Source organism: Lampetra planeri, chromosome 69, assembly GCF_965212315.1.
Source record: "Lampetra planeri chromosome 69, kcLamPlan1.2.h2, whole genome shotgun sequence".
Classification (NCBI taxonomy): domain Eukaryota; kingdom Metazoa; phylum Chordata; class Hyperoartia; order Petromyzontiformes; family Petromyzontidae; genus Lampetra; species Lampetra planeri.
In genome coordinates this window covers 3,665,206-3,723,758 of record NC_136174.1, presented here as the reverse complement: position 1 = coordinate 3,723,758, position 58,553 = coordinate 3,665,206, and the positions used below count along the sequence as shown (strand labels likewise).

Here is a 58,553-nt window from a genome sequence, read left to right as displayed (position 1 = left end):
GTTCTTCACCTGACGGCTGCTTGCGTTGTGGCCCAAACGTCGTGAGAATTATTTTATTGGTTTATTTTTAATATTTTATTATTTCCATTCTACGTGACTTTACCGAAAGAACCAAGAAGAAGCTATGTATTGTAGAATGCTTTCTAATAGGGGTATACATATAGTAGAACACATAAGCTATTGGGCAAATACCAATTCAACACATCATCGTCAGCAGGCACCCACCGCATCAGCAGGGACCCACCGCATCAGCAGGGACCACCTCATCAGCAGGGACCCACCTCATCAGCAGGGACCCACATCGTCAAGGATTTGCTCTCCAAAGGATGATGTTGCTGCCAGGTGCGCGCCCCTCTCGACAATGACCCGAGCCGTGACGTCACGATTGACGTTATTACGTCCGGTGAATGAGTGGAGTGAATGTGGGTGAGAGTGGGTGAGGGTGGGTCAATGATTGTGAGTGAGGGTGAGTGAGGATGAGTGTGGGTGAATGAGGGTGAATGAGGATGAGTGGGTGAGGGTGAGTTGGGGTGAGTGAGTGTGAGTGAGAAAGAGAGTGGGTGAGTGAGGGTGAGTAAATGTGAGTGAGGGTGAGCGTGAGTGAGCGCGGGTTAAGTGGGTGAGGGTGAGTGAGAGAGTGAGAAAGAGAGTAGGTGAGAGTGGGTGAGAGTGAGTGAGCGTTTAGCGCTACGCTGCGCTACGAACCTGGCGACGCGAGTTCGATTCCCGCTCACGGCCAACACCAGTGACGATTATACAAACCGGTCCTGGGCCTCCCCTAGGTCAACCCAGCCTCAAATTAGTACCGGGTGCGGTGTGTAAACATCTCCACTGGGGAGACAAAGGCGGTCGGGCGTGGTGCTGGCCACCCACCCTTCGTGTGCCGTGCCGGCCTTCATATTTGGTCGCTATCAGCACTTGCCCCAACAGTCTATTAAGCCGAGTAAGTGAGAGTGGGTGAGTGTGGGTGAGTGTGGGTGAGTGGATGAGTGGGTGAGAATGAGTGTGGGCAGTGCCGGATTAAGCTAGTGCGGGGCCTGTAGCATATGTTATAAATAAAAACACAAATATTAAAACACAAATGTTTTACTTGCATAGAAAAGTATTTTTTCATTTGCATACAGCCAGATAATACGACAAATCTCCAACCTTAACCACCCAGTTGTTACTAAAAGTTAGTAATAAAGCAAATGCAGAATCACTGAACCGGAATTGAAAGCATTTAGCGTGGGGCCCTTAAAAGTGCGGGGCCCGTAGCTGCTACTGCTTCTAGGTTAATCCGGGACTGAGCGTGGGTGAGTGAGAGTGAGTAGGTGAGTGAGTCTATGTGGTGTAGCCGTGTGTACATAGTCTTGTGTAGTTTCATGTAGTCCCTACATGAAACTACACAAGTTAAAACCTTCGCCCCTCGCTTTGTGCTGCGGCGAGGCCTCGACTAAACCTATGCCTCAGGCTTCATAGTCGTTAAGAGTGATTTTTTTTTATAATTGTAATTATTTCTGAACTATTATATTTCATTCGATACATTTCAAGCATATAAACAGCGTCTCGATTTATTGACTTGAAAGTGTTATTTTTCTTATTAACCCATGTAGGTGTGTTTAAGTGACTGAGGTGGTGGTGCTAATGAAGTGTAATGTTATATGCAAGTTAGTGTGTAAAGTATGTGTGTGTGCACCTTGCCTGGCATAGGTGATAGTGGTTTTTCTATATTGGTGTTAAGTAATTAAACATATTGAATATTTGTGTATGTCTATTATGTGTGTCTACGTTTACGTGTCTGTTTTTAGCTGTGTTAATTTATGATGGGTGGTTGGTGAAGGGTGGTGATGATGATGGGTGGTGATAATGATGGGTGGTGTTAATGATGGGTGATGATGGATGGTGATGATGGATGGTTGGTAGTGGTGGTGGTGGTGATGATGGATGGATGGTGGTGATGGATGGTTGGTGGTGATGATGGATGGTTGGTGGTGATGATGATGGGTGGTGATGATGATGATGGATGGTGATGATGGGTCTGTCTGCTTGTCACACTCACCTCTACCTATACTCACTCACCTGGGTCTGTCTCCTTGTCACACTCACCTCTCTACCCACACTCAATCACGTGGGTATGTCTCACTGTCACACTCACTTCCATCCACACTCACCTGGGTCTATCTGACTGTCACACTGACCTCTCTACCCACATTCACTCACCCAGGTCTATCTCACTGTCACACTCACCTCTATACCCACACTCAATCACGTGGGTATGTCTCACTGTGACACTCACTTCCACCCACACTCACTCACCTGGTCTGTCTCCTTGTCATACTCATCTCTATACCCACACTCACTCATCTTGGTCTGTCTCCTTGTCACACTCACCTCTCTACCCACACTCGCTTACTTAGCTGGGTCTATCTCACTGTTTCACTCAGCTCTCTACTCACACTCACTTAACTGGGTCTGTCTCACTGTTCCACTCACCTCTCTAACCACACTCACCTGAGTCTGTCTCACTGTTACACACCTCTCGACCCACACTCACCTTGGTCTGTCTCACTGTTCGACTCACCTCTCTAACCACACTCACCTGAGTCTGTCTCACTGTTACACACCTCTCGACCCACACTCACCTTGGTCTGTCTCACTGTTCCACTCACCTCTCTAACCACACTCACTACCTGGGTCTCTCTCACTTTCACACTCACCCCTAACCACACTCACTCACACAGGTCTATGTCACTGTTACACTCACCTCTCTACCACACTCACCTGGTCTATCTCACTGTCACACTCACCTCTCTATCTACACTCACTACCTGGGTCTCTCTCACTGTTACACTCACATCTCAACCCACACTTACCTGGGTCTGTCTCACTGTTACACGCACCTCTCTACCCACACTTACCTGGGTCTGTCTCACTGTTACACTCACCTTTCTACCCACACTCACTCACATGGGTCTCTCTCACTGTCACACTCTCCTCTCTAATCACACTTACCTGGTCTATCTTATTGTCACACTCACCTCTCTACCCACACTCAATCACGTGGGTATGTCTCACTGTCATACTCACTTCCACCCACACTCACTCACCTGGGTCTATCTCATTGTCACACTCACCTCTCTATCTACACTCACTAACTGGGTCCCTCACTGTCACACTCACCTCTCAACCCACACTCAATCACGTGGGTATGTCTCGCTGTCACACTCACTTTCACCCATGTGGTTCCAGACATACAGTACCCTGGTGTCTACAAACTAAGTTGCCTCTGTGGTAGCAGTTACATTGGAGAAACCAAACGACATGTCTCGGACCGCATCCGTGAACATAAAGCAGACCTGAAACACGGTAGGACAAACACCTCAGCCGTGGCAGATCACTGTTGCAATTCAGTGGGCTCACATGACATTGACTTCTCCAAAACAGAGGTTCTCTGCAAGCCATCTGGCTACCATGAGAGATTCGTTCATGAGGCGATCGATATATACAAACACAGACAATTTCAACCGAGAAGATGGATTCTGGCTCAGCAATCATTGGAAGGACGTAATAAACCATTTCGGATCTTAACTGATTGTGTTCACGTTTACGGTGACTTTCAGACCGCAGTCCACTCACTGGCATTGACTATATATATTTTATTCTCTGCAGGGAATGGATTCTTTGCTCCGCTGCAAGTCTTCTAGCACCACTCTCCCATTTACATATTTTGTTGCTTCCTCTTAGTATCTTTCACGCGACGGTCAATGGTATAGTGTATAGCAGATTGTATAATAATAAATAGTATAAAAGTGTAATGTTTAATATAATGTATAAGGTAATATATAGTATCGTAATTGTATAGTGAATATAAAGCGGTGTGGTATACAGTAGGGTGGGTAGAATAATACATAGTGTAATATTACAATGTATAGTCTAAGGTATAGGGTGGTGTATAGTCATTCAGTATGTAATTTAATGTTGGGTTTGTCTATGGCAGTATATAGTACGGGGTAGACCCGTGTGATGTAAGATAAAAAAAAGTTTAGCTGGAGGCATGTTATATTTTTTGCGGCATAAAATTGTAATGTATGCCTTACTGTTAGTAGCTCAGCTTATTGGAGAGTATATTTAGTATACTGATGATACTGATGTAGTTTATATTTTAGTTTTTTACGTGGTGGTTTAGTTGCTGCAGCTCCATACTATTAACATTCCTTCCCTTTATTAATGCTAACCCTACTCCCTCCCTTTGATGCTGCTAATCCTGCATAATGCACAAGCATAATATAAATTTGAAACCCCCCCATCCACCTACGTATTCCACAAGTAGTGACTAATCCAATATCTGCATTTTCCATAAATATGCTAAATTCCTCTTGATATGCAAATTCGTTTGTCAAGGCGCTCTTCCCCCTCCAACCCAGCTTAAATATACGCTGCCAAGCCTGGTGGTGTTCATTCAGACGCTGTCTTTCCGACAGACCTGTTCTTCACCTGAGAATGGCTGCTTGCGTTGTGGCCAAAACGTCGTGAGAATTATTTTATTATGTTTTATTTTTATTATTTTATCATTTCCCTTCTACGTGACTTTACCGAAAAAACCAAGAAGATAGCTTAAAATTGTATGGGCACGATGAGCTCACCGAGAAAACCGCAGTGAGAACACACCAAGCACAGGGAAATATGGCCTTGGGGGGCAAACGCTCAGCGAGCAGCACGTAAGAGGTGGAAGGGAAATTCCTGCGTGGTTACGGGACGGCCACCCCGATGAAACCGGTTGAGTCCGTGGGGGAGGACGGGTGTGCAAACAATGGTTGGAGGTGCTCTGGCGGCGCCGCGCCAGGTAAGGGGCGGGGCATTGGTTTATAATCGAAAGGTAGGTACCCGATTGGCTGGCAGGGTCACACCACATGACAGTGGATTTTTGGATTCGGAGGAGACAAAGGGAGGGGAGGAAAAACGTTAGTCAGTTCTCCTCGAGCGGTTCAGCTACCCATTCGGACTCCCAGCCATCCGATCGGCGGCAGCCCGACGAGAAGGGGCGGAGGAGGAGGGGGGAGAGGAGGAGGGGGGCATTAGCCCCCACACTTCTCCAGCTGGTGTCACTGGTCGTGTCATCTGTGGTGACGGGATGCCCACAAGCAGTGTCGCCGAGGGGTGATGAGCAGAGGCTTCTATAGGGGATCTCTGAGGGTCCCACTGCGGAATCGACGGCCGCCATTGCGGTCGCGGGAGAACTGTCTGCCATTACACACGCTACGGATGCCACGCGGCAGGAGGCCGCCATCTTGGGCGATGCTGTTCGGGCGCGATCGGCGCCCGCCATTTCCGAGGAGCCGCGTGGTGAGCCGCCATGCGAGGCTGCTGCTGACGGAGGCGGCGAAATGAGGAGCAGCCACCATCTTCCTCACGTCAAGGAATTCGTCGCAGCGGGGCGGCGATTGGAGCACTTTCACGTGGCACTTTGAGGCGGCATTCGATTCTGTGCGATGGTCGGAAGAAGAAGCCTTGGTTGCTTTACCTACCGTGCTCGATGATGATGCGCTTGCAGTGTTCCGTTCGATTCCTCCAGAAAAAAAGACACTGAAAGACGTGTTTGCCGAAATGGCAGAGGTTTTTGAGCCGCCTTCGGATAACCAACGGAAGTTTATGCATCACAGGCGGGGGAGTTCCCAAACTCCCCTGGCCTACTGCAGTGCTTTAATGGCGGTGGCAGTGGCTGCTTACAAGCCAGAAATACTCGACTCGCCCATCTTGGGTAGAATGTTGGCTTTGGCAAAGGACATGGGGGTTGTTCTGCCTGTTTGCGGTCACGAGCCGCTGACGTTCGCTGTGGGCCGCCAAGTGCCTGAACGCTGGGCCCAGATGGCTGCTTGGATGGGGAATCCAGCTCGTGACGGTGAGCCTAAAGGGTGATCACCATTGAAGCTCGTCCACGTTCAACACGATGCGCCGGGGGACGGGGATCTGGCGGCCGCTGTTCCTCGTTGGGACCCGCGGCTGGGGCCCGATCAACGTCGCCGAGGGTCCTGCGGCCCATGCCGGGGTGACGAGGGGGCTGCTCAGCAGGCATCTGTCACATGCTTCAAGTGCGGCTGCTTGGGCCACTTCACCCGGGATTGCCGGAGTCGGCCTCGTTCTCCGACGCCGCCTGCTGCTTCGTCTCCAGCTCCTGTGTCAACTGGCTGGCATCCTTCCGTACAGGCAAGTTGGTACGCATCAGACACCCGGCCTCAGTTGTCACCTCAGGCATCTCATGTCACGGGTCGGGTTCCATCGCATCGTGATTCGGATACTGTGGTTGGGGATTGGCCTCTCTCGGTAACGCAATCTCGTTGCTTTAGCGACTGGATCTTCGATGGTGCACGGTTCCATTCAGGGTGTGGATGTACATGTTTTGGTAGATACAGGGGTGTCCGCCACTATCATCTCCGATGTAATTTTCCAGCTCCTGGCTATTCCCGTCTCACGGGTCCGTCTGGCTTTTGACGCTTGCGTTGCTGCCAATGGGGGAAGTAGGGGCATCATCGGTCAGGTGGATGCCCATATTGCTATTGGGGGTGTTGCTGCGTCAGGGCCGGTCTTGATTTCGAGGTCCTTGGTGGGATGCCCTGCTTGTTGGGCACTGATTTTCTCAGGAGAATGTCTGTTAAAATTATCGTTGATCAAGGGTGTCTAGAGATGCCTTCCGGACGCAAATTGTTTTCTGCCGTCCCCGCTCTTTTGTTCACCACCGTGCGCTGCCATACAGGCACTGGCAGATGTTACGGTTGAAATTCCTCCGGGGTCCCAGATGCTCATTCCATTGCGTTATCGGAAAGGGTTCTGTGGTGCGGATATGGCAGCTGAATTCTTTCTCTTGTTGGCGCTCAGACGATTGTCCGTTCTGGACAGGCCCCATTTTTGCAGGTTCTGAATGGGGGCCCAGATGGGGTTCTGGTCCCTGTGGGTATGGTACTGGCTCATGCCACTGCCGCTTTTACGGACCACGACGAGGCGTGTCCTACCGGGTGGTGGGTTCGACTTGGCCGGGTTTGTTGTCGGAGAATTTGTCGTTGTCGGAGAATTTGTCATCTGCCGACCAACGTGTGGGGCTGCGTGCGCTGTTTACCGAGTTTGCTGATGTCTTTAGTAAAGATGATTTCGATTTGGGTCGAACGTCACTTTTGTCCCACCACATTGATACTGGGGATGCCAGCCCTATATCGGCAAAATTCCCACCACTTGAGCTCTACGGAAAAGGAATGGGTGCAGAGCATGGTGAACAATATGCTGGCCGCTGATATCATTTCTCCGTCTAACAGCTCTTGGGGGGCACAGGATGGCAATCTCACATTCTGCGTTGATTTCTGCAAGCTTAATAAGGTGTCCATGGCTGACGCGTATCCTCATACGTGGATGGATGACTCCCTCGATTCGCTGTCGGGAGCGCGGTATTTCTCGACTCTCGATTTGCCTTCCGGGTTTTGGCAGTTGCCCCTGGACGACACTTCAATGCCGAAGACTGCATTCCACATGCCTCAGGGACTCGTTCAATTCAACTGTCTTCCGATGGGATTGAATTCCGCTCCCCACGTTCCAACGCTTGATGGAGCTCGTTTTGGCTGGATTGCAATGGGACACTTTCCTCATATATTTGCATGATATTATTGTGTTCAGTCGCACGTTCGAGGAACACCTCCGAAGCTTGCATGCCGTTTTTGAGGGAATGCGCTCCGCTAACCTCAAGTTTAAACCTAAGAAATATCATCTGTTGCAACGTTCCGTGCGGTATCTGGGTCCCATTGTGAGCTCTGACAGTATCGCCACGGATCCGGACAAGACGGCTTGTGTTCGGGACTGGTCGACCCCTACGTGTGTCGGGGATGTATGGAGTTTTGTTGGGTTCGTGTCGTACTACCGTCGGTTTGTTCCACAGTTTGCTACGCTCGCTAAACCACTGCACGTGCTAACTGCTAAAAATCAGAGATTTGAATGGGGACCCGAAGAGGAGGCGGTGTTCGCGTTGCCTATTGTTCTGGTTTAACCACGTGATCGTGATATGCTTTTATGATCATCCAGTACGGATTGATGACGTATATTTCCATGGGCACTGTTGGAATACTGATGATAAGAGTTGTTGGATGTTAGGTTAAGTTGAGATTAAAGTTGCTTTGATGAAAAACAGATTTGCGAGTGCTTCTTTACTAAATTCGTTCATCATTGTCGTAATAACGAACTGTATCTGGCGGTGAGATCTGAATCCCGAAGACCTGACATAATTTCACATGTAACTATTAAAGTGTGAATCAGAAATGCTGAAGCGAGAATCATAAATGTTGAAGCGAGTATCATATATATTGAAGCGAGAATCATTGCGATTATCTCAATAGATTATGCATACCCCTATACAACGAGAGAGACAATAATAAATTGCACAACATAACGACACACACAACAACCGCCATTCGCCACTAAGTGGCGGTGATGTCACCACGACGCTTGTGCCAGGCTATGTGCACGTTGAGACCATGTGAAGTGTCGAACGCCTGCTAGCAGGTCACGGGGCAGGCCCAGGTGCCACAGGTCGACTGAGATAACTGGCTGATGCACCACCTGTGACCCCACTGTACCAACTTGATGTGCTATTTCCACCCGGCGCTCCACACGTGTTTATGAGCGTCGCTCCTCCGCCCTGTGTTGTTGTTGGAGGGCGACTGCCTACAACTGCCCAGTAGCGTCCTTCACGAGCCTCCTCCACAGAGGCCGATATTGACACTGCTGGTACCAGTCATCGGTCCACTCAGCTCCACATCCTCCTGTACCACATCACTCCATCTCTTCTCTGCCCGTGCCGCGCCCGTTTAGCCCCCTCTATCCGGCCGAACAAAAGTTGTTTAGGCATGCACAAACACTAACACATATGTAGGGTTGTTACGGGAGGGCTGTAGGTGCATGGGATCCAACGGGGAATAAACACAGTGGGCGGAGCTCCGGGAGTACACGGGGGGGGTGCCCGCAGCGACGTCCGCATCAGGCAGCCTGGGGGGTTGTGATCCTGACGGGGGGTATAAAGGGGGAGGACAGAGAGAGCTCGTGGCTCAGTCTGGGAACGAAGGAGGAAGAAGGAAGATCTCCTAGTTAGAAGCCCTGGACTCCCCTCGAACGCCGCCCTTGTCAGGGCTGCGGAGGATCGAGCCAGAGGCGTGGTTCCGTGAACCAGGGTCAGTACCCTGGGACTCCGGAGACCGTAGCCCGACTCACCAGTGTCGGGCCAGTTAGCCTCCCCTAGCCCGTTAGTGGAGGACTTGGGAGTAGGTCAGGATTAGCTAGGGTGTATCCCCAGTTATCCGGGTGAGGGGGCCGCTACCCCCTCTAGTGCTGTCCTGTACCGACAACTTGTAATAAACATACGTGTGCCTCAACCTGGGTGTCCAGCGTACTTACCGGTACTTCATCTGGGGTCAGAAGTATTACGAACATGGAAACACGTCAGACAGCTCGAGCCAGAGTGCCAGACGAGGACACTGCTGAAATCGTTGAGCCCGAGACGGCTCACCAAGACATGGTACAGCCGGGGCCTGACGCGTTCCTGCCGGGGCATCGGCATGAAGAGGGGCCGCAGCCAGACGCGCTATGGCTGGCTCACGAGAGGCTGGCGGAGCTGCTGTATGCCGCTGCCGCCACGCTGGAAAACATCACGCGGCTGGGGGCTGGTGGTCCACCACGGGGCGAGGGGAGTCGACGACCGGAGCGCCTTCCCGCCATTTCGGAAGACTCCAACTTTGAATTTCCCGCCATCGCCACGGCAGCTGCAGAGGGCGTGGCCGGGCTAAACCTTGGGTCCGACACCGCTCTCGCTGGGACAGCCGCATCATCGCCAGCGGCGAGAACGTCATCACGGCTGCGACAGGCGATTCCATCTGCCATTCGCGCCGACGCACAGCCGAGTCCTGGGGATAGCAGCCTGCAGACTTCCAAGGCGAACGCTGCGCTGCAACAACGGCTACCTCCGCTGAAGGAATTTGTTGGCGCGGAGGGCGACTGGGGCGGCTTCCAGCGTCGCTTCATCGCCCACCAAGAAATGGCTAGGTGGTCGGACGACGAAGCCCTCTGCGCGCTGCCGGCGCTCCTCGACGCCGACGCGCTCGCCGCCCTCACATCGGCGCCAAGAGAGAAGCGTTCTACTCTGCCGAGGGCGCTACAACTGCTGGCTGGGGTCTATGGACCATCTGCAGAATGCAGACAGCAGTTCTACGACCGCAAGCGGGGTGAAAAAGAGTCGCCCCTGGCATACAGGCGCTGGCCAAAACGGCTTTTCCCCGTATGGACGACGACGGCGTGGACGCGATGGTCACGGAGAAAATCCTCCTCCTGGCAGACGACCTGGACATCGCTGTCGTCGCACAGGAGGACGCCGAGATGACCTCTCTTCAGGCGGCGTGCCTCCTTCACGCCAACCTTCTGTCCCTGCGGCGGAAAGCCAGCAGGGCATCGGCCGGGCGTGCGGTGGCTGCAGCCACCCTTCAGACGGAGGAGCTCTACGCCGTCGACCACCGACGGCAACAGGCGCAAGGAGCACGGGCGGGCCGGGACGGCTCAAGCCGGTTCGACCGTCCATCGTCTCCACCGGGGGGTCCGCGGTGTTTCAACTGCGGCGTTCGGGGCCACGTCGCCTTGGGGTGCCGCTCGCCTCGACAGCGCGGGACGACGCCTCGACGGGACGCCGGGCCTCCTCCTCCCAAGCTCCAGCAACATGATCCGGCGAGTCGCGGCACCACACATGTTTGGCCAAAGCACCCACCCGTTGCACACTCTCGCACCACAACGAACGGGGGGCCGATGTTGCGTTGCGACGGCCCAACGCGGATCACTGCGGGGACTCGAATCGAGCCCAAACAGTGGTCCGTGTTGGCCCATCGCGTGGTAGCCGCGTCGTCAGGGTCGTCGGCCGTGGTCGGACACATTGACGGGGTAGAGGTACGCATCCTGGTCGATACGGGGGCATCGGCGACAATCATTTCGGAGTTAATTTACAATATTCTGCCTGTACAAAGCCGGCCCTTACTGCCGGTTAACGTCCCATTCTATGCCGCTAACGGGGGCTCTCTGGGCATCATGGGACAGATTCGCGCGCAAATTTGTATCGGGGACATCAAATTGTCGGGGCCGATTTTCGTTTCCTCCTCGCTGGCGGTTCCGTGCCTGCTGGGGACGGATTTCTTAGGCAAAATGCCAATTCGTATTTTGATCGACCAAGGATGCATTGAGCTTCCGTCAGGGCGACGCATGGCCTTCCTGCCTTCCCCTGCGGCGGCTCGGACGGCGTTCGCGACGGTACCGGCGTTCGTCGTCAGAACAGTTAGTGTGCCGCCGGGAGCTCAAATGCTAGTGCCTCTGAAACTTCGTAAGCCCTTCGCTAAGGGCGTAGGGGATCAGGGTGTTTTGCTGGGACCGTCTAGGGCCGGGGTTAGTGCACCTAATTTGATTCCGGCCCAGACCGTCGTAAGAGGGGACGAGGACCCTTTCATCGCGGTCCTCAATGTGGGGTCGCAGACAGTGGTGGTTCCTCAAGGGACGGTGCTCGCTCACGCGACGCCGGTACCCTGCGAGGAACCTGTCGCGAACCATGTTGGCACTGCTTCCCGAATGCTCCCACATTCGGACAGCGATGAAGGGTGGCTCGACGCGCTTTGTGCGGGATCGACGGACCTGACAAATTCAGAGCGCCAACAGCTTAGAACGCTACTGAGGGAATTTTCCGACGTTTTCAGTCGAGATAAATATGATTTGGGTTGCACTCACCTGCTGCGTCACCATATTGACACGGGTGACAGCGCGCCAATTCGCCAAAATCCGTTTCGGTTAAGTCCCACCGAAAAGGACCATGTCAAATCGGCTGTTGATGACATGTTAGCCGCCGACATCATTTCTCCCTCCACCAGCCCTTGGGGAGCGCCGATCGTCCTGGTTAAAAAGCAGGACGGCTCGTTGCGGTTTTGCGTGGATTTTCGGCGCCTTAATAAAATTTCGGTTGCCGACGCATACCCGCTCCCACGGATGGACGAATCGCTGGACGCCTTGGCGGGAGCGCGATTCTTCTCCACACTAGATTTACTTTCGGGATTCTGGCAGCTTCCTCTGGACGATGATTCTAAGCCTAAAACTGCTTTCCGTACACCGCACGGCCTGTTCCAATTCAACCGGTTGCCGATGGGCTTACACTCAGCGCCGGCAACTTTCCAGCGATTGATGGAATTGGTTTTGGCTGGATTGCAATGGGAATCGTGCCTGATTTATTTGGATGACGTTATTGTCTTTGGTAAAACTTTTGATGAACATCTCCAGAGGTTGCGGGCGGTTTTCCTAAAGATGCGGGCTGCTAATTTGAAATTTAAGCCCCAGAAATGCCATTTGTTACGCGAGTCGGTGCGTTATTTGGGGCACATCGTAGGGCGCTCGGGTATTGCTACCGATCCCGCCAAAACGCAGTGTGTCAGCTCCTGGCCGACTCCCACCTCGGTGGGAGAGGTCAGGAGTTTTATTGGCTTCGCATCATATTACCGACGCTTCGTCGCTAATTTTGCAACGATTGCCAAACCCCTACACGCGTTAACATCTAAAGGGGTTCGGTTCCACTGGGGTCAGGAGGAGGAAGCTGCTTTCTGCTCCCTTCGGGACGCCCTGGTAAAGGCTCCTCCCCTGATTTACCCAGATTTTTCTAGGCCGTTTTTGCTCGACACTGACGCGAGCAACACGGGTATTGGAGGTGTGCTTTCCCAGGTGGTTGACGGCGTGGAACGGGTGGTTGCGTACGGCAGTCGGGTGTTGTCTCCAGCGGAGCAAAGATATTGTGTCACCCGTAGGGAACTGTTGGCAATTGTCTATTTCATCCAACAGTATCGCCCATATCTGTACGGTCGGCATTTCACCGTCCGCACAGATCATGCGGCACTGCAGTACGCCCTGAAGGTTCAACAGCCATCGGGACAATTGTCCCGATGGTTGGAGGTCCTCCAGGATTTCGATTTCGAAACCACCTACCGTAAGGGCGTTCGCCACACCAACGCTGACGCTCTGTCACGGATGCCAACCGCCTCCGAATGCGCATGCCTCCTGGGGTCTGGGCGTTGCAAGCCGGCAGGGGACATGATGGTTCCGGTCCTGGCGGCCGCCGCCAATGACGAAACATTGGTCACCAATGATATCGCGGAACAGGGGAAAGATTCCCTGCTTGGGTTGCCCGTTAATGAATGGGGGCGCCTCCAAATGGAGGATACCTCCCTCCTCGCGTTGCGTCGTCGCGCCGGAGAGAGGGGGCGGGGGACGGGTGAGGCCGACGCTTGGGGCATGCACGCAGGGTTGCTCATGCATTGGGACAGCAAATCCCACCGTCACCGGCTGGTGGTCCCTTCGGGATTACGGGGTAAGGTGGTGTGGGCTGCGCATGAGCGCCTCCTCCACCTGGGGACCCAGAAAACTCTCTCCTTGCTCCAGCTGAATTTTTTTTGGCCAGGCATGACAAGGGATGTCACTGATCTGTTGGCAGCATGCCCTCGGTGTGCGCAGCGCAAACCACCGGCACGGGAGTCGAACCCGCCCTTGTAGTCCATCCAGGTCTCCCGAGTAAATGAACTGGTCGCACTGGACATTCTGGGGCCATTCCCCGCCACCCCCAGGGGTAACAGATATTTGCTTACTGGGGTCGAATATTTTACGCGCTGGCCTATGGCCTGGCCCCTGCCAAATCAGTCGGCAGCAGCCATCGTCGACGCCTTTGTCCAGGGTTATGTCATGGACAAAGGTGCTCCGGAGCGGTTGCTGACCGACCAGGGTAGAAATTTTTCCGGGAAACTCCTAAAACAAGTCTGTGATCTCCTAGGAACGAAAAAAATTCGAACCTCTCCTTATCACCCGCAAACGGACGGGATGGTCGAGCGTCTGCATCGCACCATCTCGTCTATGTTGTCGCAGCAAGTCTCGGTCTCACAGACTGATTGGGACTTACAAATTCAAGGGGTTCTAGCGGCATACAGATTGGCTCCCCATGCTGCGACGGGATTTTCACCATTCTTTCTTATGTATGGCCGCGAACCCGACCCACCTGTTCCGGCACAGCTGCAGATCCCCGCGCCGCTGGGTAAAATTAAATTGGATGAACACGTTAAATTTAACCTTGACAAACTGACTGAGGCGCGGGATGCTGCGAGGCTAAATTCTGACAGGCGTCAAAAGGCGAACGAGCGCCTCAGGCTGGCTCGCGCGCACGTGCTGCAGTGGAAGCCGGGGGACAGGGCATGGCTGCACTGTCCCCAGGTACCGCTCGCGACCTCCTCTAAACTCGTGCGCCCGTGGCAGGGCCCCGTCGAGGTTGTCGAGGTTTTGAGGCCTCAGTGCGTTCGAATCAAATGGGGCAGGCGCCGGTGGTTTGTACACCCCTCTAGGCTAAAACCGTTTGTTGCGGTGCGAGGGCCCACTCCACACGCGCGGGGCCAAGCATGTGGGGGGTCGACCGACTCGGAGGGTCCGTCGCTGCTCTCGCCTGATGTGTTGCCGGCTGTCCCACCCACAGGTGCACCGGGAATGACGGGCTCATGCCCTACAACCCACACGGGTGATGCCGACGGTCGCGCCACTTCAATCGCGACCTCATCTCGAAAGGGACAGCCGCCACCGGATGGTCCGCCGTCCGGGGTTGCCCCGTGTGACGGGCCTGCGGCAAGGACGCGCGCTAAGATGCGCAGACTCTTATAATATACAAAAAGAAGAATTTTTTTTTTATTTCACGTGTCATGGTTACTGTATGCTGCGTCGGTGGTGCGCTCCTGCCACATTGTGTGTGTTGTGTTGTGTGTGTGGGCGGGGTGTGTGTGTTGTGGGTGCGTTGTGTGTCGTGGGTGTGCTGTGTGTGCTGGGGGAGTTCCTGGCTAGTTGTATATACGCGCTTTTACGGATTTCGTATTTATACGGGGGGTGGGGGGGTGCGTCGGACATTCCCTTCGGGGGTGTGCTTGTTCTTCTTGTTGTTCTTGTTGTTGTTGTTCAATTTGCATTTTGTTGAAAAAAATGAGGCACACACGGGGTTGAGGGGTAAATGTTCCTTTATTGGAATTGTTGCAGCCGGGACGGCTGCGAGCTGTAATGGGGGGAGTGATGTAGGGTTGTTACGGGAGGGCTGTAGGTGCATGGGATCCAACGGGGAATAAACACAGTGGGCGGAGCTCCGGGAGTACACGGGGGGGGTGCCCGCAGCGACGTCCGCATCAGGCAGCCTGGGGGGTTGTGATCCTGACGGGGGGTATAAAGGGGGAGGACAGAGAGAGCTCGTGGCTCAGTCTGGGAACGAAGGAGGAAGAAGGAATATCTCCTAGTTAGAAGCCCTGGACTCCCCTCGAACGCCGCCCTTGTCAGGGCTGCGGAGGATCGAGCCAGAGGCGTGGTTCCGTGAACCAGGGTCAGTACCCTGGGACTCCGGAGACCGTAGCCCGACTCACCAGTGTCGGGCCAGTTAGCCTCCCCTAGCCCGTTAGTGGAGGACTTGGGAGTAGGTCAGGATTAGCTAGGGTGTATCCCCAGTTATCCGGGTGAGGGGGCCGCTACCCCCTCTAGTGCTGTCTTGTACCGACAACTTGTAATAAACATACGTGTGCCTCAACCTGGGTGTCCAGCGTACTTACCGGTACTTCACATACATTAATCATATAACACATTTTTAACACATTCTTAATTACACCTAACGCATATTTTTAGTTAATCACACTTAATTACCTACATTAACAAATTTTACGTAATTTAAATATTTCGTTTTTACATTTAATTCGTTTTTTAGAACAATAAATACAAGACCACCACCATTCCCATCAACACCATCACCATCATCCACATCACCACCACCATGACTACGACCACCACCATAACTACCACCATAACTACCACCATCACAACCACAATCGCAATCACCCCCGTCACCACCACCATCACCACCATCACCCAAGACCTCCGGCATACCAGACGATCCAGATAACATCTTTGTATATCGAGGTGTCTCTGTAAAGGCTGCTGAATGACTCTCCATTGAAGTTCCGTAGATTCCACTCTTTGTTGAATGTTCTTATTTGGTTAAATTGAATCTCAAAACACAACAACAACAACAAAATAACTCACCACCACGTATCTTTCACCTGGGTGGGTTAATGGATGGGTGGATGAGTGGGAGGGCGAGTGAGTGGGTGGGTGAGTGGGTGGGTGAGCGGATGAATGGGTGAGTGGATGGGTGAGTGAATGAGTGGGTGAGTGAGTGGGTACTTCGGTGAGTTGGCAGATGAGTGTGTGAGTGGGTGGGTAAGTAGGTGGGTGAGTGGGTGGATGAATGGGTGAGTGGTTGAGAGAATCGGTGGATGACTGGATAGGTGAGAGGGTGAGATAATGGACAGGTGAGAGAGTGGGTGGGTGAGAAAGTGGGTGAGGGAGTAGGTGGGTGAGTGAGTAGGTCGGTGAAAGAGTGAATGGGCGTATGAGTGGGTGATTGAGTGAGAGGGTGGGTGAGTGGGTGGGTGGGTGAGTTGGTGGGTAAGGGGGCGAACAGGTGAGTGAGTGGGTGGGTGAGCGAATAATGGTGTCACAGTTTGCATATCTTCATGGTCCCGGTATCGTCTATGACGATAAGGTTAGATTCGTGGACAGTGATGGACTTGAAGTATTCATTGGGCATTGGCTGAGTCCACGCCATTTCATTCACAGCCCTGCGAGAAGAACAGATACACCAAAGACTCAGCACTGCACCATAAACTCAGCACCGCCACCCATAAAATCAGCACTGCCACCCACAGACTCAACAATGGCAACCATCGAATGAGCACTGCCACCCATAGTCAGCACTTCCACCCATACACTCAGCACTGCCACCCATAGAGTCAGCACTGCCACACAGACTCAACACTGCCACCAATAGAGTCAGCATTGCCACCCATACACTCAACACTGCCATCCATAGAGTCAGCACTGCCACCAATAGACTCAGCACTGCCACCCATGAAACTCAACACTGCCACCAGTAGACTCAACACTGCCACCCATAGATTCAACACTGCCACCCATAGACTCAAAACTGCCATGCATAGACTCAAAAATGCCACCCATGTACTCAACACTGCCACCCATAGAGTCAGCACTGCCACCCATGGACTCAACACTGCCACCCATAGACTCAACACTGCCACCCATAGACTCAACACTGCCACCCATAGACTCAACACTGCCACCCCAAGACTCAACACTGCCATCCATAGTCAGCACTGCCACCAATAGACTCAGCTCTGCCACCCATGAGACTCAACACTGCCACCCGTAGACTTAACACTGCCACCCATAGACTCAACACTGCCACGCATAGACGCGATAATTCCACCCATAGACTCAACATTGCCACATATAGACTCAGCTCTGCTACGCATAGACTCAACAATCCGATGCAAATACTCAACACTGCCATACATAGAGTCGGCACTGCCACCCATAGAATCAACACTGCCACCCATAAAACTCAGCATTGCCACCCATAGAGTCAGCACTGCCACCCATAGACTCAACACTGCCACCCACAGATTCAACACTGCCACTCATAGATTCAACACTGCCAGCCATAGATTCAGCACTGCTACGCATTGACTCAACATTGCCAGGCATAGACTCAACACTGCCAACCATAGACTCAACGCTGCCACCCATAGATTCAACACTGCTACCCATAGACTCAAAACTGCCACGCATAGACTCAACAATGCCACCCATAGAGTCGGCACTGCCATCCATATAATCAACACTGCCACCCATAAGACTCAGCATTGCCACCTATAGAGTCAGCACTGCCACCCATAGAGTCAGCACTGCCACCCATAGACTCAACACTGCCAGCCATAGACTCAGCACTGCCACGCATAGACTCAACACTGTCACCCATATACTCAACACTGCCAGCCATATACTCAAGCACTGCCACGCATAGACTAAACTCTGCCATGCATAGACTCAACAATGCGATGCAAATATTCAACACTGCCATACATAGAGTTAACATTGCAACCCATATACTCAACACAGCCACCCATAGAGTCGGCACTGCCACCCATAGACTCAACACTGCCACCCATAAGACTCAGCATTGCCACCCATAGAGTCAGCACTGCCACACATGCACTCAACATTGCCATCCACAGATTCAACTCTGCCACCCATAATAGACTCAACACTGCCACGCATAGACTCAACATTGCCATGCATATGTAATAAAGGACTCGATCCTGGGTCTATCTCCGTTGTCCTTTATTAGGGTTCTTACACTTTTCCCGCACGGCCCTCGCTCAGAGCTCTCCCCTTGGCAGCTCCATAGCTGCCCTCGCTCCCGTAGCCTCCACACCTCTGCAGCTCCGCTGCAGATCTCCTGTGCAGCCCTCTGGCTGCTCTCACAGCAGCTCCACCGCTGCTCCCCGTTCCTCCGTGCTCGGTCACCGCTGGATGGCGGTGCCGAGTCTTACCGTGTGTGGCGATCTCGCCACTCTCCAACGTTCGCCCTGCGTGGCCTCTGTGGCGATCTCGCCACTCTCTGTCTCTATCCCCAACTCTCTCTTCCACCCCGCTGGCTGGCGCCGTCATGAGCCCCTCAGCCACCAGGCTGAGGTACGGCGACCACCCAACGTGTTCTCCACTCTTCACTCCCCCGACTGACCCAGATGTCTTCCTGTCTCCCCGCTATACCACCTCCCCCCACGTGACCCTGACTCCTCCCTCTCGGATCGTCACATCCGGCCCGCCCATTTACGCCCGCATTACACATAGACTCAACACTGCCCCCCATAGATTCAACACTGCTGTGATGCCGCCGCCACGAAGCCGTTCGGCAGGCGTCCCATCCCCGACCTCGCCACGACCAAGCAACGGAGCCAACCCCTCGTCCCCCTCACCTCACCTCACATGAACACACCCGCACGCATTCCCCCCCCCCCCCCCCCCCCATAGAGCTGGAAGGGGAGGACACCTGATCGACCGGTTTTTATCCGAGAAACCCTTATCGGGATTAACTCTCACGGTTTCCGGCGATCAGGGAATTGGATGACCTCCCCCGACGCTACGTTGCACCGCGGCGCTGCGACCGGCCTTAATATGGTGTGGCCGCAGTGAAGGGCATTCGGCCACCACGGTTGAAACGCATCCCCCACACACACCCCCCCCCCCCCCCACGCGTCGATGAGGCCAGCAGGGGAAGGACGGGACAGCATGAGTAGCAGGACCGCAGGGGCTCTTGCGCATAGTCACGGAAGGTTAGGATGGTTGCGCTTGAGCGCGCAGGCACAATTGTTGGGGTGGGTAAATGATTGAGCTGAAGGTATGAATAATCGGGAGGGCGGACGCACGCGGGGAGCCGTGCACAAATTCCCACGGCGCACCTTTGTAATGGACGCCGCCGCATAATCTGCAATAACAAAGGCATGCGTGAGAAAGGAATTAACTTGCGGAACGCCGCACTTGCGGCACATCCGATTAGCATATCGAAGGCGCACGGTACGTGGGAAGGGGGTAGGGGCCCGAGTCCGGGAATTAGGATAAAAAGGAGCGTAGCAAGGTAGGGAGTCTCTCTCTTCACTTCTCTTCAAGAGGCACGCGTTCAAGTTGGCTCCCAGCTCTGCCCTCCGGACGTCCGCGTGACGTGCCCCGACGGCATAGAGGAAAAGCCACAGGACGCCGAATACTTTGACCCGTGAGTAGCAAGGTGACAGGGTATCGTAAGCCGATAAATAGGGAATAGGTCCAGGGGAAGGAGGATAGGCCAGCCTCGTTGACTCATACTGACTTAGCATCAATTCGCGAGTAGCAGATAATAAATCATTAATAGCGAAGCGTGGTCTCGCGTGATCTTGTTGAGCAGTGTGTCGCGTGTGGAGCTGTGTACACAGCGGCTCGTCACGTGGGAGCGCTGCGTAGAGCGGCGCACGAGTGGGTATCGCGTGTGCGCAGGTGTGTGCGCTCGTAGCGTGGTGAAAGGGTTCGGTGCGCCCACAGGTACCAGCTCCGTCTATCACCGCAGGGACTCGCGCAGTGTGAGGGCAGCATCATTCGCCCTCTGACCCCTGACCCCCGTTTAATAGCGTGTGATTCATGGAAAGACAACGCAGCGTTTACAGGTGAATGAGAGCGTGCGGCGAGCGATGCCCCTCACACGAGCTCGGGGAGGGACGGACAAGGGAGGGAAGCCGTCGGGCGATGAGCCCAGCGACGGCAGCAGCTGCTCGCAGATTAGCGAGGGGTCGACGAACAGCAGAGCCCCTGCCATAGGCACAGAGCAGGGAGGGACTTCGGGGACCAGCGGCCCTAACATATTGGTGTCAGAAGTCGTACGAACCCTCACATCTTCACGGGAAGGTAGCGCGTTACTCCACACAAAGGTAAGGCATGTGTTCACCGGCCAGGGGACCCCTACATGGAAAGCGTTTTCCCGCAATATCATAGGGGCTAAAGAGCTTAATGGCTGGTCGGACGCGCAGGCGTTACGACATCTTACGTGGAACCTGGAGGGGCGGGCAGCCGACTTTGTAGAGGCACTACCCGAAAGCGCGCAAACCCAACTAGAGGAACTAATGCGTAGATTAGATCGGCGTTTCGGCACACACAACGCGATACAGGCAAAGACGGCCTTAGAGGCGCGCCGTCGCCAACCCGGCGAGGACTTCCGAGACTACGCCGAGGACGTGCGATCACTAACCCGGATCGCCCGCCCAGAGTTCGCGAAGGAGGTCATTGACGCGCTAGCGGCAGACAAGCTACTCAGGTGCCTAGCTCGCACCGCGTGGTGGCAGCCCAAAAGGGGTAGCGCAGGCCTCCCTTTCGATACCCTAGTCGAGCAAGCACTGGAGTGTGAGGAGCTCGCCAGCGAACGCGCGCAGCTCCGAGGGTCGGGACAGGAGGGCACCATGGCGAGCCTGATCCCTGACGAGGAGGAGGATGAGGAGGAGCCCGCCAGCCCCAAAGGGAGACGGGCGAGAGAGGCCCAGAGACCCCGCGAGACGACCCCGGGTTGGGTAGCCGGGTTACAGACCGGCATGGGAGATATTGCTGGCCGGGTAGACCGAATGGACGGTAAGGTAACCCAAGTAGGTGAGAGGGTAACCCACGTAGGTGAGAGGGTAACCCAAGTACGCGAGGAAGCGAATAAAAATGTGAAGACCATCCAGTCTGAGAGGGGTGAACTACACTCCACAGTAGGGGGGCTGGCCGGGAAGGTATCCCAATTAGAGTCCGAGTTAGAACAACTGCGTACAGGGAGAGGGAGCGGGCAGGCGGCCCACTACGGAGCCGCCACCCTTCCCCCGATGTGTTATGTGTGCGACCGTCGAGGGCATCTCAGGAGGGGCTGCCCTCAGCTCGCCCGTGCGAGGCAGATGCATAGGTCAAACACTAAGGCCCCCCTAGAGAGGGGACCACCGGGGGATGAAATCGACGTAGACCCGATCCAAACCAGCTGTAATGATAATGGCGAGCGAGCGATCGCCACACAGATTCCAGCCACGACACCAAGGAACGCGGCGACTCCTGGCGACTGGCTGCGGGAGCTGGTGGCGGGAATCACGGGGGCCACGTCGCTGGTGGAAGGGGAGGTAAACGGAATGCGTACCCGAATCCTGCTGGATACGGGGGCGGTGGCCTCGCTCGTAAGCGCAGCGCACTGCAGCGCAATCGGGGTCGACGTGCGTCACCTGCAGGCACCGGACCGCGCGCTGCACACGGCGAGCGGAGCCGGAATGGGGCTGCTGGGGAGAGCCACCCTAGAGGTCCGCATAGGCAGCCAGGTGTGCACCCAGGAGTTCTACATGTCGAGTGTGTTGTGTCACGAGTGTATCGCAGGTACCGACCTCTTAGAACGGCTGGGACTCAACGTGCAACCCCGCCAGCGATGCGCCACCATGGAGAGCAACGGCGAGCGGATACCGTTCCTGGGACGAGAACCGACGCGCCCCCACTTCGCACCTGTGACCGCGATGCTGGCGACGGCAGTCACCATCGGCCCGCTCACCGAGATGCTGGTGCCGGTGGCAACATCCCCCACCGACCCCGCGCTCCGACCATCAGGGGAGGTAATGCTAACTCCTCACCCGGAGTTGGCAAAACGGTATGGGATAGTGGGATCTGCCACGTTGGTAAACGCAGATGGGGGCCGATTGTTTATGCGGATGTTTAACCCCCACAATACCCCAGCGATACTGCGACGGTGCACCCCGATAGCCACAGTACACCCCCTGCACGCACGCTACTCTAACGACTCGGTGTTCGCACTCTGGGCTGAGGACCCCGGTCGTCCTGAGGGTGACCAGGACCTGGCCTGGCGAGTCGGCCCGACTCCCCAAGCCGAGGTCGTTCCCCTGCTCGACGCGTTACATGTACCATGGGCGGACTTACCTAAGGGAGAGGCCGATCGGCGGCGCGAGTTACTGCGGGAGTATGCCGACGTATTCAGTGAACACGACTCGGACGTGGGTCGGACTGACCTTGTTAAGCACCAAATTGACACCGGTGCAGCCCGACCCATCAAACTCCCTGCATACCGAGTGGGCACACCCGAATGCACCCAGATCAAAGAGGCGGTTGGGGACATGCTTCGCGATAACATAATTCAGCCCTCGGCGAGCCCCTGGTCAGCCCCGGTGGTACTAGTAACGAAAAAGGATGGGTCAACCCGGTTCTGCGTCGATTACCGTAAACTGAACGCAGTCACGCTCGGCGACGCCTTCCCCATACCTCGCATCGACGACACTTTTGACAGCCTCGCCGGAGCGCGATATTTTTCCACCCTCGATCTCGCGTCCGGGTACTGGCAGGTGGAGATGGCGGAGGAGGATCGGCCGAAAACCGCCTTCACCACCCCGATGGGACTATTCGAGTTTCGAGTACTCCCGTTCGGACTCACCAATGCGCCCGCGACGTTCCAGCGGCTGATGGAGTTGGTGATGCGGGGCTTGCAATGGGAACAGTGCCTGATTTACCTGGACGACGTGATAGTGTTCAGTAGATCTTTGTCTGAGCATTGGTCCAGGTTATGAGAGGTGTTCCAGCGACTGCGAGCGGCTCATCTCAAGCTCAAGCCCCGTAAGTGTTACATCGCACAACGCGAGGTGGGGTACCTCGGGCATCGCGTCAGCGAGGCAGGCGTGCGCACCGATCCGGAGAAGGTACGCGCCGTAGTGGAGTGGCCACGGCCAAGGAATCTGACGGAGATCAGATCATTTTTGGGGCTCACCACCTATTATCGTCGATTTATAAAGGGATTCAGTGAGATTGCACGCCCCCTCACCCAACTCACCTCCCCTAAGCACCCCTATCAGTGGACGGGGGCCTGCCAGACGGCCTTCACCACTCTCAAAGACCACCTCACCCACGACCCCACCCTCGCTTTCCCCGATTTTACCACCGATTTTATTTTGGACACCGACGCCTGCAGCAGCGGGCTGGGCGCGGTGTTGTCACAGGTACAGGATGGAACGGAACGAGTCATCGCATACGCCAGCCGGACCTTGAGTGGGGCCGAGCTGAACTATTGCGTGACCCGCCAAGAGTTGTACGCAGTGATTTTCGCATGTAAACAGTTCCGGCCGTATTTGTACGGCAGGAAATGTCGCGTACGCACTGACCATTATGCTCTGCAGTTTCTTCTTACATTCAAGGAGCCGCGGGGGCAGATGGCCCGGTGGTTGGCACAGTTGCAGGAGTACAACCTGCAAATCGAGTATCGAGCTGGCCGGACGCATGCAAACGCGGACGCCTTGTCGAGGCGACCCACGGTGTACGCCGAGACAAGGGCGGAGGAGGCCTGCCCGTGTTTCACGGGGGGACGCTGCCGGCAGGCAACGGACCCCCGAGGGGCCGCGGCCACTGACCCCCCCCCAGCGAGAGAGAGTACAGTGTGCGCCACAGAGACCCTTCCAGGTGGCACCAAGGATCCCGTCGACCGCCCGACAAGCGCGGGACCCACGGCTCGGGACCCGGCGGGTCACCCCACCCCGATCGGACAGATCCAGGAGGACGTCGGCTGCGCCTTCCCGGGCCTGAACGACGAGCAGCTGAGACAGACCCAGCAGCGGGATCCCGATCTGGCGGCAGTGGAGGCGGCACTGCGGGGGGAAAAGAGCGCCCTACCAGGACCCTGGAGCGGTTTGTATGCCCGGTTGTGTGTGCAGAACGGAGTGGTACGGGAGTTAACCGAGGCCGGCCAGCCGGGATGCATCTGTGTTCCTGCCCAGGTGCGACCCCAGCTGCTACGGCTGGTGCATGACCACCCACTCGGGGGCCACGATGGGGAACGACGCACTCGAGAGACCCTGCGTCGCCAGAATCTCTGGCCCAAATTGGCACAAGACGTGGCGGCCTGGGTACAGGGCTGCCGCGCCTATCAGCAGTGCGGGCCGAAACCGGCACAATACCAGGTACCCCTAAGGCCGTTCCGCGTCAGCCGCACGAATCAGCTGGTCAGGATCGACCTACAGGGGCCATTCCCACGATCCCATCGAGGCAACCGGTATATCCTGGTCGCAGTAGAGTATTTCACCCGCTACCCCGTGGCAGTGGCCATCCCTGATAAAACGGCCTTGGTGGTGGCCCGGGCATTTGTGGAACATTACGTACTGAAGCACGGGATCCCAGAACGAGTCCTCACCGACCAGGGTAGCGAGTTCGAGGCCGAGCTGTTCCAGGCACTGTGCCGAGAATTCGAAATCCATAAGGACCGAACCACAGCGTACCACCCCCAAGCGAACGGTATGGTGGAGCGCATGAATCAGACCCTAGCGGGGAAACTCAAACGTATGGCGGCCGCAAATCAACGGGATTGGGACGAACACCTCCCCTACGCCCTTTTCGCCTACGCCACCACCATACACACGTCGACGGGACAAACCCCGTTTTTAATGATGTTCGGCCGTGAGTCTCGTTTACCTGCAGATTTGCTATTCGGCGTCCCTTCCCCCCAGCCGGAGGAGGGAAGCCGCCCCGTGGAACACCTGTTGGAGACCCTGCGAGAAGCCCGAGGCCGAGCATACCTGCAAGAGGAAGCCGTGCATCGGCGGCAGGAACAGGGCACCCGACCCCGCATGGAACCCCCCTTATTCCTGACAGGCGCTAAGGTGTGGCTACACACCCCTCGCGTCGGGGCCGGGCAGGTGGGGAAACTGACGACCTACTGGCGGGGACCCTGGACCGTGGTGCGGCAGATCTCCCCCTGGACGGTACTAATTTATGGCGGGGAGAGGGGTCGAGAGACGGTGGTCAACGTCCGCCGCTTAAAACTGTGGAAAGCGGCCCCGGCGAGAGAGAATCCCGTCACCCGAAGGCCCCGAAATCCCGGAGTACCCGCACCCCTCGTGTTGGGGGGCCTCGCACACTACATGGGCCCCGCCGGGCCCCCGAGATGCCCCGATCCAGTCCGGAGACGGCGCGGACGACGGGCCCTAAACCCTTCCGCTGCTGAGTTTGTGCCCCAGCCCGCAGGTGCCGGAGGACGGGGAGAGCCGCTGGAGTGGAGGAGGAGGCCGCCGCAGGAGCTACAGAGGACGGAACCACCCGCCCCGAGGCCAGCCACCAGGTCCGGACGGATCCCCCGGATCCCGCAACGTTTCCTCGTGGGCGCGGCCCAAGCGAGGTGCTCCAGTCAACCCGGGACGGGGACTGGCACCTCGGGGGGCTATGTGATGCCGCCGCCACGAAGCCGTTCGGCAGGCGTCCCATCCCCGACCTCGCCACCACCAAGCAGCCAACCCCTCATCCCCCTCACCTCACCTCACATGAACACACCCGCACGCATTCCCCCCCCCCCCCCCCCCATAGAGCTGGAAGGGGAGGACACCTGATCGACCGGTTTTTATCCGAGAAACCCTTATCGGGATTAACTCTCACGGTTTCCGTCGATCAGGGAATTGGATGACCTCCCCCGACGCTACGTTGCACCGCGGCGCTGCGATCGGCCTTAATATGGTGTGGCCGCGGCGAAGGGCATTCGGCCACCACGGTTGAAACGCATCCCCCACACACACCCCCCCCCCCCCCCACGCGTCGACGAGGCCAGCAGGGGAAGGACGGGACAGCATGAGTAGCAGGACCGCAGGGGCTCTTGCGCATAGTCACGGAAGGTTAGGATGGTTGCGCTTGAGGGCGCAGGCACAATTGTTAGGGTGGGTAAATGATTGAGCTGAAGGTATGAATAATCCGGAGGGCGGACGCACGCGGGGAGCCGTGCACAAATTCCCACGGCGCACCTTTGTAATGGACGCCGCCGCATAATCTGCAATAACAAAGGCATGCGTGAGAAAGGAATTAACTTGCGGAACGCCACACTTGCCGCACATCCGATTAGCATATCGAAGGCGCACGGTACGTGGGAAGGGGGTAGGGGCCCGAGTCCGGGAATTAAGATAAAAAGGAGCGTAGCAAGGTAGGGAGTCTCTCTCTTCACTTCTCTTCAAGAGGCACGCGTTCAAGTCGGCTCCCAGCTCTGCCCTCCGGACGTCCGCGTGACGTGCCCCGACGGCATAGAGGAAAAGCCACAGGACGCCGAATACTTCGACCCGTGAGTAGCAAGGTGACAGGGTATCGTAAGCTGATAAATAGGGAATAGGTCCAGGGGAAGTAGGATAGGCCAGCCTCGTCGACTCATACTGACTTAGCATCAATTCGCGAGTAGCAGATAATAAATCATTAATAGCGAAGCGTGGTCTCACGTGATCTTGTTGAGCAGTGTGTCGCGTGTGGAGCTGTGTACACAGCGGCTCGTCACGTGGGAGCGCTGCGTAGAGCGGCGCACGAGTGGGTATCGCGTGTGCGCAGGTGTGTGCGCTCGTAGCGTGGTGAAAGGGTTCGGTGCGCCCACAGGTACCAGCTCCGTCTATCACCGCAGGGACTCGCGCAGTGTGAGGGCAGCGTCATTCGCCCTCCGACCCCTGACCCCCGTTTAATAGCGTGTGATTCATGGAGAGACAACGCAGCGTTTACAGGTGAATGAGAGCGTGCGGCGAGCGATGCCCCTCACACGAGATCGGGGAGGGACGGACAAGGGAGGGGAGCCGTCGGGCGATGAGCCCAGCGACGGCAGCAGCAGCTCGCAGAGTAGTGAGGGGTCGACGAACAGCAGAGCCCCTGCCATAGGCACGGAGCAGGGAGGGACTTCGGGGACCAGCGGCCCTAACACTGCCACCCATAGACTCAAAACTGCCATGCATAGACTCAACAATGCCACCCATACACTCAGCACTGCCACCCATAGAGTCAGCACTTCTACCCATACACTCAACACTGCCACCCATACAGTCAGCCCTGCCACCCATAGAATCAACACTGCCACTAATAGACTCAACACTGCCATCCTTAGCACTGCCACCGATAGTCTCAACACTGGGTATCAGTGCTGAGTCTTATGGGTGGCAAACACTAAACATTGCCACCCATAGACCCAACACTGCCACCCATAGTGTTAGTACTGCCACCCATAGACTCGGCACTGCCACCCATGAAACTCAACACTTCCACCCATAGACTCAACACTGCCACCCATACACTCAACACTGCCATGCATAGACACAACAATTCCACCCATAGACTCAACTCTGCCACACATAGCCTCAACAATGTGACGCATAGACTCAACACTGCCAGCCATAGACTCAAGACTGCCACGGATAGACTCAACTCTGACACGCATAGACTCAAAAATGCGACGAAAATACTCAACACTGCCATCCATAGACTTAACATTGCCACCCATATCCTCAACACTGCCATCCATAGAGTCGGCACTTCCACCCATAGACTCAACATTGCCATGCATAGACTCAACACTGCCACCCATAGATTTAACACTGCCACCCATAAACTCAAAACTGCCATGCATATGTAGGGTTGTTACGGGAGGGCTGTAGGTGCATGGGATCCAACGGGGAATAAACACAGTGGGCGGAGCTCCGGGAGTACACGGGGGGGGTGCCCGCAGCGACGTCCGCATCAGGCAGCCTGGGGGGTTGTGATCCTGACGGGGGGTATAAAGGGGGAGGACAGAGAGAGCTCGTGGCTCAGTCTGGGAACGAAGGAGGAAGAAGGAAGATCTCCTAGTTAGAAGCCCTGGACTCCCCTCGAACGCCGCCCTTGTCAGGGCTGCGGAGGATCGAGCCAGAGGCGTGGTTCCGTGAACCAGGGTCAGTACCCTGGGACTCCGGAGACCGTAGCCCGACTCACCAGTGTCGGGCCAGTTAGCCTCCCCTAGCCCGTTAGTGGAGGACTTGGGAGTAGGTCAGGATTAGCTAGGGTGTATCCCCAGTTATCCGGGTGAGGGGGCCGCTACCCCCTCTAGTGCTGTCTTGTACCGACAACTTGTAATAAACATACGTGTGCCTCAACCTGGGTGTCCAGCGTACTTACCGGTACTTCACATAGACTCAACACTGCCACCCAGAGTCAGCACTGCCACCCATAGACTCAACTTTGCCATGCACAGACTCAACAATGCGACGCATAGACTCAACACGGCCACCCATACACTCAACACTGCCACCCATAGACTCAGCAATGCCACCCATACACTCAACACTGCCGATAGACTCAACACTACCTATAGACTCAACACTGCCCATAGATTAAACACTGCACCATAGACTCAAAAATACCCATAGACTCAGCATTGCCCATAGATTCAGCACTGAGACGCATACACTCAACACTGCACCATACAATTAACAGCACTGCCCATAGACTCAACACTGCATCATAGACTCAGTACTCATTCATAGACTCAGCACTGCACCATAGACTCAACATTGCCACCCATAGACTTAACAATACAACTCTAACCTGTGGTAGAGTAGCGCATTGTTTCCATGGAGGTAGACTCCACCCGCGGAGTCCACCTCTATTTTCTTGGGCAAAGCCGGAGCGTCTGGACCACTCGCCCTCACCCACGTCGTGTTGGCGCAGTCAACGTTGGGCTTACGCCACAGCCGGTACAAGGCGTCACAGGCCCAGCATTCGTTGGGCGAGCAACCTACGGCGTAGACGTCGGCGAAAATTTTCAGGAGATTTATCGAGGTCGTCAACCAGGACAGGCGCTCGCTGGGCGCAGACGCCCTGGCGCAGAAGACACTCCAATAGCCGCTCATGTGGCCGGTGGCGTAGATGTAGCCCGGGGCTCCGCCCGTAAATGACTGTGCGCCATCTGCATGCATCCGTTCATATATATACATTTGTTTAGAAAATTCAAGTATATATAGGGTGGTCCCTCATGGGACCTCCTTTGCTAGTACCAAAATATGATAATAGGTTTTTCTTCTTTTTTCTGTTAAGATGTTAAAAGACCAAAACTGAAACGTTTTGCAAGGAATCATGTCTGCATTAACCACAATGCGTGTGGTCAGAATGCAAACACCATTTGAGATGAGGCTAAAAAGAAAGCTGTCTCTGGTGTGGACCAATAAGTTTCAAGGACAATGCATATATTATCAGAGTATGTTTTTTGTTTGCATTCTGACCACAAGCATTGTGGTTAATGCAGACATGGTTACTTGTAAAAGGTTTCAGTTTGGTTTTTTAACATCTTAACACCTGTTTTGTTGCCAGAAAAAGAGGCAAACCCTATTATCATTCATATAGGGTGGTTCATATGTTAAGAAAGTTTGTACGTTCCTAAGTGTGGTTGAACATTACCCCAGGAACGTAACCTCCCCAATTAACATTTCTTCCTATGGAAAAATGGGTTTCACTTCGCGCTGCTTCACTTAAAGTCGAATTTCCAGATTCATATACAAGGTGCAGCTCTGCCTGTGCATTGCTGCACTCCAATTGCACGCATTCATTAATGTGTATATATAGGGTGTGGTTCAATGTATGTACACAAACATGAAAAAAACATTCGATCGTAAATTTCCCCAGGAATTTAACCTGCCCTAGTAACATTGATTCCTAATGGAGAGTCAGTCCATGTGTGTGTATCAGTCGCTGTGTGTGTATTGGTCGATGTGTGTGCATGGCTCCATGTCAGTGTGTAAGTCAATATGCGTCTGTGTGTCAGTCAATGTGTGTGTGTACATCCATGTGTATGTGTGTGTCAGTCCATATGTGTGTGTAAGTCTATACCTGTGTGCGTGTGACTCGATGTGTGTGTGTAAGTCAATGTATGTGTGTGAGTTGATATGTGTGTGTAACTCCATGTGTGTGTATCTAAAGCATATGTCTGTGTGTGAGAGTTCATATGTCTACGTGTGTACGGCAATGTGTGTGTCAGTCTATGTATGTGTGTGTGAGTCTATGTATGTATGTGTGTGTCAGTCCATGTGTGTGTGTGGTAGTCGCTGTGTGTGCGTGGCTCCATGTTAGTCAGTGTAAATCCATTTCTTTGCGTGCCTGTAGGTCCATGTGTGCGTTTTAGTCCATGTGTGTGCTTTATTTACTTGCTCAACGCCTATGATACCATCAGTAGGCCTGGCGTTTGGGTTGCTCTTCGTGTATTCAGAGTCCCTGACCCTCTGCTCACGATCATTAAGGACCTTCATGATGGTGAGCGGCCCCACGTCAAACTACGTGGCTGTGAGTCAGAGCCATTTCCTCTGCCTCCCACATTCTTTTGCATATATTTGGACCACGTAGTCCATTAAGCCTTCAATGCCTGTACCGGAAGAATTCCCATCTGGTACAGATACAATGGGAGGCTTATCGATGCCCGGGTGCGGTCAAGGGATGGGTCCCTATTGGTCAACCACATTATATATGCTGATGATCTGGTAAATAATGCTCACTCAGAAGAGGAGTTGGACGCGCTGCTGCTGAACCTGGAGCTTGCCACTAAGGGGTGGGGCCTTGCCATCAGCCCCACCAAAACTAAGCACCTGCCTGGGTATTTTGTTCCATCGGACACTCCACCCCCACAACTCCCAATTGGTGATGGGGCAGTTGTGGAGACATTGGAGAGTTTCTCATACCTGGCCAGTGTGCTAATGACTGGCTCCGGTTTAACAGCAGAGGTCTCAGTCCGAATCAGTCGAGCCACATTATCTTTTCATTGGTTGTGTAACACTGCGTGGAAGCTACCTGGTTTATCACTCCGCACGAAGCTTCAGGTCTTCTCGGCCACGGTCATTCCCTCCCTTCTCTACACTTGCGAAACTTGGACCCCCCTAATGGAACATCTTCGCTGGTTAGAAACATTTAGGATGGCCTGCCTACGATCCATCCTGGCTTTAACCGGGCTGCATTGTGCGAGGAGCTCACAAATCCTTGAAAAATGTGCACAAAGTCCCATCGGTGAGCTCCTCCGGCAGGCAAGACTGCGTTGCCTGAGTCATGTAGCCCGCATGGCCAGCCACCGCATGCCTAAACAGCTTTTGTTCGGCCGGATTGAGGGGGCTAAATGGGCGCGGCACGGGCTAGAGAAGACATGGAGTGATGTGGTACAGGAGGACGTGGAGCTGAGTCGACTTTCCGATGACTGGTACCAGCCGTGTCAAGATTGGCCTCTGTGGAGGAGGCTCCTGAAGAACGCTACAGGGCAGTTGGATGCAGTCACCCTCCAACAACAATGGAGGGCGGAGGAGTGACGCTCACAACAACGAGCGGAGCGCTGGGTGGCTAAAGCACAGCAAGTTGCCACAGTAGGGGGCACAGGTGGTGCATCAGCCAGTCGTCTCAGTCAGTCGACCTGTGCCATCTGGATCCGCCCCATGACCTCCTGGCAGCGGGCGTTCGACACTTCACGTGGCCTCAAGGTGCACATAGCCTGGCACAAGCGTTGTGGTGACGTCACTGCCACTTACTGGCGAATGCCGGTTCTTGTTCAGTCTATGTATGTATGTGTCAGTCGATTTGTGTGTGCAACTACATGTGTGTGTCTGCCTTTTTCGCCCGGGCAACGCCGGGTACTTACCGCTAGTCTGTTTATATATGTGTAGTGAGTTTGACTGAGTTGCAGATATATACTTGGAGGCAACACATTCATTTACCTCCAACACACGGGGTAACTTCCCCTTAACAGAATAACAACCTATGGTGGTGACCACCAGGCTAACTATACATTGATTACAACGTAACGAGCTACTGCGGACCGGGACCACAGCTCGAGACTCGTTGAGCAGAGAACGTAGACATAGACAAAGGTTTATTCAGGATGAACAACAACGCCGGTCCCTCTGGGAACCTGGCTTATATTCTCTGCGGTGTGGCTGGCTCCACCCTTAGCCACGACCACCTTCCAGAATCCTCGAGTAGGATCTAGATGCTAACCACGTTACCACCCATAGCCCCCACTTGGGCCCCTTTGTAGACTTAACTGGTCACGTGTCCTCCCGGGTCCATCAGAGTGCCATGGCCTTTAGTAACCTGATTCCTACGGCCGGTACTCCCATACCCTGTCCTTTAGCGCTATCAATCAGCGCTCACCGGGCCGCTTCAGGACCGGTACTACACCCACACCATTCTGGTGTCCGCGATGTCGTTAGCCTGCATGCCGTGCCCTCTAGGGCCGACACTGCACAGTGACATCCCGTGATGCCACTACATCTGTATCTCTGTGTATGTATATGGGTCTCTATGCATTTATGTCTATCTCTATAGATATCTGTGTATTCTAGATTTGAAGCTTTCGTGACTGCAATGATTCATATTCTTAGGTTTTTTTTCGGTAAAGTCACGTAGGTAAAAACATTAAAAAGTAAAATAAAATAAAAATCACGACGTTTCGGAGGCAACACAAGCTTCCGTCTTCAGGTGGTACCGTCACAGCCACGACAGCTGTATCAAGTAAATTAGAGATTGCAGGAGTTACCACTGCGTTTATATAATGGTTGGAGAAGGTGGTGGGGCAAGGGCCGCATACTTATTATTAATATGGTAAGGTGAGGTTTGAGACTAAGAATAGACTGCATAACAAAGGCTGAGCCTTTGTTATGGAGAGGTGCGGTTTGTGACTCAACCTGTAACAGGGAGTGCACCACTAAACATGGTTAAACAGTAATGGTTGTCTGTCAAATAAGGTTGGCAAATAAGTGTAGTTAAATCTTTTTTGCATGGTTAATCACATCTTTCCAATGATTACTCAGTTTCTAACCGTCATCACGGTTGAAATCATGTCTGTGTTTGTATATTTGTATGGCTTCGTGTACAAACCTTTGATGGTAGCCAGGAAGTTTGCAGAGAACCTTGGTCTCGGAAAATACAATTTCATGAGAGCCCACCGAGTTGTAGCAATGATCGGCAACGGCCGAAGAATCAGTTCTGCCGTGTTTCAGATCTGACTTGTGCTCGCGGACACGATCAGAAACATGACGTTTCGTTTCTCCAATGTAGCAATCACCACAAATGCAACTCAATTTGTAGACTCCAGGATACTGTAAGTCAGGAACGACATCCTTCACAGATGGAATCAAATCACGGATTTTATGCACTGTACTGAATCGGACTTGGATCTTATGTTTGTTTAGAATTTTGGAGATCTTTTTGGTCACGCCTGCTATGTGTAATGCGGGCGTAAACGACCTCCCGGAAGTGACGTCATGGGGGGAGGAGTTACGTCACGTGGGGGAGAGGGTTCAGGTCTATAAGGGGGGAAACCGGAAGCAGTAGGGGAGTGATCGGAGACTGGGAAAGTGTGAGGCCACGCAGGGCGAAGGGTGAGAGAGAGGGTGGCGAGATCGCCACACACACACGGGCCACGTGGATCGGCACCGTCGGCCAACGGTGACCGACCCCGGGGCAGCAGGAGCAGCGAGGAGGCTGCAGAGAGCAGCGGGTCTGCAAGGGAGGAGTTGGGCAGCGGGGGTCTGCACGACGAGACAGCAGCGGGTCTGCTAGGAGGGAGTGGGCTACGTGAGCGACAGCAGCCTGGGGCTGCAGAGCGAAGAGTATATAGGGGAGTGCCGTGAGGGAAAAGAGATCGAACCCAAATAAAGGACACAGGACAGAGAGAGAAGCGTCCGAGTCTTTTATTACATATGTATGGCAACGTGATAGTTTTGGTCGGAGTTTCATGTGGCTGTTTCTGTATGGTGGGAGAGACAGCTTGGCGGATAGTGCGGTCAGAGTATCCGTTCATCCTGAGGGCCCGATGTACATGTCTTAATTCACCGGCCAGGTGGTGTTGGTCAGCAATGCCATGGGCTCTGTGGTATAGCGTTTTGATGAGAGAATTCTTTTGAGATGGGTGGTCGTGGGAATCCGGTTTCAAGTAGGAATATGTGTGGGTGGCTTTCCTGTAGACAGAATGTCCCAAGGATCCGTCAGGCCTCCTCTCAAACAGAATATCCAAGAATGGTAGTTTACCGTCTTTCTCCACTTCCATGGTGAATCTGATGGATGGGTGTCTAGAATTGATGTGGTCCAAGAAGTGGTTCAATGCTGGGAGGCCATGTGGCCAGATGACGAAAGTGTCGTCCAAATACCTCTTCCACAAGGAAGGACGCAGGGTGGATGTCTGGATGGCGTCTGATTCAAACTTTTCCATGAACATGTTGGCTATAACTGGTGACAAGGGGGAGCCCATAGGGGTACCCTAATTCTGTTTGTAGAAGGTGCCATTCCAGGTAAAATAAGTGTTGGTGAGGCAATGCCTAACCAGCGCAGGTACATCAGAATTCAATCCATGTTGGACTAAGTCCTCAATTATTGTTAGGGTGTCCGGTACTGGGACTTTGGTGAACAAAGATACTACATCAAAGCTGACGAGGATGTCATCAGGAGATAGTACCATGTCCTTAACCATAGAGACTAATTGGGTTGAGTTGAGTACTGCCGAAGAGGTCTTGCCTGTGAAGGGGAGCAGAGTATTTGATAGAAAACGGGCTAGATTGTACGTAGGAGAGTTTATCGTCGACACGATGGGTCGTAGCGGGGTGCCTTCTTTATGGATTTTGGGAAGACCATAGAGTCTGGGAGGTCTAGCCATCGGCAGCTAGACCTCCGAGACTCTATGGTCTTCCCAAAATCCATAAAGAAGGCACCCCGCTACGACCCATCGTGTCGACGATAAACTCTCCGACGTACAAACTAGCCCGTTTTCTATCAGATACTCTGCTCCCCTTCACAGGCAAGACCTCTTCGGCAGTACTCAACTCAACCCAATTAGTCTCTATGGTTAAGGACATGGTACTATCTCCTGATGACATCCTCGTCAGCTTTGATGTAGTATCTTTGTTCACCAAAGTCCCAGTACCGGACACCCTAACAATAATTGAGGACTTAGTCCAACATGGATTGAATTCTGATGTACCTGCGCTGGTTAGGCATTGAGTATATATCTACCGTTACGTGTCTATGTATATCTATCGACGTGCATGTATCTCTATCAGTCTGTATGGGTCTCTATGTAGGTATATGGGTCTCAATGTGTTAATGATTATGATGATACAGCTAGACTAACCAAATAAACACTGAACTTTACTCCCACACTAACAATAGCAGTGGGATGTATAGACGCAGATAGAATATCATTGGTACAGCTGTTTTCATTTCATTAAGTGTGAGCGGGCGGGTGAGTGAGTGGGTGGGTGGGTGAGTAGTTGAGTGAGTGAGTGGGTGGGTGAGTGAGTGAATGGGTGAGTGAGTGTGTGGGTGGGTGAGTGGGTGAGTGAGTAGGTGGGTGGGTGGGTGAGTGGGTGAGTGAGTGAATAGTGGGTGAGTGAGTAAATGGGTGGGTGAGTGAGTGGGTGAGTGAGTGAGTGACTGGATGAGTGAGTGAATGGGTGAGTGGGTGAGTGAGTGAATGGGTGAGTGGGTGAGTGAGTGAGTGAGTGGGTGAGTGAGTGGGTGGGTGGGTGGGTGAGTGAGTGAGTGGGTGGGTGGGTGCGTGGGTGGGTGGGTGCGTGAGTGGGTGAGTGGGTGGGTGCGTGGGTGGGTGAGTGGGTGAGTGATTGGGTGAGTGGGTGGGTGAGTGGGTGGGTGAGTGAGTGAGTGGGTGAGTAAGTGAGTGAGTGGGTGAGTGGGTGAGTGGGTGAGTGAGTGAATGGGTGGGTGAGTGAGTAAATGGGTGGGTGAGTGAGTGGGTGAGTGGATGAGTGAGTGAATGGGTGAGTGGGTGAGTGAGTGAATGGGTGAGTGGGTGAGTGAGTGAGTGAGTGAGTGGGTGAGTGAGTGGGTGGGTGGGTGGGTGGGTGAGTGAGTGAGTGAGTGAGTGAGTGGGTGGGTGGGTGGGTGCGTGGGTGGGTGGGTGCGTGAGTGGGTGAGTGGGTGGGTGCGTGGGTGGGTGAGTGGGTGAGTGATTGGGTGAGTGGGTGGGTGAGTGGGTGGGTGAGTGAGTGGGTGGGTGAGTGAGTGGGTGAGTGGGTGAGTGGGTGAGTGAGTGAATGGGTGGGTGAGTGAGTGAATGGGTGGGTGAGTGAGTGGGTGGGTGAGTGAGTGGGTGGGTGAGTGGGTGGGTGGGTGGGTGGGTGAGTGGGTGGGTGGGTGGGTGCGTGGGTGGGTGAGTGGGTGGGTGAGTGAATGGGTGAGTGGGTGAGTGAGTGAATGGGTGAGTGGGTGAGTGAGTGAGTGGGTGAGTGAGTGGGTGGGTGGGTGGGTGGGTGAGTGGGTGGGTGGGTGGGTGGGTGAGTGGGTGGGTGGGTGGGTGAGTGGGTGGGTGCGTGGGTGGGTGAGTGGGTGAGTGATTGGGTGAGTGGGTGGGTGAGTGGGTGGGTGAGTGAGTGAGTGAGTGAGTGGGTGGGTGGGTGCGTGGGTGAGTGAGTGGGTGAGTGAGTGGGTGAGTCAGTGGGTGGGTGAGTGGGTGAGTGAGTGAGTGAGTGGGTGAGTGAGTGGGTGGGTGGGTGGGTGGGTGAGTGTGTGGGTGGATGGGTGAGTGAGTGGGTGTGTGAATGGGTGAGTCAGTGGGTGGGTGAGCGAGTGGGTGAGTGAGTGGGTGAGTGGATGGGTGAGTAGGTGAGTGGGTGAGTGAGTGAGTGGGTGAGTGAGTGGATGAGTGAATTAATGGGTGAGTGAGTGGGTGGGTGGGTGGGTGAGTGGGTGGGTGGGTGGGTGAGTGGGTGGATGGGTGAGTGGGTGGGTGGGTGCGTGGGTGGGTGGGTGCGTGAGTGGGTGGGTGAGTGGGTGAGTGATTGGGTGAGTAGGTGAGTGGGTGAGTGGGTGAGTGGGTGGGTGGGTGGGTATGTGAATGGGTGAGTGAGTGGGTGGGTGCGTGGGTGGGTGAGCGAGTGGGTGAGTGAGTGGGTGGGTGAGTGAGTGGATAGGTGGGTGAGTGGATGAGTGAGTGAGTGAGTGGGTGAGTGAGTGAGAAGGTGGATTCATGGTTGTGTGGGTGAGTGGATTGGTGAGTGGTAGATTGAGTGAGTTAGTGGGTGAGTGGGTGGGTGGGTGAATAGGTGGGTGGGTGATTGGGTAAGTGGTTGAGTCAGCTGATGAGTGAGTGGATGAGTGAGTGAGTGGATGAGTGAGTGAGTGGATGAGTGAGTGAGTGGATAAGTAAGTGAGTGAGTGGTTGAATGGGTGATTGAGTAGGTGAATGAGTGGATGGGTTAATGGGTGAGCGGGTATGTGAGTGGGTGGGTGAGTAGATCAGTAGGTGAGTGACTGAGTGGGTGAGTGAGTGAATGGGTCGAGGCGGTGGGTGAGTGGATGAGTGAGTGGGTGGGTGGGTGAATGGGTGGATGAGTGGACGGATGAGTTGTTCAATGAGCGATTGGGTGAGTGGGTGGGTGGGTGAGTAGGTGAGTGAGTGGATGAGTGAGTGGGTGGGTGAATAGGTTAGTGGGTGGGTGGGTGAGTGAGTGGGTGGGTGGATGAGTGAGTGGGTGATTGAGTGGGTGGGTGAATGGATGAGTGGGTGAGTGAGTGGTTGAGTGAGTGGGTAGGTCGGTGAGTAGGTGAGTGGCTGAGTGGATGAGTGAGTGAATAGGTGAATGAGTGAGTGGATGAGTGAGCGAGATAGTGAGTGAGTGGATAGGTGAGTGAGTGAGTGGGTGATTGAGTGGGTGGGTGAATGGGTAAGTGGTTGAGTGAGTTGATGAGTGAGTGAGTGGATGAGTAATTGAGTGGATGAGTGAGTGAGTAGATGAGTGAGTGAGTGGATAAGTGAGTGAGTGAGTGGTTGAATGCGTGAGTGAGTAGGTGAATGAGTGGATGGGTTAATGGGTGAGCGGGTATGTGAGTGGATGGGTGAGTGGGTGGGTGAGTAGGTCAGTAGGTGAGTGACTGAGTGGGTGAGTGAGTGAATGGGTTGAGGCGGTGGGTGAGTGGATGAGTGAGTGGATGAGTGAGTGGATGCGTGAGTGAGTGACTGGGTGGGTGAATAGGTGAGTGGGTGGGTGGGTGAATGGGTGGATGAGTGGACGGATGAGTGGTTCAGTGGGCGATTGGGTGAGTGGGTGGGTGGGTGAGTGGGTTGGTGGGTGGGTGAGTGGGTGGGTGGGTGGGTGAGTGGGTGGGTGGGTGGGTGGGTAGGTGGGTGGGTGGGTGAGTGAGTGGGTGGGTGGGTGAGTGGGTGGGTGAGTGGTGGGTAAGTAGGTGAGTGAGTGGATGAGTGAGTGGGTGAGTGAGTGGGTGGGTGAATAGGTGAGTGGGTGGGTGAATGAGTGAATGAATGAGTGGGTGAGTGAGTGGGTGAGTGAGTGGGTGGGTGAATAGGTGAGTGGGTGGGTGGGTGAGTGAGTGGCTGGGTGGATGAGTGAGTGGGTGGGTGGGTGAATGGATGAGTGAGTGGTTGAGTGAGTGGGTAGGTGGGTGAGTAGGTAAGTGACTGAGTGGGTGAGTGAGTGAGTAGGTAAATGAGTGAGTGGATGAGTGAGCGAGATGATCAGTGAGTGAGTGGATAAGTGAGTGAGTGGGTGATTGAGTGGGTGGGTGAATGGGTAAGTGGTTGAGTGAGTTGATGAGTGAGTGAGTGGATGAGTGAGTGAATGGATGAGTGAATTAGTGGATGAGTGAGTGAGTGGATGAGTGAGTGAGTGGATGAGTGAGTGAGTGGATAAGTGAGTGAGTGGATAAGTGAGTGAGTGAGTGGTTGAATGGGTGAGTGAGTAGGTGAATGAGTGGATGTGTTAATGGGTGAGCGGGTATGTGAGTGGATGAGTGAGTGAATGGGTTGAGGCGGTGGGTGAGTGGATGAGTGAATGAGTGAGTGGATGAGTGAGTGGATGCGTGAGTGAGTGACTGGGTGGGTGAATAGGTGAGTGGGTGGGTGGGTGAATGGGTGGATGAGTGGATGGATGAGTGGTTCAGTGGGCGATTGGGTGAGTGGGTAGGTGAGTGGTTGGGTGGGTGGGTGGGTAGGTGGGTGGGTGGGTGGGTGAGTGGGTGGGTGAGTTGTGGGTAAGTAGGTGAGTGAGTGAGTGGATGAGTGAGTGGGTGAGTGAGTGGGTGGGTGAATAGGTGAGTGGGTGGGTGAATGAGTGAATGAATGAGTGGATGAGTGGGTGAGTGAGTGGGTGGGTGAATAGGTGAGTGGGTGGGTGGGTGAGTGAGTGGGTGGGTGAATGGGTAAGTGGTTGAGTGAGTTGATTAGTGAGTGAGTGGATGAGTAAGTGAATGGATGAGTGAATGAGTGGATGAGTGAGTGAGTGGATGAGTGAGTGAGTGGATAAGTGAGTGAGTGGTTGAATGGGTGAGTGAGCAGGTGAATGAGTGGATGGGTTAATGGGTGAGCGGGTATGTGAGTGGATGGGTGAGTGGGTGGGTGAGTAGGTCAGTAGGTGAGTGACTGAGTGGATGAGTGAGTGAATGGGTTGAGGCGGTGGGTGAGTGGATGAGTGAATGAGTGAGTGGATGAGTGAGTGGATGCGTGAGTGACTGACTGGGTGGGTGAATAGGTGAGTGGGTGGGTGGGTGAATGGGTGGATGAGTGGACGTATGAGTGGTTCAGTGGGCGATTGGGTGAGTGGGTGGGTGAGTGGGTGGGTGGGTGGGTGAGTGGGTGGGTGGGTGGGTGGGTGAGTGGGTGGGTGGGTGGGTAGGTGGGTGGGTGGGTGGGTGGGTGGGTAGGTGGGTGAGTGGTGGGTAAGTAGGTGAGTGAGTGGATGAGTGAGTGGATGAGTGAGTGGGTGAGTGGGTGGGTGAATAGGTGAGTGGGTGGGTGAATGAGTGAATGAATGAGTGGATGAGTGGGTGAGTGAGTGGGTGGGTGAATAGGTGAGTGGGTGGGTGGGTGAGTGAGTGGCTGGGTGGATGAGTGAGTGGGTGGGTGGGTGAATGGATGAGTGGGTGATTGAGTGGTTGAGTGAGTGGGTAGGTGGGTGAGTAGGTAAGTGACTGAGTGGGTGAGTGAGTGAGTAGGTGAATGAGTGAGTGGATGAGTGAGCGAGATGATGAGTGAGTGAGTGGATAAGTGAGTGAGTGGGTGATTGAGTGGGTGGGTGAATGGGTAAGTGGTTGAGTGAGTTGATGAGTGAGTGAGTGGATCAGTGAGTGAATGGATGAGTGAATGAGTGGATGAGTGAGTGAGTGGATGAGTGAGTGAGTGGATAAGCGAGTGAGTGAGTGGATGGGTGAATGGGTGAGTGAGTAGGTGAATGAGTGGATGGGTGAATGGGTGAGCGGGTATGTGAGTGGATGGGTGAGTGTGTGGGTGAGTAGATGAGTAGGTGAGTGACTGAGTGGGTGAGTGAGTGAATGGGTTGAGGCGGTGGGTAAGTGGATGAGTGAATGAGTGAGTGGGTGTGTGAGTGACTGGGTGAGTGAGTGGGTGGGTGAATAGTTGAGTGGGTGGGTGGGTGAATGGGTGAATGAGTGGACGAATGAGTGGTTCAGTGGGCGATTGGTAGAGTGGGTGGGTGGTCGGGTGGGTGAGTAGGTAAGTGACTGAGTGGGTGAGTTAGTGAGTAGGTGAATGAGTGAGTGGATGAGTGAGCGAGATGATGAGTGAGTGAGTGGATGAGTGAGTGAGTGAGTGAGTGGATGCGTGTGTGAGTGACTGGGTGAGTGAGTGGGTGGGTGAATGGGTGGATGAGTGGACGGATGAGTGGTTCAGTGGGCGATTGGTAGAGTGGGTGGGTGGGTGGGGGGATGGTGGGTAAGTAGGTGAGTGAGTGGATGAGTGAGTGAGTGGGTGAGTGAGTGGGTGGGTGGGTGAGTGGGTGGGTGGGTGAGTGGTGGGTAAGTAGGTGAGTGAGTGAATGGGTGGATGGGTGAGTGGGTGGGTCGGTGAGTGGATGAGTGAGTGAGTGGATGAGTGAGTGAGTGGGTGGTTGGGTGGGTGGGTGGGTGAATGGGTGAGTGGGTGGGTCGGTGAGTGGATGAGTGAGTGAGTGGATGAGTGAGTGAGTGGGTGAGTGAGTGGGTGGTTGGGTGGGTGGGTGAATGGGTGAGTGGGTGGATGGGTGAATGGGTGAGTGGATGGGTGGGTGAGTGGGTGGGTGGGTGAATGGGTGGATGAGTGGATGGATGAGTGGTTAAGTTAACGGTTGGGTGAGTGGGTAGGTGGTTGGGTGAGTGGGTGGGTGGGTGAGTGGGTGGGTGAGTGGATGGGTGGGTGAGTGGGTGAGTGGGTGAGTGGGTGAGTGAGTGGATGAGTGGGTGAGTGAGTGGGTGGGTGAATAGGTGAGTGGGTGGGTGAATGGGTGGATGAGTGGACGGATGAGTCGTTCAGTGAGCGATTGGGTGAGTGGGTGGGTGGGTAAGTAGGTGAGTGAGTGGATGAGTGGGTGGGTGAATAGGTGAGTGGGTGGGTGGATGAGTGAGTGGGTGGGTGAATGGATGAGTGGGTGAGTGAGTGGTTGCTTGAGTGGGTAGGTGGGTGAGTAGGTGAGTGACTGAGTGGGTGAGTGAGTGAATGGGTGAATGGGTGAGTGGGTGGGTCGGTGAGTGGATGAGTGAGTGAGTGAGTGGGTGGGTGGATGGGAGAATGGGTGAGTGGGTGGGTGGGTGGGTGAGTGGGTGGGCGGGTGAATGGGTGGATGAGTGGATGGATGAGTGGTTAAGTGAATGGTTGGGTGAGTGGGTGGGTGGGTGAGTGGGTAGTTGGGTGAGTGGGTGGGTGAGTAGGTGAGTGACTGAGTGGGTAAGTGAGTGAGTGGGTAAGTGAGTGGGTGAGTGAGTGAATAGGTGAATGGGTGAGTGGATGAGTGAGCGAGATGATGAGTGAGTGGATAAGTACGTGGGTGGATGAGTGAGTGAGTGAGTGGGTGAGTGAGTATGCGAATGGGTGGGTAGGTGAATGAGAGAGTGAGTAGGTGAATGTGTGGATGAGTGATGGAAGAGTGGTTAAGTGAGTGGTTTTGTGAGTTGGTGGGTGGGTGAGTAAATTAGTGACTGAGTGGGTGAGTGAGTGAGTGAATGGGTGAGTGGGTGAGTGAGTGAGTGAATGGGTGAGTGGGTGGGTGGGAGGGTGAGTGGGTGGGAGGGTGTGTGGATGAGTGAGTGGATGGGTGGGTGGGTGAGTTGATGGGTGGGTGAGTGGGTGAGTATGTGAGTGACTGACTGGGTGACTGGGTAGGTGAGTGAATTGGTGAATGGGTGAGTGGGTGGCTGGGTAAGTGGATGAGTGATTGTGTGAGGGGATGAGTCAGTGAGTGGATGAGTGAGTGGGTGAGTGGGTGAGTCGGTGAGTGAGTTAGTGAGTGGGTGGATGAATAGGTGAGTAGGTGAGTGGATGAGTGAGTGAGTGGATAAGTGAGTGAGTGGATGAGTGAGTGAATGGTTCAATGGGTGAGTGGGTGAGTGGATGATTGAGTGAGTGAATAAGTCAGTGAGTGAATGGGTGAATGGGTGAGCGGGTTTGTGACTGGATGAGTGAGTGAGTGGATGAGTGAGTGGGTGGGTGAGGTGAGTAGGTGAGTGACTGAGTGGGTGAGTGAGTGAATGGTGAAGCGGTGGGTGAGTGGATGAGTGAATGAGTGAGTTGATGAGTGAATGAGTGAGTTGATGAGTGAGTGAGTGGATGCGTGAGTGAGTGACTGGGTGAGTGAGTTCGTGGGTGGGTGAATAGGTGAGTGGGTGGGTGGGTGAATGGGTGGATGAGTGGACGGATGAGTCGTTGAGTGAGCGACTGGGTGAGTGGGTGGTTAAGTAGGTGAGTGAGTGGATGAGTGGGTAAGTGGGTGGGTGGGTGAGTGGGTGGGTCGGTGAGTGGATGATTGAGTGAGTGAGTGAGTGGATGAGTGAGTTAATGGGTGAGTGGGTGGGTGAATGGGCGAGTGGGTGGGTGGGTGAATGGGTGAATGGGTGAATGGGTGAATGGGTGGGTGGGTGAGTGGGTGGGTGAATGGGTGGATGAGTGGATGGATGAGTGGTTAAGTGAGCGGTTGGGTGAGTGGGTAGTTGGGTGAGTGGGTGGGTGAGTAGGTGAGTGACTGAGTGGGTGAGTAAGTGAATAAGTGGGTGGCTAGGTGAATGGGTAAGTGGTTGAGTGAGTTGATTAGCGAGTGAGTGGATGAGTGAGTGAGCAGATGAGTCAGTGGATAAGTGAGTGATTGGGTGGGTGAATGGGTGAGTGAGTAGGTGAATGAGTGGATGGAAGAGTGGTTAAGTGAGTGGTTTTGTGAGTTGGTGGGTGAGTAAATTAGTGACTGAGTGGGTGATTGAGTGAGTAATTGCGTGAATGGGTGAGTGGGTGGGAGGGTGAGTGGATGGGTGGGTGAGTGGATGGGTGGGTGGGTGAGTTGATGGGTGGGTGAGTGGGTGAGTGGGTGAGTATGTGAGTGACTGACTGGGTGAGTGGGTGAGTGAGTGACTTGGTGAATGGGTGAGTGGGTGGCTGGGTAAGTGGATGAGTGATTGAGTGAGTGGGTGAGTCGGTGAGTGGATGAGTGAGTGGGTGGATGCATAGGTGAGTAGGTGGGTGAGTGGGTGGTTGAATGAGTGAGTGGATAAGTGAGTGAGTAGATGAGTGAGTGGGTGATTGAGTGGGTGGGTGAATGGATGAGTGGGTGAGTGAATGGTCGAGTGAGTGGGTAGGTGGGTGAGTCGTTGAGTGACTTAGTGGATGAGAGAGTGAGTTGGTGAGTGGGTGGGTGGGTGAATGAGTGGGCGTATTACTTTTAAATAATATGCTTGCAGTATTGGTACTAATAATAGTAGCAGCGGCAGAAGCAAATCATAATCTTACACATAACGTGGTACCACGCGTATCGATGGTAGTAGTACACGTCCCCGGCGTCGGTTCTCGCCCACACGTAGAGGTCTCCGCTAGACGTTGCGGCACCCCGTCCTCGGCCACCGGTCGATATCTGATCAAACATCGCCCCCATCGATCTCCAAGAACAACCGGACCAGATGCTGACGTCTCTGTTGCTCCCAATGCCGATGAGGATCCCTCCGGGGGATGCCGAAACGTCCTTGAACTTGTTGCTGAATGGAGTGGAGCAGACCATGGCGGCTGTGGGGAGATAAAGATGGGTGGGCGGGTGCATGAGTGAGCGGGTTAGTGAGTGGGTGATTGGATGGATGAGTGGTTAAGTGAGCGGTTGGGTGAGTGGGTGGCACCTTCACCTCCATCACCACCCCCACCATCGCCATCATCATCGTCACTACCATCACCAGCACACTCACCATCAACCTCTGTTGTAAAGATGAAGAAAGATCCCACCATCATCATCACCACCACCATCATCACGACCTCAAGATGATGTTTCAGAAGGGGCTAGCCAGCTGAGTGATGGGAATGCTATCGATGTTCTAGAAGGGCTAGAGAATATCCAGACTTATATAGATCCTTGAAATGCATGTAAATATATGTTAACTGTTTCTGTTCATACTGAGTAAATGTTAACAATCGAACCAAGATATCCAATAGCGCTTGTACACATAGACATTTGAACCTACACACACACACGCAAGAATACAAACAAAGACAAATATCCCCCGTATTGCCTTAACAGACTAAGGGGTTAAGTGCTGTTAGCGAGTAGCAGCTGCCTCTGAAGGCTATCGGCACTGTGGCACACACAGAGGGGGTGGGTGGCCAGCACCACGCACGTCCGGCCGCCTTTGTCTTCCCAGTGGCGATGTTTACTACAGCACCACTGCATGGAGAGGCTGAGTCGACTTAGGGGATGCCCGGTACAAATTCAGATAACACTGTGTATCAAAAAAAAATTGTTCTTGGGTAGTAAGTGTTGTTTCCCTCATTGCTCATGCCTCGAAATTATAGAAAATGGCTATTATTGCCAACAAATCAAGCTTTTGTGACCAGGACATTGATCTTTTGAAATGTACATATTTTCAATGAGAAAACGGGAGAAATTGTGTCTTTTCGTTCACACAGAGTCAGAAATTTTTTACATATTAATCAAAAATAACATCTATTTATATTAAAGCACTACAAAAATGACTACAAAATATATATTAGACACCAAGACGCACGACCACAGGCGGGACAGGCCACGACGGACCGATTTCTTTGTGGGGAGGAACAATCTCGAAAAACTATTCAATTCTAAATCTTTTGTAGTAATTTTCTATACTTTTTAGGCATAGGCGATTACGAAATAACATTTAGTACCCAGGAACAAACATTGTGTTACACAGCGTAATCATCAACGCACCGGTGCTGGCTGTGATCGGGAATCGAACTCAAAGTCGCTGGATTCGTAGCGCGGTGCGGCGCTAACCGCGGATACACCACCGCTCCCCACTGTGAGTGTGGTGAGTACAGTGAGTGAGGTGAGTACAGTGAGTGAGGTGAGTACAGTGAGTGAGGTGAGTACAGTGAGTGTGGTGAGTACAGTGAGTGTGGTGAGTACAGTGAGTGAGGTGAGTACAGTGAGTGAGGTGAGTACAGTGAGTGAGGTGAGTACAGTGAGTGAGGTGAGTACAGTGAGTATGGTGAGTACAGTGAGTGTGGTGAGTACAGTGAGTGTGGTGAGTACAGTGAGAGAGGTGAGTACAGTGAGTGAGGTGAGTACAGTGAGTGGTGAGTACAGTGAGTGAGGTGAGTACAGTGAGTGAGGTGAGTACAGTGAGTGAGGTGAGTACAGTGAGTGAGGTGAATACGGTGAGTGAGGTGAGTACAGTGAGTGAGGTGAGTACAGTGAGTGTGGTGAGTACAGTGAGTGTGGTAAGTGTAGTAAGTACAGTGAGTGTTGTGAGTGCGGTGAGTACAGTGAGTGCGGTGAGTACAGTGAGTGTGGTGAGTACAGTGAGTGTGGTGAGTACAGTGAGTGTGGTGAGTACAGTGAGTGTGGTGAGTACAGTGAGTGAGGTGAGTACAGTGAGTGAGGTGAGTACAGTGAGTATGGTGAGTACAGTGAGTGTGGTAAGTACAGTGAGTGTGGTGAGTACAGTGAGTGAGGTGAGTACAGTGAGTGTGGTGAGTACAGTGAGTGAGGTGAGTACAGTGAGTGTGGTGAGTACAGTGAGTGTAGTGAGTACAGTGAGTGGTGAGTACAGTGAGTGTGGTGAGTACAGTAAGTACAGTGAGTGTGGTTAGTACAGTGAGTGTGGTGTGTACAGTGAGTGTGGTGAGTACAGTGAGTACGGTGAGTGTGGTGAGTACAGTGAGTGAGGTGAGAACAGTGAGTTAGGTGAGTACAGTGAGTGTGGTGAGTACAGTAAGTACAGTGAGTGTGGTTAGTACAGTGAGTGTGGTGAGTACAGTGAGTGTGGTGAGTACAATGAGTGTGGTGAGTACAGTGCGTGAGGTGAGTACAGTGAGTGTGGTGAGTTCAGTGAGTGTGGTGAGTACAGTGAGTGTGGTCAGTGTGGTGAGTACAGTGAGTGTGGTGAGTACAGTGAGTGTGGTGAGTACGGTGAGTGTGGTGAGTACAATAAGTGTGGTGAGTACAGTGAGTATGGTGAGTACAGTGAGTGTGGTGAGTACAGTGAGTGTGGTGAGTACAGTGAGTGTGGTTAGTACAATGAGTGTGGTGAGTACAGTGAGTGTGGTGAGTACCGTGAGTACAGTGAGTGTGGTGAGTACAGTGAGTGTGGTGAGTACAGTGAGTGAGGTGAGTACAGTGAGTGAGGTGAGTACAGTGAGTGTGGTGAGTACAGTGAGTGTGGTGAGTACAGTGAGTATAGTGAGTGAGGTGAGTACAGTGAGTGTGGTTAGTACAGTGAGTGTGGTGAGTACAGTGAGTGTGGTGAGTACCGTGAGTACAGTGAGTGTGGTGAGTACAGTGAGTGTGGTGAGTACAGTGAGTGAGGTGAGTACAGTGAGTGTGGTGAGTACAGTGAGTACAGTGAGTGTGGTGAGTACAGTGAGTGTGGTGAGTACAGTGAGTGGTGAGTACAGTGAGTGTGGTGAGTACAGTGAGTGTGGTGAGTACAGTGAGTGTGGCGAGTACAGTGAGTGTGGTGAGTACAGTGAGTGTGATGAGTACGGTGAGTGTGGTGAGTACAGTGAGTGTGGTGAGTGGTGAGTACAGTGAGTGTGGTGAGTACAGTGAGTGGTGATTACAGTGAGTGTGGTGAGTACAGTGAGTGGTGAATACAGTGAGTGTGGTGAGTACAGTCAATGTGAGTACAGTCGGTATGGTGAGTACAGTGAGTGTGATGAGTACAGTGAAAGTGGTGAGTACAGTGAGTGTGGTGAGTACAGTGAGTGTGAGGAGTACAGTGAGCGTGGTGAGTACAGTGAGTGTGGTGAGTACAGTGAGTGTGGTGATTACAGTGAGTGTGATGAGTATGGTGAGTGTGGTGAGTACAGTGAGTGTGGTGAGTGGTGAGTACAGTGAGTGTGGTGAGTACAGTGAGTGGTGAGTACAGTGAGTGTGGTGAGTACAGTGAGTGTGGTGAGTACAGTGAGAGTGGTAAGTGTGGTGAGTACAGTGAGTGAGGTGAGTACAGTGAGTGTGGTGAGTACAGTGAGTGTGGTAAGTGAGGTGAGTACAGTGAGTATGGTGAGTACCGTGATTGTGGTGAGCACCGTGGGTGTGGTAAGTGTGGTCAGTGTGGTGAGTACAGTGAGTGTGGTGAGTACAGTGAGTATGGTGAGTACCGTCAGTGTGGTGAGTGTGGTGTGTGTGGTGTGTACCGTGAGTGTGTTGAGTGTGGTGAATACAGTGAGTGTGGTGAGTACAGTGAGTGTGGTGTGTAACGTAAGTGTAGTGAGTACAGTGAGTGTGGTGAGTACAGTGAGTGTGGTGAGTACCGTGAGTGTGGTGAGTACAGTGAGTGTGGTCAGTGTGGTGAGTACAGTGAGTGTGGTGAGTACAGTGAGTGTGGTGAGTACAGTGAGTGTGGTGAGTACAGTGAGTGTGGTGAGTACATTGAGTGTGGTGTGTACCGTGAGTGTGGTGAGTGTGGTGAATACAGTTAGTGTGGTGAGTGTGGTGTGTACCTTGAGTGTGGTGAGTATGGTGAATACAGTGAGTTTGGTGAGTGTGGTAAGTACCGTGAGTACAGTGAGTGTGGTGAGTGTGGTGTGTACCGTAAGTGTAGTGAGTGTGGTTAATACAGTGAGTGTGGTGATTACAGTGAGTGTGGTGAGTGTGATGAGTACGGTGAGTGTGGTGAGTACAGTGAGTGTGGTGAGTACAGTGAGTGTGGTGAGTGTGGTGAGTACAGTGAGTGTGGTGAGTACAGTGAGTGTGGTGAGTACAGTGAGTGTGGTAAGTGTGGTGAGTACAGTGAGTGTGGTGAGTATAGTGAGTACAGTGAGTGAGGTGAGTACCGTGATTGTGGTGAGTACAGTGAGTGTGGTGAGTATGGTGAGTACAGTGAGTACAGTGAGTGTGGTGAGTTCAGTGACTATGGTGAGTACCGTCAGTGTGGTGAGTGTGGTGTGTACCGTAAGTGTAGTGAGTGTGGTGAGTACAGGTGAGTGTGGTGATTACAGTGAGTGTGGTGAGTGTGGTGAGTACAGTGAGTGTGGTGAGTACAGTAAGTACAGTGAGTGTGGTTAGTACAGTGAGTGTGGTGAGTACAGTGAGTGGTGAGTACAGTGAGTGTGGTGAGTACAGTGAGTGTGGTGAGTATAGTGAGTGTGGTGAGTACGGTGAGTGTGGTGAGTGTGGTGAGTACAGTGAGTGTGGTGAGTACAGTGAGTGTGGTGAGTACAGTGAGTGTGGTGAGTACAGTGAGTGTGGTGAGTACAGTGAGTGTGGTGATTACAGTGAGTGTGGTGAGTACCGTGAGTACAGTGAGTGTGGTGAGTACAGTGAGTGTGGTGAGTACAGTGAGTGAGGTGAGTACAGTGAGTGTGGTGACTGTGGTGTGTACCATAAGTGTAGTGAGTGTGATTAATACAGTGAGTGTGGTGAGTACAGTGAGTGTGGTGAGTACAGTGAGTGTGGTGAGTACAGTGAGTGTGGTGAGTACCGTGAGTGTGGTGAGTGTGGTGAATACAGTGAGTTTGGTGAGTGTGGTGAGTACCGTGAGTACAGTGAGTGTGGTGTGTACCGTAAATGTAGTGAGTGTGGTGAGTACAGTGAGTGTGGTGATTACAGAGTGTGGTGAGTACAGTGAGTGTGATGAGTACCGTGAGTGTGGTGAGTGTGGTGAATACAGTTAGTGTGGTGAGTACAGTGAGTGTGGTGAGTGTGGTGTGTACCGTGAGTGTGGTGAGTATGGTGAATACGGTGAGTTTGGTGAGTGTGGTAAGTACCGTGAGTACAGTGAGTGTGGTGAGTGTGGTGTGTACCGTAAGTGTAGTGAGTGTGATTAATACAGTGAGTGTGGTGAGTACAGTGAGTGTAGTGAGTATGGTGAGTACAGTGAGTGTGGTGAGTGTGGTGAGTACAGTGAGTGTGGTGAGTACAGTGAGTGTGGTGAGTGTGGTGAGTACAGTGAGTGTGGTGAGTACAGTGAGTGTGGTGAGTACAGTGAGTGTGGTAAGTGTGGTGAGTACAGTGAGTGTGGTGAGTATAGTGAGTGTGGTGAGTACAGTGAGTGAGGTGAGTACCGTGATTGTGGTGAGTTCAGTGACTATGGTGAGTACCGTCAGTGTGGTGAGTGTGGTGTGTACCGTAAGTGTAGTGAGTGTGGTGAGTACAGTGAGTGTGGTGATTACAGTGAGTGTGGTGAGTACAGTGAGTGTGGTGAGTACAGTAAGTACAGTGAGTGTGGTTAGTACAGTGAGTGTGGTGAGTACAGTGAGTGGTGAGTACAGTGAGTGTGGTGAGTGTGATGAGTACAGTGAGTGTGGTGAGTACAGTGAGTGTGGTGAGTACAGTGAGTGTGGTGAGTGTGGTGAGTACAGTGAGTGTGGTGAGTACAGTGAGTGTGGTGAGTACAGTGAGTGTGGTGAGTACAGTGAGTGTGGTTAGTACAGTAAGTGTGGTGAGTATGGTGAGTACAGTGAGTGTGATGAGTACCGTGAGTGTGGTGAGTGTGGTGAATACAGTTAGTGTGGTTAGTACAGTGAGTGTGGTGAGTGTGGTGTGTACCGTGAGTGTGGTGAGTATGGTGAATACTTAATCAACGATTTTTGGGTTTAGATCGCGTTATTTATAAATGTGTCGTAACCCTCCACCACCCGACACGGCCAATCAGCAAAAAAAGTGTCACGTTGACAAAAGACAAATAGTTCACTGCTTTAGCCCACCGGTGTGTTGAAGCGTGAAACCACAACATTTACAATTTGAGTACGACGTTTCGCTGGCAATTGCATCCAGCATCATCGGGCAATTCGCCAGAATGGTGAGGCTCTGCTAAACCCAAAAATCGTTTATTATGAACAATATTGGTCGCGAAAGCCTACGTGTTAAACTGATGGTGAATACAGTGAGTTTGGTGAGTGTGGTAAGTACCGTGAGTACAGTGAGTGTGGTGAGAGTGGTGTGTACCGTAAGTGTAGTGAGTGTGATTAATACAGTGAGTGTGGTGAGTACAGTGAGTGTGGTGAGTATGGTGAGTACAGTGAGTGTGGTGAGTGTGGTGAGTACAGTGAGTGTGGTGAGTACAGTGAGTGTGGTGAGTGTGGTGAGTACAGTGAGTGTGGTGAGTACAGTGAGTGTGGTGAGTACAGTGAGTGTGGTAAGTGTGGTGAGTACAGTGAGTGTGGTGAGTATAGTGAGTGTGGTGAGTACAGTGAGTGAGGTGAGTACCGTGATTGTGGTGAGCACCGTGGGTGTGGTAAGTGTGGTCAGTGTTGTGAGTACAGTGAGTGTGGTGAGTTCAGTGACTATGGTGAGTACCGTCAGTGTGGTGAGTGTGTTGTGTACCGTAAGTGTAGTGAGTGTGGTGAGTACAGTGAGTGTGGTGATTACAGTGAGTGTGGTGAGTGTGGTGAGTACAGTGAGTGTGGTGAGTACAGTAAGTACAGTGAGTGTGGTTAGTACAGTGAGTGTGGCGAGTACAGTGAGTGGTGAGTACAGTGAGTGTGGTGAGTGTGATGAGTACAGTGAGTGTGGTGAGTACAGTGAGTGTGGTGAGTACAGTGAGTGTGGTGAGTGTGGTGAGTGTGGTGAGTACAGTGAGTGTGGTGAGTACAGTGAGTGTGGTGAGTTCAGTGAGTGTGGTGAGTACAGTGAGTGTGGTGAGTACAGTGAGTGTGGTGAGTACAGTGAGTGTGGTGAGTATGGTGAGTACAGTGAGTGTGGTGAGTGTGGTGAGTACAGTGAGTGTGGTGAGTACAGTGAGTGTGGTGAGTGTGATGAGTACAGTGAGTGTGGTGAGTACAGTGAGTGTGGTGAGTACAGTGAGTGTGGTGAGTACGGTGAGTGTGGTGAGTACAGTAAGTGTGGTGAGTACAGTGAGTGTGGTGAGTACAGTGAGTGGTGAGTACAGTGAGTGTGGCGAGTACAGTGAGTGTGGTGAGTACAGTGAGTGTGATGAGTACGGTGAGTGTGGTGAGTACAGTGAGTGTGGTGAGTGGTGAGTACAGTGAGTGTGGTGAGTACAGTGAGTGGTGATTACAGTGAGTGTGGTGAGTACAGTGAGTGGTGAATACAGTGAGTGTGGTGAGTACAGTCAATGTGAGTACAGTCGGTATGGTGAGTACAGTGAGTGTGATGAGTACAGTGAAAGTGGTGAGTACAGTGAGTGTGGTGAGTACAGTGAGTGTGAGGAGTACAGTGAGCGTGGTGAGTACAGTGAGTGTGGTGAGTACAGTGAGTGTGGTGATTACAGTGAGTGTGATGAGTATGGTGAGTGTGGTGAGTACAGTGAGTGTGGTGAGTGGTGAGTACAGTGAGTGTGGTGAGTACAGTGAGTGGTGAGTACAGTGAGTGTGGTGAGTACAGTGAGTGTGGTGAGTACAGTGAGAGTGGTAAGTGTGGTGAGTACAGTGAGTGAGGTGAGTACAGTGAGTGTGGTGAGTACAGTGAGTGTGGTAAGTGAGGTGAGTACAGTGAGTATGGTGAGTACCGTGATTGTGGTGAGCACCGTGGGTGTGGTAAGTGTGGTCAGTGTGGTGAGTACAGTGAGTGTGGTGAGTACAGTGAGTATGGTGAGTACCGTCAGTGTGGTGAGTGTGGTGTGTGTGGTGTGTACCGTGAGTGTGTTGAGTGTGGTGAATACAGTGAGTGTGGTGAGTACAGTGAGTGTGGTGTGTAACGTAAGTGTAGTGAGTACAGTGAGTGTGGTGAGTACAGTGAGTGTGGTGAGTACCGTGAGTGTGGTGAGTACAGTGAGTGTGGTCAGTGTGGTGAGTACAGTGAGTGTGGTGAGTACAGTGAGTGTGGTGAGTACAGTGAGTGTGGTGAGTACAGTGAGTGTGGTGAGTACATTGAGTGTGGTGTGTACCGTGAGTGTGGTGAGTGTGGTGAATACAGTTAGTGTGGTGAGTGTGGTGTGTACCTTGAGTGTGGTGAGTATGGTGAATACAGTGAGTTTGGTGAGTGTGGTAAGTACCGTGAGTACAGTGAGTGTGGTGAGTGTGGTGTGTACCGTAAGTGTAGTGAGTGTGGTTAATACAGTGAGTGTGGTGATTACAGTGAGTGTGGTGAGTGTGATGAGTACGGTGAGTGTGGTGAGTACAGTGAGTGTGGTGAGTACAGTGAGTGTGGTTAGTGTGGTGAGTACAGTGAGTGTGGTGAGTACAGTGAGTGTGGTGAGTACAGTGAGTGTGGTAAGTGTGGTGAGTACAGTGAGTGTGGTGAGTATAGTGAGTACAGTGAGTGAGGTGAGTACCGTGATTGTGGTGAGTACAGTGAGTGTGGTGAGTATGGTGAGTACAGTGAGTACAGTGAGTGTGGTGAGTTCAGTGACTATGGTGAGTACCGTCAGTGTGGTGAGTGTGGTGTGTACCGTAAGTGTAGTGAGTGTGGTGAGTACAGGTGAGTGTGGTGATTACAGTGAGTGTGGTGAGTGTGGTGAGTACAGTGAGTGTGGTGAGTACAGTAAGTACAGTGAGTGTGGTTAGTACAGTGAGTGTGGTGAGTACAGTGAGTGGTGAGTACAGTGAGTGTGGTGAGTACAGTGAGTGTGGTGAGTATAGTGAGTGTGGTGAGTACGGTGAGTGTGGTGAGTGTGGTGAGTACAGTGAGTGTGGTGAGTACAGTGAGTGTGGTGAGTACAGTGAGTGTGGTGAGTACAGTGAGTGTGGTGAGTACAGTGAGTGTGGTGATTACAGTGAGTGTGGTGAGTACCGTGAGTACAGTGAGTGTGGTGAGTACAGTGAGTGTGGTGAGTACAGTGAGTGAGGTGAGTACAGTGAGTGTGGTGACTGTGGTGTGTACCATAAGTGTAGTGAGTGTGATTAATACAGTGAGTGTGGTGAGTACAGTGAGTGTGGTGAGTACAGTGAGTGTGGTGAGTACAGTGAGTGTGGTGAGTACCGTGAGTGTGGTGAGTGTGGTGAATACAGTGAGTTTGGTGAGTGTGGTGAGTACCGTGAGTACAGTGAGTGTGGTGTGTACCGTAAATGTAGTGAGTGTGGTGAGTACAGTGAGTGTGGTGATTACAGAGTGTGGTGAGTACAGTGAGTGTGATGAGTACCGTGAGTGTGGTGAGTGTGGTGAATACAGTTAGTGTGGTGAGTACAGTGAGTGTGGTGAGTGTGGTGTGTACCGTGAGTGTGGTGAGTATGGTGAATACGGTGAGTTTGGTGAGTGTGGTAAGTACCGTGAGTACAGTGAGTGTGGTGAGTGTGGTGTGTACCGTAAGTGTAGTGAGTGTGATTAATACAGTGAGTGTGGTGAGTACAGTGAGTGTAGTGAGTATGGTGAGTACAGTGAGTGTGGTGAGTGTGGTGAGTACAGTGAGTGTGGTGAGTACAGTGAGTGTGGTGAGTGTGGTGAGTACAGTGAGTGTGGTGAGTACAGTGAGTGTGGTGAGTACAGTGAGTGTGGTAAGTGTGGTGAGTACAGTGAGTGTGGTGAGTATAGTGAGTGTGGTGAGTACAGTGAGTGAGGTGAGTACCGTGATTGTGGTGAGTTCAGTGACTATGGTGAGTACCGTCAGTGTGGTGAGTGTGGTGTGTACCGTAAGTGTAGTGAGTGTGGTGAGTACAGTGAGTGTGGTGATTACAGTGAGTGTGGTGAGTGTGGTGAGTACAGTGAGTGTGGTGAGTACAGTAAGTACAGTGAGTGTGGTTAGTACAGTGAGTGTGGTGAGTACAGTGAGTGGTGAGTACAGTGAGTGTGGTGAGTGTGATGAGTACAGTGAGTGTGGTGAGTACAGTGAGTGTGGTGAGTACAGTGAGTGTGGTGAGTGTGGTGAGTACAGTGAGTGTGGTGAGTACAGTGAGTGTGGTGAGTACAGTGAGTGTGGTGAGTACAGTGAGTGTGGTTAGTACAGTGAGTGTGGTGAGTATGGTGAGTACAGTGAGTGTGATGAGTACCGTGAGTGTGGTGAGTGTGGTGAATACAGTTAGTGTGGTTAGTACAGTGAGTGTGGTGAGTGTGGTGTGTACCGTGAGTGTGGTGAGTATGGTGAATACATAATCAACGATTTTTGGGTTTAGATCGCGTTATTTATAAATGTGTCGTAACCCTCCACCACCCGACACGGCCAATCAGCAAAAAAAGTGTCACGTTGACAAAAGACAAATAGTTCACTGCTTTAGCCCACCGGTGTGTTGAAGCGTGAAACCACAACATTTACAATTTGAGTACGACGTTTCGCTGGCAATTGCATCCAGCATCATCGGGCAATTCGCCAGAATGGTGAGGCTCTGCTAAACCCAAAAATCGTTGATTATGAACAATATTGGTCGCGAAAGCCTACGTGTTAAACTGATGGTGAATACAGTGAGTTTGGTGAGTGTGGTAAGTACCGTGAGTACAGTGAGTGTGGTGAGAGTGGTGTGTACCGTAAGTGTAGTGAGTGTGATTAATACAGTGAGTGTGGTGAGTACAGTGAGTGTGGTGAGTATGGTGAGTACAGTGAGTGTGGTGAGTGTGGTGAGTACAGTGAGTGTGGTGAGTACAGTGAGTGTGGTGAGTGTGGTGAGTACAGTGAGTGTGGTGAGTACAGTGAGTGTGGTGAGTACAGTGAGTGTGGTAAGTGTGGTGAGTACAGTGAGTGTGGTGAGTATAGTGAGTGTGGTGAGTACAGTGAGTGAGGTGAGTACCGTGATTGTGGTGAGCACCGTGGGTGTGGTAAGTGTGGTCAGTGTTGTGAGTACAGTGAGTGTGGTGAGTTCAGTGACTATGGTGAGTACCGTCAGTGTGGTGAGTGTGTTGTGTACCGTAAGTGTAGTGAGTGTGGTGAGTACAGTGAGTGTGGTGATTACAGTGAGTGTGGTGAGTGTGGTGAGTACAGTGAGTGTGGTGAGTACAGTAAGTACAGTGAGTGTGGTTAGTACAGTGAGTGTGGCGAGTACAGTGAGTGGTGAGTACAGTGAGTGTGGTGAGTGTGATGAGTACAGTGAGTGTGGTGAGTACAGTGAGTGTGGTGAGTACAGTGAGTGTGGTGAGTGTGGTGAGTGTGGTGAGTACAGTGAGTGTGGTGAGTACAGTGAGTGTGGTGAGTTCAGTGAGTGTGGTGAGTACAGTGAGTGTGGTGAGTACAGTGAGTGTGGTGAGTACAGTGAGTGTGGTTAGTACAGTGAGTGTGGTGAGTATGGTGAGTACAGTGAGTGTGGTGAGTGTGGTGAGTACAGTGAGTGTGGTGAGTACAGTGAGTGTGGTGAGTGTGATGAGTACAGTGAGTGTGGTGAGTACAGTGAGTGTGGTGAGTACAGTGAGTGTGGTGAGTACGGTGAGTGTGGTGAGTACAGTAAGTGTGGTGAGTACAGTGAGTGTGGTGAGTACAGTGAGTGGTGAGTACAGTGAGTGTGGTGAGTACAGTGAGTGTGGTTAGTACAGTGAGTGTGGTGAGTACAGTGAGTGTGGTGAGTACCGTGAGTACAGTGAGTGTGGTGAGTACAGTGAGTGTGGTGAGTACAGTGAGTGAGGTGAGTACAGTGAGTGTGGTGAGTGTGGTGTGTACCGTAAGTGTAGTGAGTGTGATTAATACAGTGAGTGTGGTGAGTACAGTGAGTGTGGTGAGTATGGTGAGTACAGTGAGTGTGGTGAGTATGGTGAGTACAGTGAGTGTGGTGAGTACAGTGAGTGTGGTGAGTGTGATGAGTACGGTGAGTGTGGTGAGTACAGTGAGTGTGGTTAATACAGTGAGTGTGGTGAGTACAGTGAGTGTAGTGAGTACAGTGAGTATGGTGAGTACCGTCAGTGTGGTGAGTGTGTTGTGTACCGTGAGTGTGGTGAATACAGTGAGTTTGGTGAGTGTGGTGAGTACCGTGAGTACAATGAGTGTGGTGTGTACCGTAAGTGTAGTGAGTGTGGTGAGTACAGTGAGTGTGGTGTTTACAGTGAGTGTGGTGAGTACAGTGAGTGTGATGAGTACCGTGAGTGTGGTGAGTGTGGTGAATACAGTTAGTGTGGTGAGTACAGTGAGTGTGGTGAGTGTGGTGTGTACCGTGAGTGTGGTGAGTATGGTGAATACAGTGAGTTTGGTGAGTGTGGTAAGTACCGTGAGTACAGTGAGTGTGGTGAGTGTGGTGTGTACCGTAAGTGTAGTGAGTGTGATTAATACAGTGAGTGTGGTGAGTACAGTGAGTGTGGTGAGTATGGTGAGTACAGTGAGTGTGGTGAGTGTGGTGAGTACAGTGAGTGTGGTGAGTACAGTGAGTGTGGTGAGTGTGATGAGTACGGTGAGTGTGGTGAGTACAGTGAGTGTGGTGAGTACAGTGAGTGTGGTGAGTGTGGTGAGTACAGTGAGTGTGGTGAGTACAGTGAGTGTGGTGAGTACAGTGAGTGTGGTAAGTGTGGTGAGTACAGTGAGTGTGGTGAGTATAGTGAGTGTGGTGAGTACAGTGAGTGAGGTGAGTACCGTGATTGTGGTGAGTACAGTGAGTGTGGTGAGTATGGTGAGTACAGTGAGTACAGTGAGTGTGGTGAGTTCAGTGACTATGGTGAGTACCGTCAGTGTGGTGAGCGTGGTGTGTACCGTAAGTGTAGTGAGTGTGGTGAGTACAGGTGAGTGTGGTGATTACAGTGAGTGTGGTGAGTGTGGTGAGTACAGTGAGTGTGGTGAGTACAGTAAGTACAGTGAGTGTGGTTAGTACAGTGAGTGTGGTGAGTACAGTGAGTGGTGAGTACAGTGAGTGTGGTGAGTGTGATGAGTACAGTGAGTGTGGTGAGTACAGTGAGTGTGGTGAGTACAGTGAGTGTGGTGAGTGTGGTGAGTGTGGTGAGTACAGTGAGTGTGGTGAGTACAGTGAGTGTGGTTAGTACAGTGAGTGTGGTGAGTATGGTGAGTACAGTGAGTGTGGTGAGTGTGGTGAGTACAGTGAGTGTGGTGAGTACAGTGAGTGTGGTGAGTGTGATGAGTACAGTGAGTGTGGTGAGTACAGTGAGTGTGGTGAGTACAGTGAGTGTGGTGAGTACGGTGAGTGTGGTGAGTACAGTAAGTGTGGTGAGTACAGTGAGTGTGGTGAGTACAGTGAGTGGTGAGTACAGTGAGTGTGGTGAGTACAGTGAGTGTGGTTAGTACAGTGAGTGTGGTGAGTACAGTGAGTGTGGTGAGTACCGTGAGTACAGTGAGTGTGGTGAGTACAGTGAGTGTGGTGAGTACAGTGAGTGACGTGAGTACAGTGAGTGTGGTGAGTGTGGTGTGTACCGTAAGTGTAGTGAGTGTGATTAATACAGTGAGTGTGGTGAGTACAGTGAGTGTGGTGAGTATGGTGAGTACAGTGAGTGTGGTGAGTATGGTGAGTACAGTGAGTGTGGTGAGTACAGTGAGTGTGGTGAGTGTGATGAGTACGGTGAGTGTGGTGAGTACAGTGAGTGTGGTGAGTACAGTGAGTGTGGTGAGTACAGTGAGTGTGGTAAGTGTGGTGAGTACAGTGAGTGTGGTGAGTATAGTGAGTGTGGTGAGTACAGTGAGTGAGGTGAGTACCGTGATTGTGGTGAGTACAGTGAGTGTGGTGAGTATGGTGAGTACAGTGAGTACAGTGAGTGTGGTGAGTTCAGTGACTATGGTGAGTACCGTCAGTGTGGTGAGCGTGGTGTGTACCGTAAGTGTAGTGAGTGTGGTGAGTACAGGTGAGTGTGGTGATTACAGTGAGTGTGGTGAGTGTGGTGAGTACAGTGAGTGTGGTGAGTACAGTAAGTACAGTGAGTGTGGTTAGTACAGTGAGTGTGGTGAGTACAGTGAGTGGTGAGTACAGTGAGTGTGGTGAGTGTGATGAGTACAGTGAGTGTGGTGAGTACAGTGAGTGTGGTGAGTACAGTGAGTGTGGTGAGTGTGGTGAGTGTGGTGAGTACAGTGAGTGTGGTGAGTACAGTGAGTGTGGTTAGTACAGTGAGTGTGGTGAGTATGGTGAGTACAGTGAGTGTGGTGAGTGTGGT

The 58,553-nt window shown here is 52.9% G+C and overlaps 1 protein-coding gene across 1 annotated transcript; it reads right to left on the bottom strand.

The window, feature by feature from the left end:
- Window positions 1-15,044: 15,044 nt before the first annotated feature.
- LOC144737366 (uncharacterized) lies at window positions 15,045-44,249 on the bottom strand. The gene is made up of 3 exons (XM_078620036.1): window positions 43,985-44,249; window positions 28,834-29,194; window positions 15,045-16,703 (listed from the first exon to the last, which is right to left on the bottom strand). The coding sequence occupies exons 1-3, from the start codon at window positions 44,247-44,249 to the stop codon at window positions 16,580-16,582; spliced, it is 750 nt and encodes a 249-aa protein (XP_078476162.1). The 3' UTR covers window positions 15,045-16,579.
- Between the last annotated feature and the right edge of the window lie 14,304 nt (window positions 44,250-58,553).

Coding starts and splice junctions, on each gene's coding strand:
- LOC144737366 (XM_078620036.1), bottom strand. CDS start 44,249: ATGGTCTGCTCCACTCCATTCAGCAACAAGTTCAAGGACGTTTCGGCA. Junction 29,195..43,984: donor CGCGTGGTACCACGTTATGT/GTAAGATTATGA, acceptor GGATGCATGCAG/ATGGCGCACAGTCATTTACG. Junction 16,704..28,833: donor AATGCGCTACTCTACCACAG/GTTAGAGTTGTA, acceptor TTCTTCTCGCAG/GGCTGTGAATGAAATGGCGT.